Source organism: Mytilus galloprovincialis, chromosome 3 (genome assembly GCF_965363235.1).
Source record: "Mytilus galloprovincialis chromosome 3, xbMytGall1.hap1.1, whole genome shotgun sequence".
In the NCBI taxonomy this organism is placed as follows: Eukaryota; Metazoa; Mollusca; class Bivalvia; order Mytilida; family Mytilidae; genus Mytilus; species Mytilus galloprovincialis.
Genome location: NC_134840.1, coordinates 63,318,743 through 63,390,831, shown reverse-complemented (window position 1 = coordinate 63,390,831; position 72,089 = coordinate 63,318,743). Strand labels below are relative to the sequence as shown.

The 72,089-nt window shown below is 32.1% G+C and overlaps 1 protein-coding gene across 1 annotated transcript; it reads right to left on the bottom strand.

Annotated features, from left to right (window-relative positions):
- Positions 1–28,746: 28,746 nt before the first annotated feature.
- Positions 28,747–48,668, bottom strand: LOC143068608 (E3 ubiquitin-protein ligase Godzilla-like). Its single transcript, XM_076242802.1, has 10 exons — positions 48,548–48,668; positions 43,062–43,153; positions 40,788–40,868; positions 40,303–40,434; positions 39,121–39,226; positions 37,786–37,891; positions 37,237–37,384; positions 35,275–35,389; positions 34,307–34,387; positions 28,747–29,295 (listed from the first exon to the last, which is right to left on the bottom strand). Exons 2-10 carry the CDS (start codon positions 43,125–43,127, stop codon positions 29,195–29,197), a joined length of 936 nt encoding a protein of 311 aa, XP_076098917.1. The 5' UTR covers positions 43,128–43,153; positions 48,548–48,668; the 3' UTR covers positions 28,747–29,194.
- Positions 48,669–72,089: the final 23,421 nt, after the last annotated feature.

Genomic DNA, 72,089 nt, shown 5'->3' with positions numbered 1-72,089 from the left:
TTACACACACAAAGTTTTATCATCAGAAGCGCACGTTACCAAACGTTAGGAAAACCTTAATAAAAAGTTATTAAGAACATTAAATTCAAGGACATCAACAACAACAAAAACCACGTCGAAGGTGAACTTTGCATTAGTTGCAACCTTGGTTGTATAATTAAATGGAATATTCATGCAAAATATTTCATTAAATTATGCCAACGCGTTCGACGCCTATTTTATTTCATAGTGAGAATATAGATTGTAGAGTCAAAGATGTTTACAAAAAAATGTTTACAAATCTAAAAATATAAACAGTTCACATCAAATATGAATGTGAATAGACATTTGAAGATTTTTACAGATATTGTTTAAATTAAAATAAATGTAAAGTATTGATTATACATACAGTTAATTTTTCACTAGACAGAAAAAACAGAAAGAGAGGGCAACAAAAGAATAAGTCGTCGAAAAACAAACAAACCTTGAACAAAAACAAAACGACGAAAATTTAACAGGTCCACAAAACCTTATTCAGAAAACATATTAAACAGGTTTACAAATGATACACAGAAAACTAAACAATCCTCTAAACACCGCATGTAAACTAATGTTCTTTGGAAGGGTGAATAGTTACATCGTTGTGATCATATCAGGATTAAATTTAAAGATCGACCGAACAACCAATAATAGACAGGGTTGTGTCTACGACAAGTGAACCATACTCCTGGTCATCTGTGATAACAGTGAACCAAATCATGATGGCGTCCGTAAAATTTTCGAAGGAACGACTTCTATTTCACTATATGGACGCTAATTCAATAACACTAATCGTCTCAAATCGTGGAAGGATACGGAAGACCTAGAAATTATATCAACTAAGAGATATAAGCTCCATATGCAGAAGCTTCTGTGATGATTCTATAGAGAAATGGGAAGTCCACATTTGGAAAATTTCAATCGACTCTTTAAAGTTGTAAGGTTTAAACTATCGAACCGCATTGTCAATTTTGCCTCGAGTATCACTGAGGAGACATTATTTTTTGGCAGACACATCTTTGGCTTTGAGCATTCTGAGAGAGAGAGTGATTATCGCAACGCGCTATGTGGTTCGGATTTCGCTCATTGTTTAAGACCGTATGTGACTTAGATTGTTTACTCCTTCCTTTGGTATCTGGTAGAGAGTTGTCGCTTCGGAATCATACCACACCTTTTTATTTTTATACTTTGGTTGTTAATGATAAGTCGTTGAAATATACGATGGGTTTCTATGTGAATTGATATCGAAGATCGGTGGTTTTCTCCGGGCACTCCGGCTTCCTAAACCATTAAAAACTGGCCGCCACGACATAGCATAAACGCGGTGCTTAAAAGTGGCGTTAAAAGACCAAAAATCAAATCAAATCTAAGTGAATTATCAATACATACCCAATATCAGCGGATTAAGTAATGTAATTTTATGTTAAAAATGATATAGTTTATGTCTTTGTCTGTTGAGAAAACAACACAATGTCATTTTGTCAGAGTCGTAGGATAAATACCTAGCATGTTTTAGATATCAAGGGATAGAGAATTCATAGACCCATTAGTTTTTGTGAAATCGGATTATCAACACCTTTATTCCCGTTTTGTTCGTTGTCTGGTAAAATCTCTGAATAAATCCATTCATATTTAAAAGTTGTGATATAAAGTCAGATAGTTTGCTTAATCCAATTGTTTTATAACCATGTATAATAGAAGACGCGTAATTAAACGTTATTTGATAAATAAAATTCATCTCATAGGTGCTAAGCTAACTATATTTGCTGGTTTCCCGTTCGTTGCAAGTTTTTTAAAGAATACACATAGTTGTACGTAAATTAAAAAATACATGTTTGTTACCCATTCTGACATCGGCATCCGACTTCTTTTGAATTAAGTTTTACTGTGCGTATTGTTGTGTATTTGGGTTGTTTTTTTTTTCTATATTGGCTAAAGGTACAAAGGGGGTAGTAGATGTCTCAAACAACATGTTTAACCCCGCTGCATTTGTGCGCCTGTTCCAAGCCAGGAGCCTCTTGACTTTGTTAGACTTGTACTTTTTTTTAATTTTAGTATATTTATTTGTTTTTGAGTATAGTATGACGTCCAATTTCACTGAACTAGTACACAGTCAATTTTATTTAGGAACCCGTCGAGACCCACCTCCGGTTGCGTGATTTTCTAGCTGTGTTAAAGACACATTGGTGACCTTCGGCTGTTAGCTGCTCTTTTGTCGGGTTGTTGTCCTTTTGGCATATTCCTCATTTCTATTGTCAATTTTATATGAATGGAATGAAGTAATGGAAAGCATCAAAACAACATAAATACACTAAAATGGGAAAAGAAAATTCGTATACGTAAACTTTGTATTTGCTTTACAGTCAGAAATTGGATATCATTATCTCTGACGTAAACGATTTGTGATTAAAATAGATATTGATGTTGACATTTTGTCATAAGTAGAGTTACATATATATGAACTTGTCTATAATTATAATAGTTCTCGTATTAGCAGATTTCACCATGTAGCTTTTTTTCTTTAAAAACAATTTATTACTATATATTTAAACTAGCGAGTAAATTTCAAAAACGACCGAATTAAGGTTCCACAATACAAAGAGTTTATACCTCAAATTCCCCAGTTTTAAAATGCTGTAACTTTCTTTATAATGCTTGAAAATTCATAAAAGTGGTATCTATAGATAGCTAACAGATTATTCTTTCAAATAATGCAATGCTAGTATTATACAACAATTATGTAATCAATTATAATGTAAACCATGTCTACAATATTTTACAAGACATTTCCTCTTTCAATTGAAAATAGCTTCTTCATTGATACTTCGAGAGGGATGATTTTATTATATGTTGTCCTTGAGCCATTATCTGCAAAAGGGTGTCTCAGATTTTGAATAGAAAATATAAATCAATTTTTACACCTAATCAAACAAATTTCTACTTGATGTGGTAAGGATATGTACACTAATTACAGATTTATAAGAGAATGAAATACGATAGCGATAATTTGAGACACCCTTTTGTAGCTCCTGCTGTGTTGATAAATATTTCGTTAAAACTTCCGGTATAGTTATAGAGATGGAAGAGCTAAATTCATTCCAGTAAACTGGCCAAGATTTTGCCATTAATTACATAATAATTGATTACATAATGATTGCATAACAAGAATTGTGCATGCATTTTAAAGATTAAAGATGTGGTCACATCTTACCGGATAGTACGCACGGACGCCTAACGGATTTAAAATAAAAGTTGTCCGTTGACAAAATTGTTATATGTTGGGAGTCCGTTGTTTTACTGACCAAATAAAACGTACGCGTAACGAATGCATAACGGACACACACCAGATATATGCAACGTACGAGAAACAGAAACGTACCGGACAGAACGGATGTTGAACGTACATCTAACGGACAAGTACCGCATAAAACGGATACCTAACGGAAGCGTACCGGATACAACGGATAAACAAGATATACGGAAAAATTAAAGGCGACAATAACAATACATTTAAATCGCATAAACATTCAAAATGTTTCTGTGTAACTGGTTTTGGTTTGTTCTTCAGAACGCCACCAAAAGGCAGTGTCTAGCCTGAATAAGAGCTGCTTGATAGTGAAGACGTGCCCTTACTCTGAGATCGATTATGAATAATAAGATTCCATGAATTTTTAATTGGCATTTATCCGTTTCAGATCCGTTCATCATCCGTTTTATCCGTTATACGTCCGATAGCAATCAGTTTCACATTCGTTCTACATCCGTTTTATCTGTTAAACGTCCGGTAGAAGTCCGTTGGTGAATTTGTTATAACTGTTGACGTAAAGGTCCCTTGGTTTTGTGAGTCTTTGTTTACTCCTTGGTTTTGATTGTTATTGTCTTGTTTACCAGACCCCCAACGAATGTATAACGGACAGGTGACGGATACAAAACGGAAACGAAACGGACGAGTACCGTGCAAAACGGACACCTACCGGACGTTCAACGGACACTTCATCCGTTGGACGTCCGTTCAAAGTTATGAACATGCTTAAAATTTTCCACCGGACAGAACGGACGTCGACGGATAAAACGTACACTGAACGGACATGAAACGGATATGGACGGACGTCTAACGGATAAAACGTACACAAAATGGACATGAAACGGATATGGACGGACGTCTAACGGATAAAACGTACACAAAATGGACATGAAACGGATATGGACGGACGTCTAACGGATAAAACGTACACAAAATGGACATGAAACGGATATGGACGGACGTCTAACGAATAATAATGGATGTTTAACTGACATGAAAGGATTGAAAAAAAGTTATCCGTTAGTCATCCGTTCGAGCTATCCGTTAAGGTATGACCGAGGCTTAATCTTTTATCTATCTATATATACCTCTTTTATTAAGTTATATGCAGTCTTAAGAAAGTAACAGCATTTTAATGGTTGGTTATTGGAAGGAACAAATTCTTTGTATTGTGCTACCTTAAACACATAATGATAATGCCAACATACTACGGGAGCATTTTAGTGCCATGCAAACTTACTTTTTCCAATTTGATATGATAAATTAAATATTCGATATAACAAATTATTTACTTGATATAACTTATTATCATTTTAAAATTACAGAATAATTATTGGATATAACAGATTTTCAATTTGATATAACAGATTTTCAATTTGATATAACAGATTATCAATTTGATAATAAAGCAGATTATCAATTTGATAAACAGATTATCAATTGGACATAACAGATTATCAATTTGGTATAACAAATTAGAAACTTGATATAACAGATTATCAATTTGATATAACAATTTATAAATTTGATATAAAAGATTAGCAAACTAAAGTCTTGTCTTTCTTTGTCTCACCAGAAATAAAAGTAAATTTACGCTTATGGCCTTTTAAATAATAATTACAGTGTACCACATTGATATTAATATAATAAACTATTCAATTCCTTGTTTAAATACTCCCTTTGAGTTTTTTTTTTTGAATCGCCCAACAAACATCTTTAGGTTTGTTGGCATGACAATTCTTTAATATTTGCAAACACGTATTGTTAAATTTTATTAGTTTAGATCTTATAATCTAAGATATATGTCTGGAAATTCATTGTAAAATTAAGACGCAGCTGGTGATACATATTGTCATACCTTTCCTTTTGTAGCTTACTATTATGTATAGTGTATTGGTTTTTCTCATTGTTGTAGGTCGAACACACTTCAAACCAGAAAAAGTTTGAAATGGCCTACATATGTACTCGACTGAACTGATTTTTTTTCGACCAGTCTGAATTGGTCTGAATTCTACTCAATATTACTCGACCCAGTCTTAACCATACTCGACTGTACTGATTTGAACTCGACCTTTATTTGTGCTATTGAAAATATTCTTAGCTATTACTCGACCAGTTTGAAATAGTCTTAACCCCTTCTCGACCTGTACTTGGCCACCTTTTGACCCATTGTTTTCAGTCTAAACCATACTCGACCAAAGGTCTGAACAATACTCGAACATTTTGAACCATATTTGACCAAATAACCTGCACTCAATACTTTTGAATGTTAAAATAACTTTCTTTTTAACTGACATGACTTAAGCCACAATGAAATAAAGATACTATAAAACAAAATGATTTTTATATCCTTAAATGATTCTATTAGATTTTTTAAATCGAGAAAGTGAAATTGTCTAATTTTAATGTATGAGTCTTGTCAAATAAAAAAATACTTTCTTTTACTTGAATATCACACCTATGCTGAGGGTATTAAAACGGCATATTTCTGTTTTAAACAAAACTTGATATGCCTAAGTTCCTTTAAAATCTAGATAGGTTTCATACTTACATACAATAGTAATATAACTATCTTTTCAATGTGGTAAGAACAGTCAACAAAATTACCGATATTGTTTAACCTAATATCAGAAATATATATGTCTATTGCTATTTGTAATTTGGAATATCTATATATTTTACAAAGGGACAAAAAAAAGAAAAATTTGATAATTTGTTCTTCTATTTAGGGTTGAACTATAAAGTAATGCATCCTGCTAAGGGCACACTGTTTAAAGATCATAACCTGGTCAGAGAGGTATTAATTTTAAATAACATTCATTGAAAATTGCAACATTCTGTAAAACTTAAATCACAAGGCTTTTTTTAAATTCACTAGATAGTAACACACGAGTTTACCTGTAAAACACACCAGTATTAGATAATTAAAGTGCTTCATAAATGCAATGTATTTAATTTTAACAAAATGTATTTCCATTAAAATAAATTTCTACTGCAACTTTTGAATACATTTTCCTTTTTTTCAAAAAGGTTATCAAGGATTTCTATGAAAGTCTTATTATTATTATTAAGTCTTTTCACTTTTCTATGGAACGACTTGTTGTTTTTCTTCCGCCTAATTTTGTTCTTGCAATAAATATTTGTTTCGCAATATGTCGCTTAGATATTTGGTATATAATATCGAGCAATGTATGCGCTTTTGAAATTAACCCTGCGTAACCGAATACTTTTATTTGTAGGAGTTATCTCCCCAAACACTGTTTTCCTTGTGTCCACTACGCCTTCGCAACCATAAAAGATTATGACAAATTTATTTTATTTAATTGCTCGTTATATCCTTCGTATGATTTGTCCTATTTGACCGAAACAATATAAACGCTCCATATGAAGGTCATTTCACCTTATGCATTTGATATAAGTGATGTGCATTTCTATCTTGTAAACCATAAGTGATTAGAGACCTAGGATCTTTTGATTTGAGGTCCTTGGTCCAAAAAAATGAAAATTAGGTCAAGGTCAAAGGTCAAGGTCATATTCTAATTTTTGTATTTGGCTTATTTTCAGTTATTCCCAAAAACCGTATAAGATATCAACAAATTATTTTTTCTAAATTGTTAGTTGCAACATATAGTAACACGTAAATTTTGATTGCAAGGGTACGTTGAACGTATAAGGGAGTTTTCTCCCCTCTTGTATTTAAAATACGTGTATGGTGATATAACTCATTAACCAAATATAATTTAGACCTATGGTCTTTTGATTTGAGGTCCTTGGTTTATGACCTTGAAATTCATTTCCTCATATGTATACATGATTAAGCCATTAGACTTTTGCAAAAGGTATCAAACCATTTAACCTTGAAAAAAACAACCGGAAGTGACCTTGTGTAAACCGGAAGTAGCTTTTTTGTACTTTATTAATATAAAAGTATATAGAACCAGATATTTTTTAAATCAGTGTGAAGTAAATATTCAAAAATTATCGGAAGTAACATTTTTCAAACCGGAAGTAACAAATTATATCCCTAATTTAAAAAATATTGTATAGAAACCATATATTTTTGGAATCAGCGTAAACTAAGCTATCATTTGACGTTTGAAATGACATTTTAAACTCAATTTTACAACTTTCGTATTAATAGCCATTGTTTTTGGTGGAAAGACCTTCAATTGTTCTCTGAACAATTGTTTTTTAATTATTATTATTAAGTCTTTCCACTTTTCTGTGGAAAGACTTATTGTTTTTGTTCTGATTATTATTATTTTTAGGTCTTTCCACTTTTTTGTGGAAAGACCTATTGTATTTGTTCTGATTATTATTTTTTTTTCCGCCAAATCTTGTTCTTGCGATAAATGTTTGTTTCGCAATATGTCGCTAAGATATTTCTCAAATTGTATCGTATAGTTTATGTGCTTTTAAATTTCACCCTGCTAAGCCGAACCATTTTTTTTTTTGTAAGAGGTATCTCCCTGTTCACTGTTTATCATCTGTGTGCATCTTCTTCTTAACAAAAAAAGATATCAACAAAATTCTTTAAACAAATTGTTTGATACATCCTCAGAAATTTTTGGCTTATTTGGATTGAAGCGATTCGATGAAATTTTATAGGAGTTATCTACCTTTACGAAATAAATTTGTCGTAATTTGTCGTAAATATGTATGTGTTATTAACTTATAAACAGTTACCCGTATAACCCTGGAATGTTTATATTTGAGATCCCTAGGTCCTACCTTAGAAAATGATGCCAAGGTCAAAGGTCAAGGTCAAGTTCTAAATTTCCATGTTTTTGCATTTCCTTCAACACTTTAAAAGGTATGTATGAAAGAACAAGTGCAAAATGATTGCTATATGGTAATAAAGATATGTCACATTTGGTCTGATACCATCTAATGACATCTTATAGGAGTTAATGCCCCTGAAGTGTTCAATTATAAGGTTATTTGAATACAACTTCAACTTGGTTCATTAAAAAGCCATATGACCTTTAACAAAAAGTTAGTTGACATATGAATTTTGAAAATGACAACCAGAAGTGACCTTGAGAAAACCAGAAGTACATATTTTTGCACTTTTTTTCATGTAAAAGTACTCGGAATCCATATATTTTGTAATAAAGATACATAAACTTATCACTCAAGACTAGAAATAGCTTTCGATAAACCGGAAATGGCCAATTATCTCCCGTTGTACACATAAAAGTATATAGAAACTATATATTTTTGGAACCATAGTGAAATAAGCTATCATATGAGATCAGAAGTAACATTTCCTTAATCGGAAGTAGCATATTATCTCCTTTAGTTCACTTGAAAGCATATCAAAACCATTTATTTAGAGCATCAGTTTGAGAAACTAGCTTCTTTTCAAAATTTCTGTGATGTGGAGAGAACAACTGGTTTTTAATTATTATTATTAGGTATTTCCACTTTTCTGAGAAAGACCTATTGTTTTTCTTCTGATTATTTTTTTTTTCTTCCGCCTAATTTTGTTCTTGCAATGAATATTTGTTTCGCAATATGTCGCTTAGATATTTGGTATATGACATTGAACAGTTTGTGCGCTTTTGAAATTTACCCTGCATAACCGAATACTTTTCTTTGTAGGAGTTATCTCCCCAAACACTGTTTTCCTTGTATCCACGACTCCTTCGCAACCGTATAAGTTTACGACAAATTTATTTTATCAAATTGTTTGTTATATCCTTCGCATGATTTGTCCTTTTTTGACCGAAGCAATATGAACGATCCATATGAAGGTCATTTCCCCTTCTGCATTTGATATGGAACGGGGACCCAATTAATTGCCCCATTGGAACACATTGAAAATCATTGTAAATACATAGGGTCCTGTTCAATAAATAATTTTGATAGCCACCTTGGGACTTCTGGTTCATGTTAGGCATTCATTTAGAAGTGTCTAAGTGCATTCTCAGTGCCTCATGACCGGCATTCCGTTGCACAATTTTGTTTTTATTGACAACAGGGTCAGTCTGTCTACTTCCGGGAAAGAATAAAGGCTAGAATTTAGGCAATTTACTCTATGTACTGACGCCAGATTACATTTAAATCAATCAAAATTTTTACAGAAATTCAAACTAGAAAGCCTACCCTTTTAAATAAATCTACATTCAGTTACAGAACTAGTGAAATAATAACACTACACAATTTATAACAAAAGTTATATTTTTTTTTTAAGAACTACATTCGTGGGTACCGGACTGGTTGCCCTAACTGGGATCCTATTCCTGTCAGACTTTATTTTTTCCCCCAGACCTAAAACTGAACTTTTAAAATAAAGATATACATCTCAGTAGTTATTGTGCAAAGTTTCAAAAAAATTGATCAAACAGTTACAGAATTATAGATCCTTATCTATAACATCTCAAATACCAGAAAATTGATCGGAGAAAATCTTAAATTCATGAAGAAAATATGCTAAAAATCAGCACAACTTTTTTATTTCAAGAGATATTTACATTCTGTAAATTGCATAAGGTAGATAAATTCATTCTCTGTATGGAAATCTAGTTGAAACCAAAATTTGTTTAAAAATAAATTAAAAATATTATTTTTTTCAATTAAAATTAAAAAATCTTCTGTTTTAAAGAATTACATATGCAAAACAAGCATACCCCATAACAATGGTATAAAATATGAGACAAAGTCTTCAAATAGTCTGCTAAGTTCATTTAAAATACAATATAAGAGGCTAGATGCAGAGAAGTTCTCACTTGTAGCTAAAACCAGTCAAACAGCACCTCCTATAGTTTAACAGATGTGGAGGGAAATCCTTGATCTTCCTGACCGCTTAATGCTACTGTGCGTTGTTGTACTTTTGACTGCTCTAAATGTCCAACTAGTTTATATGTGTGTTTTCTTGGACATTGAAACTTTTGGTGGCTGAGATCCATGTACTTTAGTCCAAGTTCACCAACCTGAATATAGATAACAAAGACAAGTTAATAATGCAGGAACTTTTAAAAATGCAACTTGGGAAAGAAGCATTAATGAAAATGAAATTCAATCAGTGAAACTATTAAAAGAGCACTTAGTGTTTCCTTAACCAGAAGCTGATCTCCAAAAGTTCCAAAACCAAGGAAGATATATATAGCTCCATTCATCTACTGCTGTCATACATAGATACAGATAAAATTAAAGGTCCTTTTAAGGACCATCAAAATCTTTAAAAGGGAGTCTAAAATTGTTGTACATTCAGTTTAAATTGCTTTTAAAAGCTATATTATAGCCCTACCCCTTAAATATCTTCAAAAAAATGTAAAATTAGAGAGCCCCTGGCAAGTGTTTCTGAGTTTACACAATAATATGTGGCTATGTGTGTGATGCGGCTCTAAATAAATGTGAGCTGGATTCGCACACAACTTTCATAACTGAACCGTGGCACCTAAATGATTTATTTAATATCCACAATCTATCAAAAACTTATTAAAAACCTAAAACTGAAACTATGGGATTCTTTTCTGTTTCCAGGTCCCAGAATTAAGATATTAGAAAGAAATAAGCCCATATTTACCATCTGGCACTGTCCCCTGATGCCATATAACACATTGTTTATTTCTTTCCCTGTGTCTTTTTCTAATACTATTTGCTGATATTTTTCAAAAATCCCTCCATTTTAACTTACAAGTGTAGGAATACATACTACAGACAACTATGACCTTTCTGTGACCCCCCTTTTAAACTTTAAATTGAAGAAAAAACTTTTTTAAATTTCATAAATTTAAATTTCAATTTAATTTAAAAAGTTTAATTCAAATTTTAAAAATAATTACACCATTATTTTCCTCATTGAATTTTGAAGCCTGTAGCCAAATTTCATCCATGAAACTTCAAAAATGAGCTTACAATTGCAGATTGAAATGTTCAAAACATGCTCTCTGACAGGAACGGGGACCCAATTAATTGCCCCATTGGAACACATTGAAAATCATTGTAAATACATAGGGTCCTGTTCAATAAATAATTTTGATAGCCACCTTGGGACTTCTGGTTCATGTTAGGCATTCATTTAGAAGTGTCTAAGTGCATTCTCAGTGCCTCATGACCGGCATTCCGTTGCACAATTTTGTTTTTATTGACAACAGGGTCAGTCTGTCTACTTCCGGGAAAGAATAAAGGCTAGAATTTAGGCAATTTACTCTATGTACTGACGCCAGATTACATTTAAATCAATCAAAATTTTTACAGAAATTCAAACTAGAAAGCCTACCCTTTTAAATAAATCTACATTCAGTTACAGAACTAGTGAAATAATAACACTACACAATTTATAACAAAAGTTATATTTTTTTTTTAAGAACTACATTCGTGGGTACCGGACTGGTTGCCCTAACTGGGATCCTATTCCATATAAGTGATGTGCATTTCTATCTTGTAAACCATAAGTGATAGAGACCTAGAATCTTTTGATTTGAGGTCCTTGGTCCAAAAAAATGAAAATTAGGTCAAGGTCAAAAGTCAAGGTCATGTTCTAATTTTTGAATTTTGCTTATTTTCACTAATTCCCCAAAAAACGTTTAAGATCAACAACTTATTTTTACTGAATTGTTAGTTGCGACATGTCATAACACGTAATTTTGATTGCAAGGATACGTTGAACGTATAAGGGAGTTTTCTCCCCTCTTGTATTTAAAACTATGCGTATGATGATATAATTCATCAACCAAACATAATTCAGACCTATGGTCTTTTGATTTGAGGTCCTTGGTTTATGACCTTGAAATTGATCTCAAGGTCATAGCTTAATTTGACGTTTTTGATTATGGCCTTTGCTTTTACCTCATATGTATGTATGATAAAGCCATGAGACTTTTGGCAAAAGGTATCAAACCATTGAACCTCGAAAAAAACAACCGGAAGTGACCTTGTGGAAACCGGAAGTAGATATTTTTTGTACTTTATTAATATAAAAATATATAGAAACAGATAAATTTGGGATCTGTGTCAAGTAAATATTCAAATATTATCGGAAGTAACATTTTTCAAACCGGAAGTAAAAAATTATCTCCCTTATTTAACAAAAATTGTATAGAAACCATATATTTTTGGAATCAGCATACAATAAGCTATCATTTGACGACTGAAATGACATTTTAAACTGAATTTTACAACTTCCATATTAAGATACATTGTTTTTGGTGGAAAGACCTTCAATTGTTCTCTGAACAATTGGTTTTTAATTATCTTATTTATTTTTTTCGCCAAATTTTGTTCTTGCGATAAATGTTTGTTTCACAATATGTCGCTTAGATATTTCTCATATTGTATCGTAGAGTTTATGTGCTTTTAAATTTCACCCTGCTAAGCCGAACCATTGTCTTTGTATGAGTTATCTCCCTATTCACTGTTTATTATCTGTGTGCATCTCCTTCGTAACAAAAATAGATATCGACAAAATTCTTTTTACAAATTTTTCGTTACATCCTCAGTAATTTTTGGCTTATTTGGATCAAAGCGATTCGATGAAATTTTATAGGACTTATCTACCTTTACAAAATAAATTTGTTGGTATGTTTTTTTAACTAATAAACAGTTAACCGTATAACCCTGGAATATTTTTATTTGAGGCCCCTAGGTCCTTACTTAGAAAATGAGGTCAAGGTCAAAGGTCAAGGTCAAGTTGTCAATTGTGACTTTTGCTTGTTTTTGCATTTTCTCAGACACTTTGAAAGATACATATAAAAGAACAAGTGCAAAATTTCTGCTTTATTGTAATGAAGATATGCTACATTTAGTCTTATACAATTTAATGGCATCTTATAGGAGTTGGTGCCCCTGAAATGTCTTGATATGAGGTTATTTGATTATAACTTCATCTAACTTCATTATAAAGGCATTTGACCTTGTACAAAAGGTTAGGTGACAAATTATCTTGAAAATGACTACCGGAATTGACCTTGAGAAAACCGGAAGTAGCTTTTATTGCAATTTTTTCATATAAAAGTACTCAGAATCCATATATTTTGTCATATAGATACATAAACTGATTACTGAAGACTAAAAATTACTTCCAAAAAACCGGAAGTGGCAAATTATCTCCCATTCTACGTACAAAAGTATATAGAAACTATATTTTTGGAATCAGTGTGAAAGAAGCTATCATATGAGACTGGAAGTGACATTCATTTCACCGGAAGTAGAATATTATCTTCTTTATTGCACTCAAAAGTATAATTAAACCATTTTTTATCGCATCAGTATGAAGAAACTCTTTTTATCAACATTTTTTTTTTTATGTGGAAAGACTTATTAGGTATTTCCACTTTTCTGTTAAAAGACCTATTGTATTTCTTCGGATTATTTTTTTTTTCTTCCACCAAATTTTGTTCTTGCGATAAATATTTGTTGCGCAATATATCGCCTAGATATTTCTCATAATTATGCTATCGTATAGTTCATGCGCTTTTAAATTTCACCCTGCTAAGACGAACAATTTTCTTTGTAAGAGTTATCTCCCCGAACACTGTTTTCCTTGTGCCTACATCTCCTCCGTAACCGCAGACGAAAGCGACAAATTTATTTCATAAAATTGCTCGTTATATACTTCGCATGATTTGTCCAATTTTAACTGAAGCGATATGAACACTCCATATGAGAGTTATTTCCCCTTATGCATTTGATATTAGTAATAATATTTCTAACTGGTAAACCATAAGTGATAGAGACTAAGGGTCTTTTTACTGGTAAACCTTAAGTGATAGAGACTAAGGGTCTTTTTATTTAAGGTCTTTGGTCCAAAAAAAATGAAAATTAGTTCAAGGTCAAAGGTCAAGGTCATATTGAAAATTTAGATTTTGGCTTATTTTCATTTATCTTCAAAAACCGTTTAAGATATCGACAAATCATTTTTACTAAATTGTTAGTTGCGACACTTCGTAACTTATAAATTTTGGTTGAAAGGGTGCGTAAACATTAAATGGGAGTTTTTATCATTATATTTAGAATAATGCGTAAAGTGATTTAACTCATTAACCATACATATTAAAGACATTGCATCTGTTGATTAGAGGTCCTTGGTCTGTGACCTTGAATTGAGGTTAAGGTCATTGGTTAATAGGACGTTCTAAATTTTGACCTTTGCTTAAAATTCATATATATACATTATAAATCCATAGGAACTGACATTTCAGACTGATTTTTAATATTTTAATATCAAAATAGATATTTATTGGTGGAAAGACCTTCAATTGTTCTCTGAACAATTGGTTTTTATTATTGTGATTATTATTATTATTATTATTATTATTATTATTATTCTTATCATCATCATCATCATCATCATCATCATCATCATCATCATCATCATCATCATCATCATCATCATCATTATTATTATTATTATTATAATTATTATTATTATTATTATTACTATCATTATTATTATAATTTTTTATTATTATTATTATTATTATTATTATTATTATTATTATTATTATTATTATTATTATTATTATTATTATTATTATATTACATTTTGGAATACATTTCCTTTTTTAAAAGGTTATCAAGGATCTTTGAATGTTTTATTATTACTTTCATAATATTGTTTTTCTTGTACAAAGCAAAGATGTCAGTTGGAAAATTTATTAAGTTGCTTTTTACTATATTAAATGAATAAATTTAAGATATTTGAATAATGGTTGAAAGTTCATGCTTTTTTTATGTATATAAAGCAATGTGATCATAATATCATGTATATCAGAATTCATTTATTTTGATAAATCTTGATATTTTAACATCAATTAATTTGATCACCTTGTTTTATTTTAATTGTAAATTTGATATGCATTGTCTATATAATATTTAGATATAGGAAGATGTATAACAGTAACAGTTCCTAAATTGATGAAATTTAATAGATACATGTAGATACAAAAAAATAGGTTTAGGTTTGTTAGGACTTGGTCGAGAATGGTTCAGACTAGGTCAAGCATGGTTCAGACTGGGTCGAATATGGTTCAGACTCGTAAATAATGGTTATGTACTGGTCGAGTAAAGGTCGATTACAATTTCAGACTACAGTCGAGTAATATCAAGTAAGTTTCAGACCAATTCAGACTGGTCGAGTAAACATCAGTACAGTAGAGTACAGATTTGGGCCATTTCAGACTTTTACTGGTTTTTAGTGACAGTGTCATACAGATGTTGATATCCCCTCTCCTTGGTCTTTGTGGAAAATAGTCTTCTTACTTGTCTTCAATCATACAATATTTCCTTTTTATATTAAACGGTTACTTAATAGGAAAGTGTTAGGTTCATATTATACGAAAACTATATCTCAATGTGGATAGGAATATTGACACCTAAGCTATGTTTTGTCGACTTTAAAAAAATAACTACTTGTTTTGCGAAAGGTCCAACTGTCTTTCTAAGACAAAAGTTCGCTAGTTGAGTCTGTCTGTGTTCAACTGTTCAAAACTATCGTAGAAAATAGTTTGCAGGCAGTTGCAATTTGAACACTTAATAAATTAGACAACAAAATCGAACATTTTCCAAAAAGATACAAAAAGTGCCAAAAGAGACAACTCTCCATCAAATCACAACTTATTAAAGTAAACCATATTTTTGTCCATCTGATGAGTTAAGCCTTTTTCAACTGATTTTTATAGTTCGTTCTTATGTTGTACTGTTATACCACTGTCCCAGGTTAGCGGAGGGTTGGGATCCCGCTTACATAGTTAACTCCGCCACATTATTTAAGTATGTGCCTGTCCCAAGTCAGGAGCTTGTAATTCAGTAGTTGTCGTTTATTTATGTGTTACATATTTGTTTTTCTTTCATTTTTTATAGAAGTAAGGCCGTTAGTTTTCTCGTTTGAATTGTTTTACATTGTCTTATCGGGGCCTTTTATAGCTGACTATGCGGTATGGGCTTTGCTCATTGCTGAAGGCCGTACGGTGACCTATAGTTGTTAATGTCTGTGTCATTTTGGTCTCTTGTGGACAGTTGTCTCATTGGCAATCATACCACATCTTCTTTTTTTATACATTATAGGTCAAAGTACGGTCTTCAAGACGGAGCATTGGCTCACACCGCACAGCAAGTTATAAAGGGCCCCCAAATTACGAACGTAAAACCATTCAAACTGAAAAACCAACGGTCTTATCTATTAAAAAAAAACGAGACACGAGAAACACTTATGAACCATATCAACAAACAACAACTGCTGAACATCAGTTTCATTTCCCTATCGCATGCAGAAGACAGTTTGTGTTAAAATTAAATGTGGCGAAATATTGCATTTTGGAAGACACAGGCATTAATCAACAAACACATTTTTGACACCATAAACAGAAAATAACTATTTACGTAACCGAGGCAAACAGTTACTACGATCGATTTTGAGTTCCTTTTGTATAAAATTATCATTGAGATGTCTTGACTTCCCGGTATTAGGTTGATGATATTACGGCACCATCTAATTTTAAACCAAACAATTAAACACGTAATTGTTTACATAATTACAAGCCTTGTATCTTTGACAAGGTTATAGATTGTAAAACAATAAACTCATAGTTTCTATTGAATATAATGTAGAAACGTTATTTCAAAAACAACAATGATTGGAATTGGAAAACTCATATTATGCATAGAAATGACTGAATATTTGGCTAAACGGCGTCCTAATTTCGAAAACGCATTATGTTTATTGAACAGTTTATAATGAAAAACTTATCCAACAAAGTGTATTTCCAGACATTTATATCTTCTAAATTTAACTGTTATACAATTTATGATGACTGAATCTATTTAAAATAAGTGTTTGTTATGACAATAGTACAACCGTTTTTGCATCTGGTTCAAGTACAAAATTTCAATCCTGGTATTCACATGTATGAAAAGTTTATTTTATCTTAGAATCTCTGCACTTTTTAAACCGGATTAAACAACCGATACAATATCTGCCTTTAACTTTTAACATTGTACAGGTCTATATGAACTCTTTTTAAAAGAATCATATTGACATACGTCGTATACATCATTGGTAATTTGTTTGCAATCTAAGCATTCAGTTTTAGAATTATGAATTAAACATGAAAATGACATGTGAGAACCGTTACAACTCATGAAAATGTAAAAAACAAATTGTAAACATAACAGTTTATAACAAAATGATTGAATTTGTACGAAAGATACATTAATGTAACTGAAGAACTTTTCGGGGAACATTATTCAACTCAAAGAATGACTGCACTATAGAGGGAATTCGATGCAACTGCCATACAAGTGAGAGGTTAAGCTAGCTGCAAAAACAGGTTTAATCGACTTTTTTTTTTGCATAATAAAAATGTCTGTACCAAGTCAGACATAAGACAGTTGTTATCCATCCGTTTGATGTTGATTGTTCGAGCTTTCAATATTGCCATTTGGTTCGGGACTTTCCTTTTTTAATTTTTCTAATAGTGTAGTATTTTTGTGACTTTACTTACAGTCTTTAGTCATGCTGACATTTTATCACTGTTTTAAGATTAACTGTTATATGATATTACATAAACAATATTGCCGCTTATTACCCCTGCGATATTGTGCTTGTCTTAACCCAGCTTTAATCATTAAAAACTTTTTGAATCACCTTTGACGGAGCACATGAAAAGTTGACCGAATCTACACAACTGATATACTAGTAATATTAGCATATGCAGGTCGTGTGGCAGACTTTCGTTGCTTACATCTACTTCGTTTGAACATTCGAATTATATAGTTGTCTCTTTGGTTATAATACCACATCTAAATAATTTTACATAGCAAGTTATTCTCACCCAATTCTAACCAATTGTTCGTTTCATCAATTCTACTGTTTGGCGGACATTCGTTTATGAATTTTCCCGTGCTAAAATCAAATGTTCCAAATACGACAAAGGATGACAAAATACTGTAAAATTTTACTTTAATTTAATACCCGTAAAATTGTATTTTTGATTTTACAATGTTTTGATAAAAAGTCTTAAATATAAGTCATATTTACCAGTTATATAATAAGTGATTGATATAAAATATCTCCACAGAACAGAACAGAAAGCATATGGTACAATTTCACATGTGTGTATCCTGGGTTAATTCAATGCTTTGTATTTGGTTTGGTTTACAACTAGTACACATAAAACGCTCACGAAACTCTCGAATACGTAATACATGGATAACTGGTTCAAAAACAGGATTTAAAAGAAGAAAGTGGTTGCTTATTTTCAACCATCTCAAGGTATTTGTTGCCGGTCCTGTGTACAATGAGCAGAAGGCAGTGATACATCTAGGTACATTAGCAACTAACGTTACACATATTATTGCTCCCAGAGTTGAAACGTTCCTGTGCATCAGTCTTACTGCTGATTTGTTGTTGTTTCTGGTTGTAATGGTTGACATGTCATGAACTTTCTTGTGTTGGTTTACTATTCTCACAATTACAACTGAATACACGATTATGATTAGCAGTATAAGTATACCAATTGGTATGTCTACTACCAACACAAAACTTAAATTTGCGGTAGATGAGACGGAACATGGTCTTGGTCCTCTTGTTACGTCATACGCTAAATGCAGTAGAGTATAAATATGAATAACTACAAAACTTATGATAACACTCCTGTTTTGTGTTAGTTTTTTCAATAGTCTATTCTTAACTCTTGATGTTGCATTTAAACGTTCAAGACATATCATAAAAGTTTGAAAGAGCGAAAATGTTACTGTTCCACAGATGAGATGCTTTAAAACTAAGCATGTATACAGAACTGGCTCTTGACCTTTGTTAAATATGTTTAAAACAACATGAGATAAAAATTCTATTCCAGTTGATAAGTCACTTACACTTAAAAATAAAACCAACGATTTAAATCGCGAATTTTTCAATTTTTTCGTTGTTGCTAGAATAAAAACAGATGCAGCATTTAGAATCATACACACTGAACAAATTATTATTGCTAAAATCTGCAAAATTGAAACAAAGTTTACCTCCATGTATCTTGTTTGAATATATATGCCATAAAAGGTGTATGCGATGAAAATTAAACATACGATACAATATGATCATCAGCTATTTCTTCAGTGATGATTGCTGCTTCCAGATCAATAAGTAAGTAGGTATTTGATACTGCGTCTTTATGTATCACGAGTCACCTTCGGTTTTTGATGTGTTCATTTAAGTTAGAGTGTTATTCGACATTTCATTGATTCTGTCAATAATTTGGTTTGTGTTTTTGCAGTAGCAAATGACAATTGGACTTCAGGTCTGAGTAAAAGAGCAACTGGAGTTTTATGTTTTTTTATGGAAATTAACATGAAATGGGAGGTATCAAAAATGTCGATGTCATTGAAGCACTGACCATTGGTAAGATGATATGTCTACGTTAACTTTCAATAAGTAATTCATGGTATCATCGACACGAAAGGTAGTAGTATCAATTTTGAACTAGATCATTATCTTAATTATAAATCAATATAAAAACTCGTAATTTTTACAGGGCTGCAAGTTTGTCTTTTGTGTACTGATCATTTTATGGTGCATGTTTGATCGAGTCTTGGCTCTTTAGATTGTACACGACCTATAACACCACAATTTGATTGTGCAGAACATGAACAAAACTAGAACATACATGAAGTATCGTATTATGTTGACCAACACAAATATTGTATCATACTAGGGATGGACAATGAAAGACTACATGATGCCATTACCTAGACAATATCAATCAAATAATAATATATCTTTGGTATTGTCTTATATATTTTCATTTTTTTTTCCATACCCGAGTCTGATAAAATGTATAGAATCTAGTCCTTTGTTGAAGATTGCATGTCCACATCTAGAAGTTTTGTGTCGTTGAGTTATATATTTATTGTACGTTTCTTTTTGACGTTCATCCCCACCTGTATGTATATTCAAATCAATTATAAAATAAAAGCTTAGACACGCAGATTACAAGTACTCCGGTACTGGCATAAAAATACGGATTTTTTTGTGTTATTAAATTTGCTGTTACAAAATATCAAAAATTATTATAAATTAAGGAATGTATCTCCCTCATGCAAAGCTCTGATTCCTTTGACGGATTTGGCTATACTTTTTGGAACTTTTTTGTGTACAGCATACGAAACTTGCGTAATTTATGACAAAAAAATAACGAAAAATCAACAACGAACACTCTTTTTAATATTTTAAAGAATGGTAATCTGCCACTATTCGATATTTACCTGAATGAAATATCTATCTCATTATAAATAATACTAACTACAGAAGGTGCTTTGATTTTTTTTACTTAACTGTTGTTTACCATCACGAAACTTCATATGGAAACACTGAAGAAATAGTTACCTGACCCTAGCTCTGGTCAATATCTAACATAGGTATTACCCTTTTCTAGTTTATATTACTCATGAAGGTACTTTATAAATGTTTATGCCTATTGGCTTTATATATTGACACATAGATAAAATGGTAGGGTATTACTAAATTTCTATGAAGAAATTATGTATTTTTTTTTACTTTACTTAAGGTTGCAACTCCCTCGGGTTATTACGACGTTAAACGACATTGAATGTTCATTTTCACCCTCTTGCTGTTATTCACCATAATAATTTTAATATCTCGCATACCGGATGAAGGTTACCGGTATACCTTTGGTATTTAGTGAACCTGGTGGAGGTTACAACTTTGGTATCTAGGGAACCTGATGAAGGTTTAACATTTGGTATCTATCGTATCTGATGAAGGTTAAACTGTTTGTATTAAGCGTACATGGGGATGATAAACTTTTGACATCCAGCGTACCTGATGAAGATTTATCATCAAGTGTAACTGATTAAGGTTATTTGTGTTTTGGTATTCAGCGTGGATGGAAGGTTTCATACACACCGACCGTGCAAGGACTGTATAGCCAATCAAGGTCGTTAAAAACTTTCATCGTCGTTCGTACACACTTAAAAAGACATGAATTTTGTGTGATTGTCATTCACTGCTTTAATAATGAAGGTAAAAGAAATGATATTCGATTGTCTCGTTAGACTGTCGACATATTAAGGATGTTTGCTCCTCCATTTTTTTATTTTTTGCCAGATTTTCGGAATCCTCTTGTTTTATCCATGTATTGTCATTAAAAAAATTTGCCCACTAACCCCTATTTTTCTTTTCATAATCTTATTACATAAAGTTTAAAAAGCTATATTTCAAAATTTTATAAAATTCTTGTTATTTTTTCATAGTTTTTGAAACAAATAAGGTGCCAATGTTAAGTATATGAAAAATCTAGAGAGAATTATTTCCCGCCAAATTTTCAATGGCTTATATCTCGAAAATGAGCACACGGACCCTCCATTTTTTTCTACTTTTTGAGTTTCTTTATTAATATACTATCAATTCATAATAGTCTTTTAAAAAGCTTGTTATTTTTTAACAGAGTAGCGAACATCCTTAAGGACACAAAATAAAACAAACATTAGAAAAAATAATGTTATATACACTTATATATAAAGTCAATGTCTTTTTAGATATAAATATCTATTTTCAAAGATTTCGCTTAATTGCTGTCTGTTATTAATTTGGAGCAACTGAGATTATTTTTAAATAGTAAAAATAATACAATTGGAAGATACCAAAAGGAAATTCAAAGTAATTAGTTGAAGACGACAAACAATGCACTGACAAAAACGAAAGCGGTTATACAACAAACAATAGAGTACAAATTACATCATAGAAAACTACAGACAGACCAAAAAACCAGGGCGATTACCTCCGTTCAAAATAAAATAAATAGATATCAAATTGATGCAGTGAACATTACAAACATGCATTAATGTATACACATGTACAAGACTTTCTAAGGTTCACGAAAATCGGCCAAATCAAAATGGACATATTGTGTTTGTTCCAGTGTCAATTAAAAATTTTTAGTACAATCTTACATCTCTTTGCTAGACAAGGGTTGTGATCCACTTTCCTTCTTTCCACGCAAAGAGGAGGGTGTGGATAATAACCCTAGGCTAGCTAGCAAAGATTAATGTTACTAAACATTGATTTTTTTTATAAAAACAACTTTTATTATGATGGATATAACTCCCTTGTCGTAAACAATTATGAAACCATTCCGTGATTTGGATTTATTGTCAACATACTAAAGCAACATTTATATTTTCTATAATTGTAGTTAAATGTCGTGGCAAATCAAATTAATTGCACAGACTTGCAACAGACAATGACGGAACTTGTGTATAATAACTATTGGAAATAAACCTTAATTGTAACAGCATGTAAACTTCCAAGGTCTCTAATGAATTAATTTAATTGAGTATTGAGTGTGTATGTATCTCTAATGAACCATTACCATAGATATATGCGGCATGGTTATTTATGCAAAAATGCATAAACTCATCATAGATACCAGGACTAAATTTAGTATACGTCAGACGCGCCTGAAGTTAAAACGCCTTAGTATTTCAAAAGATTCAAAAATTTGTAAACAGTAAATTGATAAATATAACAATATCAATGACAATTCATGTCAGCACAAAAAGTGCTGACTACTGGGCTTGTGATACCCTCGGGGAAATAAATCTCCACCAGCAGTGGCATCGACCCAGTGGTTGTAAATAAATTTATCATAGATACCAGGACTAAATTTAGTATACGCCAGACTCGCGTTTCGTCTACAAAAGAAAGGATAACAGCTGAGATAAAAGTTTTAAAATACTTGAAATGTATGCTTTAATAACACATGCAAGTATGGAACGGAATCATAACGGTTGTCTCGTTGTTGTGTTCATGCCTTGAGTTCGGCAATGACTTGAAAGTTGGGTAATGTGTAGCGTGTGAAGCAAATTAACAATGTATAGAAAAACCTTTGCAATAACAAAACATCTAAATATGATAATAGTGTGTTGACTTGACACAATGATTTGAGGAAAAGTCTTAGCAGCATTTCGTAGGGAAATACTTGACAAATATCGTTATGATGCCAAGTCAATACCCAATTATTGTCAGTTCATAATTTGCGAAATAGTATCATCATATAGTACCCCAATATATATATGAGATCCTGCCGAAAAGCAAAGACAAAAACTAAAATGCCCGCTTCTCCTGTAGAATGTTAATGCCTAAACTACGATACATGTAGATTTTTCGAACTATGATATATATATATATTCAAACGAAAGATGAAAATGAGAAGCCATCGTTCTATCCCGGTTGTGGTTATTCAAAACTATAACAGGTTTGAGAAACAAAATGCAGATATGCACGGGGTTAATATCAATCCTATTAATTCCGCATGCAGCTGTTGAAGATTGTATTCACTACTTTTGCGAGTGTATTTCTGCAATAAAGCAAGAGAAATATTGTTTTTGGAATGATAGGTTACTTATGTCAATTGTTTTTTGAAAGATACTAGAGGGACTTAGCTACACGTACCTGGTCAAACACTGGAAGTAACCTCAGGTGCTCCGGAAGGGTATGCAGATCCTACTTCCAGATTGACATCCGCCCTGTTGCTCAAAAATAACAAACCCGTTTACATGTCTAATTCGGTAGCTCACATTCGTGGAAAAGGGGAACGGGAATGTAGTTACAACATTAAGAATATATCCGCTGTCATCTGTAAAACAGATATTCCATAACCAAATGGAAGTCAAGATATGAGACAGATTTAACTGCACATTTCATATCCTTTGAAATAGATGCGTTAAACAAAATCACCAAATTAATTATATCGTCTACAAAGCAGAAATTAAAGTTAAAGGATACTGCTAACGTCTTGTTTTTCTTCCTTAGAAGTTCTTGTAGGAAGTTAGCTGGTGAGGAGACCTTACATTTGAGCAAAACATAGAAAATATGACCAGCAAAACACAAAGATTCTGATATCTTACTCACCAAAGTCTTATCTTGTCTTATATTCCATATGACTTTTGCTTCTTTTTTTTAAAGTTCAACGTTTTCATCATTATTATCAAATGTTTTGCGTTTATATTTGTATTGGTGACGTCTATAATGCTGTTATAACTTGCATTCAATCCCTTTTGCTTTTCTTGCAAATATTTCTTTTTGACCAAAATGTTATCAAGCAGGAAAGTTATAGACAATTCCATTGAGAACTACGCCAGAGCATGGGCTAAGCGAGAAGAAGTGCAACTGGACACTTTGTCAGAATGGGTCAAAACAATCAGGTCTCTGATAAAACGTCGCATTCATAAGTTGAAAAACTGTGTGAATGATCGACCTAGGTCCATTTTCAGTGACAAAGAGGCTGTGAAATGTCTATCATTTCTTCAAGATAAGTATGTTGTTGTTCCTGCGGACAAAGCTTCAAATAATATTGTCTTTGTATGTAAATCGTATTACTACGAGTGTATTATAAAAGATTTAGGAATAATGAACACTCAGGTAATCCCACATACAAAAACATATCATTTGACAAGGATGAGATTTTGGCGAATCATAAGTCCTTCATGGCTTCTATGAACATTGCATTGAACAACAAATCGGAGGACTTACCTTGTTTGTATTGGATACCTAAACTTCACAAAATTCCGTACAAACAACGGTACATTGCCGGCTCATCTGCTTGTTCTACTAAAGAATTGTCCATTAGATTGACTAAAATTCTGTCCGCAGTTAAAGAGGGTCTTCAGATATACTGTGAAACTGTTTACTCACGTAGTGGTATTAACCATATGTGGATTCTGAAAAAACTCTAAAGAACTTCTGGATAATTTTAAATCTCGGTCTTTTTCTGAAATTAGTTTATTAAAACTTTTGATTTTTCAACCTTGTATACAACCATTCCCCATGTGAAATTGAAAACCCGTCTAAAAGAAATAATTCACAATGCTTTTCATCATAAAAATGGTAGCATACGCTATAAATGTATCACTTTGGGATACCATAAGGCATATTTTGTTAATAAGGAACAAAAGGGTAAAACATACTACACAGAGGAACAAGTGATCAGTATGCTGGAGTTTCTTATTGACAACATATTTGTTGAATTTGGAGGTAGACTTTTTCAACAAATTGTCGGCATTCCTATGGGAACGAACTGTGCGCCTCTCTTTGCCGACCTCTTCTTATTTTCATATGAATCGGAGTTCCTTCAGACACTTGTCAAAAACAAGAAGATCAAAGAAGCCAGGTTATTTAATTTCACTTTCAGATATATTGATGATGTTCTTTCCATTAACAATCCGAACTTTTCTGATTGGATTCCATTAATATACCCACCAGAACTAGAAATTAAAGAGACCACAGACACGGCTTCCTCTGCCTCATTTTTAGACTTGTACCTCGAATTTGACATACACAGTCATCTCAGTACCAGAATCTATGACAAACGAGACGATTTTCATTTTGAAATTATCAATTTCCCCCACCTTAGTAGTAATATACCAACTTCACCTGCATATGGAATATACATTTCCCAACTTATTAGGTATTCAAGAGCTTGCAGCTCCTATTCAGACTTTGTAAAACGTCACCAGTGTCTGAGCAGAAAATTGATGAACCAGGGGTATGTCAAAGAACGTCTCGTCCTTTTTCTTAAAAAGTTCATCGGAAGATACCCAGAACTTGTTGATAAATATTCCGTATCAACTTCACAAATAATACAAGATGGTCTTGAAGTATAGATTTTGCGTACTGACGTTTGTTAGCATCTTAATTACGTATTATAGTATTCTTTTATATGTCTTTTTTAGATATTCATTTGAAGTGACTCTGTGGTTACGTAAAATCACATACTTTGAACGGCAAAATTATTTCATTTATTGATATTACTTTTACTTAAGGATCTTGACATACTATGAATGACTAAACTATTTTATTCAATAAGACTACTTTTTCTGTTTAGTCTATTTTTTATGATATACATTTGACGTGAAACTGTACTTATGTATCCCGTCATACTTTGAACCACACCATTATTTTATTTATTATTATTACTTTTACTGTTAAATCTGGTTTTTGTTATATCTACTTTACGTGAGTCTGCATTTATGTATGCCGTCATACGACAAAATTATTTTTATGTCTACCTGTGCGAATTTCAAACGCGCAATTTTACACCAGTAATGAAAACCTTCTATCATTCATGGGTAGACTTTACATAGATAAATTCAGCCGTATTTGACGTGAAACTGTACTTATGTGTCCCGTCATACTTTGAACCACACCATTATTTTATTTATTAGTTTTACTGTAAGTCTGTTTTTTGTTATATCTACTTTACGTGAGTCTGCATTTATGTATGCCGTCATACGACAAAATTATTATTATGTCTACCTGTGCGAATTTCAAACGCGCAATTTTACACCAGTAATGAAAACCTTCTTTCATTTATGGGTAGACTTTACATAGATAAATTCAGACGTATAAGAAAAGCAAAATGAGAATGTTAAATTTGATGTATGCTTTTTTGTGCTACTTTGTTACATTTGTTGTTTATGTAGTGATATTAAGATGATAACACAATATTGACTGTTGTACCCCTATTTTTGACATTTTTACTCTTTGAGTATGTTTGTTTTGTTCATGCATCGTTGACAATGTAATGGAATTTGATGCGACTGTCATACAAGTGAGAGGTTTAGCTAGCTATAAAACCAGGTTCAATCCACCATTTTCTACATTAGAAAATGCCTGTACCAAGTCAGGAATATGACAGTTGTTATCCATTCGTTTGATGTGTTTGGACTTTTGATTTTGCCTTTTGATTTTTGATTTTCCCTTTTGAATTTTCCTCGGAGTTCAGTATTTTTGTGTTTTTACTTTTTATAGACAATCCTGCAAATAAAAGTTATTCAACATCTGTGCCCAATTATAATAAACCCATGTATAGTCTGGAATCTTGAAGGGAAAGTTTTTATAGGATATAAAATGATTTTGCTGTAAGCAATAACAGGATAGATATGTTGGTTTTATATTGCTCAGTTCATAAAATATGTATAAATTACAAAAAATGGAAGCATATTTGTTGGATGTTCTGTTAGTTCCTTGCATTTAAATGTCAAGATAGTAAAACTAGTAATATAACAATCGGAAATGCTTTCTGGAATCAATTATTTTGAATTTTTAATGTGTTTTAAAATTGAGATCATAATATTACATTGTTTATGTCACAAATTATTGTCGGTGAATTGTAAAAAAGCAATTTTAAAAGACAATTTGATATTATACAAATAAAAGATTATTCATTAAATGTTTAGTGTTTTTTTTTTCTTTATATTAGTGCACTTTGTAACATTTATTCGCAACTTTTTAGGTTAGTGGGAGGTTTAGAACTTGACATCTTGATATCTTTATTTCCTTTTGAAATTTGATCCAATGATGACATACTGGATATTGCTTGTCCACAAAACGTCTTTGTGAATAATTAATATCAATGTTATCAGCAATCAAATCCGTGCTTTAAAGTTATTGAGAAACTACCTAATCTAGAGATGGCGTGAATCAGATATGGATACTTAAAAATTTCAAAAATCTTTTAGAGTACATACAATCTAATTAAAGTTATTGAAACATTGAATTTTCTTTTATTCACGCGGTTATTCCACATTTCAAACTAAATGACAAATTGAAAGATTTGGTCCTGCTTTGTTTAAAAAATGAATGGTCAAGGTATACACAAGTCCTAAGTATAAAGTCTTAGGGAATGGTAAGTCGTACTTTGTAAAATTAATCCTTCTGATTCAAACAAAAAAGCTTTGAAACTTACATTATCAAGATGATTGATCTCTTAATTGACATCAAACTTGATACTGAGCAGTATCCTTGAACTTCATTTTCCGTTATATATATACGATGTTTTATCACTAAATAGTACAACAATTGGTGATTATGTTAGACGCTTCTATCCAATTGAATTTGAAATTAGGGATACAACAGTCAAGTCTGTCTCATATCTTGACTAACATCTAGAAATTGACATTGAAGGTATGCAAATTAAAACGTAAACTCCGTCCGATCAGTTGAAAAACACATTGGTAATATATATTTTGCAATGATTCCTGAATGTTTATTTTGTTTTTACCAAATTCGTGCTGCTCAGGCTATAGTTGTCTATGTTGTTTTTTATTTACTATTGTTTGTCCATTGGGGTTTTTTCCCTTTTTTTTGTCATGGTATTGTTGGATTATTTTCGAATTGTATATTTCCCCTCTATATTACTTTGAGTAGATACTACATGTATCATTGTGATTTAATGATGTGTGCCTATGTTGATGTTAGTTTAGTATTGTAGATGACATAAAATTAGATAAAATGCATGTTTCATTCTCTCTGCATGTCAAAATTCAAGTAGAGTTCCTAAACGTCTCGATAGACTACGCGAATATCGCATTTTTATAAGTACACCTGTATTTTTATAGTGACATTGCTGATTTCAGGATTAAAAAAATGATCTAATGAGTTTTCAGACATTCGTACAACAAAACTATAACGTGCATACAATTTATTTGGTTTAAATATTGAGGTACAAGTTAACAAATATGAAAAATACAATCAAATGCAAACATTGGTTTCAAAACATAACGGGATAATAAATCGCAATTTTAACATATAGAAGTACATAAATAGTGAGTGCATAAAAACAATATGTGGACACCTTTCAATTTCTCATGCAATTATCCCAAATGCCTAATAGTTCGCCATACATACAGAATAACTGACATATGCGTTTAGTTACGTAGAACCTTACACATACAAACACCAAATGATAAGAAACAACGTAAATGGTTTAAAACATAAGAATAAATATTAAAAGACATTAAATAGAAAAAGATTTTTTCAACAACAATGCATATCTTGATTTGTTGATTGTCACCATTCACACATAGAAATCACAACACACACAAACAATGATTTGATTAAATATTTGTTGCATACTACACATTCTTAACATCCAAGGAAATTGACATTCTTTTACAAACAGGACAAGTTCTCTGTTTCCCAGTTAGCCACGGTTTTATACAGTGTATGTGAAATTCTGAAAAGCAAACACAATCTAATGATTCATTTATATAATCACGTTTTAAATTGCTGACGGTGCAATTTCGTAAATAATGTTAAACTGACAAGTTCTTTTCAAATTTATTAGCATCGCTATTTTTTCTTCTTTTTTTAACGCAACATTATTATCATGTTATTTATGTTATATATATTAAAATATAATTTGAAATCGTTAACGAGTGTTTTATTTAGGATAAGCATTCCTTATGCCCGCGTCACACTGTCCCGATTTTTATATACGATGGACACCCGAATGCGAAAATTGTAAGTTCGTACGAAGTTGGTCCCGATCTCGTTAAAATACCCATAAGTGACCGAAGCAAGTACGATGAATAACGAAGTCTATACGAGGGTGCCGAAAGTATATACGATAGCAATAGATGGACATACGAAGGTTAACCGAAGACGGTATTTAAGCTTCATATCTCAGCCGAAGCCTACAAGATGGATCACGAAGGCTACACGATGGATTACGATGATGGCGCGATGGCCATACGATGTCTAAAAGACGTCGTATACAGCTTACGATGCATTTAAAATATATGCCGAAGGCATCACGCGTTTTAAATTGTTTGATCAATATTGAATATATATTATATTGTACATTTAATTTTTGGTTTAATCATAAGACGGAAGACCGTGGGTATTTCCAGTTACTGAATAATTTGGTTGATTTCTAAAAAAATAGTTTATGTATCAAATATGCGTATTAAATTTACCATTTTCTGCATGTGTCATATACAAGTATAGTGTCCATATTTGTCCCCAATATGTTACATACGAGGGGATGCCACGCTCGGCATTGCCTTGTTTGAACTGTAAAATGTGTGCACTAGTCTGAATAATCACCCATAATTATGCCATGTTTACGGGTCCTACTAAAATGCGCCCGGGAGCGCCCGGGTGAAGAAAAAGCGCCCGGGGAAAAGAAAAAGCGCCCGGAGAAGAAAATATAGCGCCCGGGGAAAATATATAGATATTTTATTGGCATGAGACAACTTGGTTAAGTTATGGACATTGATTTTTATTTTTTTTTTTATTTTAGACAAGTAATTTGCAAATTCAGATAATAGACATTTGTAATAAAGCACAAAAACAAGTATGAATATTTTTAAATTTTAACAATAATTATTATGAATACTATTTCGAAAGACTGATAATAATGGATCACAGTTTATAAAAAAAAAAAGTGTTCACCATGCAGTTGCAAAAATATAAGACCTCAAGCACCGATTATTTTTAGTAACAAAATATTCATTTTGATCGAGGACAATGTCTTTCATGATTCTTCTATTACTCATATTTATATTTATTTACTTACTTATATACAATTTTGAAATCTAAAATGTAAAAGTAAAACAACACTTTAGATGTAGCATCGTACATATTCCCATTTATATTAAGGACAAAACAAGCAATGATTAGTTATTTTTTATGGAAAAAAAAAATTGTTATAAAATATTATTATTTTCTTCTCCCGGGCGCTAATTTTCTTCTCCGGGCGCTAATTTTCCTTCTCCGGGCGCTTTTTCTTTTCACCGGGCGCTTTTTCTTTTCCTTGGCGCTCCCGGGCACTTTTTAGAAGTACCGATGTTTACTGATCTATCTTAAAGGTAAGGTAATGGGTTCGTTGGTCCCTTTTATTCAAAAAGAGCTCTTTCCAGGAGAATATCATAATAATATAGACTAAAGGAAGGATGTGGGGAAAGCAACAAATGCGGCAAAATATGACATATAGAAAACAAAAATGTTTATGGAGTAAACATTCGTGTGACAACAACTCAGACGATACATAAAAAAATCAGAATAATGAAGAAAAAGTTGGTTTTTCCTATATACGTGTACCTGCAGTGTTGGTATACGAGGCGCGTTTATGATTGTTATTATGTTATTTGATAGGAAAAATTGACAAAAAATAATATTTTATTTGTAAAAGTAAATCCTGAGCCTGTAATGCCTGCTCTTATTGTTCCATTTGAATTAATAGAAACAACGCTGTCGCCTTTCTTGTTCTCATAGAATCATATGATATGAGGTCCATGTTTTGTGAACGTCTTTCTTAACTGTCGTATTAGACTGACCAGTGCATATCGCGCATGGCACTTTAAATGTATTTAAGCGCGAAAATTAACTTACATTTAGCTGGATTTATTGCCGTCGTAGTTCCATCTTGTCACCTTCGTACTTTTATTCGATGGCATCACGACGGGATTACGAGGTCTTCACGAAGTCGTGTTGCCATCGTAAGACCTTCGGTTAGCTTCGTGATTCATTCGTGTAGACATCGTAATGTCAAAACTGCCCGATGGAAACGATGGAAACACGAATGCAATACGATGTTCAAAGATGCATTCCCGGTGACATTACGATGGTGAGGATGGTGATATGAACTCAATACGAACCCTAAACATCGGACGCACCTTCGGGGATTTTTTAACATGTTAAAAAATTTAGAACCCTTCCCGAAGTTGTCCCCGAGGGCTAGAAAAAGTGGCCGATGGTTCTACGATGGTTAAAGATGGCACTACGAATAGCCCGATCTGGATACGATCAGTCCCGATTTTGAAAACACGATTATGGAAATTTTCAAAATCGGGACTGATCGTATCCAGATCGGGCTATTCGTAGTGCCATCTTTAACCATCGTAGAACCATCGGCCACTTTTTCCAGCCTTCGGGGATAACTTCGGGAAGGGTTCTAAATTTTTTAACATGTTAAAAAATCCCCGAAGGTGCGTCCGATGTTGAGGGTTCGTATTGAGTTCGTATCACCATCCTCACTATCGTAATGTCACCGGGAATGCATCTTTACACATCGTATTGCATTCGTGTTTCCATCGTTTCCTTCGGGCAGTTTTGACATTACGATGTCTAAACGAATGAATCACGAAGATACCCGAAGGTCTTACGATGGCAACACGACTTCGTGAAGAACTCGTAATACCGTCGTGTTGCCATCGAATAAAAGTACGAAGGCGACAAGATGGAACTACGACGGCAATAAATCCAGCTAAATGTAAGTTAATTTTCGCGTTAAAATACATTTAAAGTGCCATGCGCGATATGCACTGTTCAGTCTAATATGACAGTTAAGAAAGACGTTCACAAAACATGGAGCTCATATCATATGATTCTATGAGAACAAGAAAGGCGACAGCGTTGTTTCTATTAATTCAAATGGAACAAGAAGAGCATCTATTACAGGCTCAGGATTTACTTTTACAAATAAAATATTATTTTTTGTCAATTTTCCATATCAAGTAACATAATGAAAATCATAAACGCGCCTCGTACACCAACACTGCAGGTACACGTATATAGGGAAACCAACTTTTTCTTCATTATTCTGATTTTTGTATGTATCGTCTGAGTTGTTGTCACACGTATGTTTACTCCATTACCATTTTGTTTTCTATATGTCATATTTTGCCGCATTTGTTGCTTTCCCCACATCCTTCCTTTTGTCTATATTATTATGATATTCTCCTGGAAAGAGCTCTTTTTTAATAAAAGGGATCAACGAACCCATTACCTTACCTTTAAGATAGATCAGTAAACATGGGCATAATTATGGGTGATTATTCAGACTAGTGCACACATTTCACAGTTTAAACAAGGCAATGCCGAGCGTGGCATCCCCTCGTATGTAACATATTAGGGACAAATATGGATACTTTATTTGTATATACACATGCAGAAAATGGTAAATTGAATATGCATATTTGATACATAAACTATTTTTCTAGAAATCAACCAAAACATTCAGTAACTGGAAATACCTTTAATATTGTCTTTAGAACCAGCAGGTAAAAAAATGAACAACCAATTCCTGTGTATTATGCTATTTCAAGGAGAAAAAACAAGTCCATCTGCATGACCTTGACCTTTGGCCTTGAACGTAAAAAATGTCAGATCATTACAAGAAGGAACAATATACCAAATCTGGTTAAAATCTTTTGAAGCATATTGGTTTTAGAGTGTCCACAAGGGTGATATTGCCTTGTATTACAACTGCCACTATGACCTCGACCTTTGAACTTTAAAGTCAATAGCGCTTAAGATATTCTTAACGAGTAACACCATACCAAGTTTTGAGCATTTTGGGTCTAGAGTGTCAATAACAATTTTATATATACGCAACTTACATGTAGTAGGCGAGGGGATAATAAACTAAGTTTTATAAGAATTAGACAAAAAGATCGATTTCCCGCCATGCATGGCAGACTTGTACAGAAACGATATGTTGTCGAAATTCTGTTCGTATCTTTTAGACATCGTATGGCCATCGCGCCATCATTGTAATCCATCGTGTAGCCTTCGTAATCCATCGTGTAGCCTTCGTGATCCATCGTGTAGGCTTCGGCTGAGATATGAAGCTTAAATACCCGTCTTCGGTTAACCTTCGTATGTCCATCTTTTGCTATCGTATATAATTTCGGCACCATCGTATAGACTTCGTTATTCATTGTACTTTCTTCGGTCACTTTTTGGTATTTTAACGAGATCGGGACCAACTTTGTACGAACTTACAATTTTCGCATTCGGGTGTCCATCGTATATAAAAATCGGGACAGTGTGACGCGGGCATAAAGACAAGACGGTCTTGAAAATTTATTGTATATTCGTTTTACACTTTCTTTTAGAATAAGAATATTTTTTTTCGATTTCTTCATTTAGTATCGTTCTATAGCATATAGAGAATGAAAAGGAAAAATGAGCCAAAGAGCAGCAAAGGTTATTAAACGCAGCGAGATAATCCCTAACCCGTATGCTGTCCACTGAACAATACTATATACTACTTTTCCATTTTACTCGGCTTTTCAATTGGCTCATACAAACCCACTGTAAACATTCTTGCTTAAAATATCAATCGCATAATAGAATCATCCGAGATATTTAAAATTGTGATGTAATGGCGCCGTAAATTAAGTGTGTAGTTCCAATAAGAAAACACCTTTGCTGGATTAGTCTATAATATATGTACCTACCATGTTCACAGGGTAATATCCATATCTTATCTTTCTCAATAAAATCGTCTAAACACACTGGGCAAGTTTCGTATCTGTGGTCTGTAACAGAAAACGGTGCAGGTTTTATGAATGAGACAAAAGATACGAAAGGATTACCAGTAATCAAAAGAAAATAGACGAAACATTACATGTAACAAAAAGAAATACGTCGAAAAGACAAATAACAGTCTACTACAAACATTAACGGTACCAATGTGTCTGCATCAGATACCAATTTCGACAATAAATGTCACTTAAGTGATGCTTGAGGCCAAAATATTTAGAAAAACAGCAAATAATAACACAAAATCCATATTAATCTGCTTAACGTTACTCTTAAAACTAAAGACAAAGAAAGACGGACCCTATTAAAACAAATATTGATTTTAAACATTCTCAGTGATTTGATATTTATACCCAATCTTGGCCTTTCTCATAATAAGCAAAACAACAACAAAAATAGTCTTTTCAAATTTCATTTTGATATTCGTTCTTTATGTCATCAAATTACTATAGAATTAATATTTTATTGCTAAATGTTTCTATATACATTATTATTGATTTTTCTTAAATTAATAAACCATGATATTGCAAATGCCAATAAATCGGCATTCGCTAAGAGCGGTTTAGAAATTTACATATTATGTAATTATACTTATTTGAATATTGTTGCAAAATGAATGTAAAAAAAACTCATCAAAGATACTAGGTTCATATGTTGACCTCTTAATTTGTTCACATGTGTTAATTTTTTGGGGTAAATTTATCATTAGCGTATACCAAAACTGTCTTTTTTTTTAATCCTTGAATTCATTTAACATTACATGTCATATGATAACAAGGATGGTGTGCCATCATAATCAAAATTATTGACAAACGGAAATACAACGATTAAATTAAAAGAGAAAAATATAGGGGAAAATTACGTAGTTTATTGTGTAACACACCTTTTGTGAATTTTGTCATTCTGATTGGACTTTCGTGGGCTTCTTTTCTGTTTGTTTTTAAACATTTAGGTGTTCTAAGAGTATTTGTAGAGGTCCTTCGTCTTTGGTCGTACTTCTGAAATAGAAAATATTGATATTGATTTTTAATTTGTCTTTTTTCCTCTCTGTTAGTCATATTACGCTTTCTAATTTTAATGAGTACCAATTGAAAGACTAGTCATCAAACAAATATATTGTTGTCATATTCAGTCTGTTTTATCAATGTTATGCCTACGACATTGATACTTTTATAAGGTACGTGTATTTTCTTTTTATAGTTTTATATAGATAAGAATTTGAGAAAGATAACGAAATTTAATGTCTATGGAACAATAAAAAAAAAGAATTTCTTCAAAATGACAAGAAAGTTCACAGGATAAAACCATTATTTTTATGGTTTCACAATAACTCGTTTCATCAAATATTTCTAAACTCTCATTCTCCTTATAAAAAAATCTCTCCGAGTGTGTTAGTACGTTTGCGCTGATTTTGAAACCTGATAACTTCAGACTTTTCCAATGATATAAAAACTTGAAACGTGACTTGGATGGATACAAGGTTATTAAACTTCCTAAAGCACAGGGCTTGCCTTACAAATAAACCTACAGACTTTTTACATTTTCAAGCCATACAAAATCTGTGTTGGCTACAATACTAATTACAATTGTAAAGTTTCTACTCAAATGGAAAGAATAAATAACCAATACGGAAACTATTTTTTTTTAGAAAGTAAGTTACACCAAGCATCAGGCTATATCGAATTAGTTCCATGACTGAAGTAGGAAATCTTAATGATCCATGTGAAATATTAGATGTTCAAACATGTCATGTTTAAAGTTATTTAATCCTAAATGCGCTGAAATAAATAACGATTAATTTGTGTGATTGTAACAAATTCAATTAAATACTTAGAATTTCTAAAAATATATCTAACTATATTAACATGAGCTAAAGCGGTTAATAAATCGCATATGAAACTAGTTATGCCATCCTATTGACACCTTTATTTATTACCGACCGGTAACAGACTTCATCTGAAAATGATAAGTTCTAAAAACAAAACAATCCTATTTGCACCTTTATTTATCACCGCCGGTAACTGACTTAGCCTAATTTAAAACAACAATACTAACAGTACATCATATAATTATAGTCCATTCGAACCCCCAATACATAAAAGGTGTTCACTGCAATATTTATTTTTTAAGATTTTTAAATAACAATGATCATTAAATTAGAATTTGTAAATAGTAATTAAATGATTAAGTAAGGTTACAACTGGTTTCGCTTCATAAAACTACATAGACTTTCTTTGTACTGATATTCCTACTTGCTGATTAAAAACCACCAAAGTACAATGAATTGTAGCTGACTAACTTCTAGGCAAATAGTAGAACTCGCCTGTAGTTATCACTTTCAGAGAACATATGACTTTTTTTTTAATTTTTAATTTTGGGTCATGAATGCTTTTCAACTACGTACTGTTTTTGGCCTTTTTAACTTTTCTGATTCGAGTGACACTGGTGAGTCTATTGTAGAAAGAAAATGCACGTTTACCGTATCAAATTTCAATCCTGGTTTCTATGATAAGGTTATTAACTGTTAAATCAAGCAAGACTACATTCACTGTTTTTGAGCTCAGAATGAGCAGATGTGTAAAAAATGTATCGTTACTTTTGAGATGTTGCTGTCTGGACTTTTCTAGTTGAAAAAATCAAAGTTTCATAATACGCTTGATATTTTTTTATCGCAATACATATTTTAAGTTTATACTTTTACCATAAAAACACTTCCAATTTACAACAGTATTTCGATTTGCATCCATATACAAACTCATTTCAATGAATCGGGGTCTCAATTACCACATGAAGAGTATAGTGTACCTAATAGTTATTTGTTCAGCTTAATCCTTGGTAAACTTACAACTTTACAAGTACAGCATACTACGACAAAGACTAATGGTACTGTCAACACCAGATTTCCCCAAAATACAAAAGCCGGAGGATTCGACTCATCTGAATCTGAGTCGGAATCAGTAGATACCTTACCGTCTTTTATTTGTACCAAGTACCTGTAATTGATAAAGATTTTAATAAGACAAACAAATATGTAAATTAATGTGTTGTAAAGGGACCCTCAACTGTTAACACAATATTTAGCTCAAGCACATTTAAGAAAACTCGTGCTATTTTCTAATTTATCACATTCCATTAGTTAGATTTTCCAAAGATTATATATATAACCAAAAAGAAATCAAAGTATTTCATTTACCCCAAAAACATGAAAGTAAGTGTTGTCTGTTGAACGTTGTTGTTTTTTTTTTTTCAACATATATGTCAATTTATAATTTTTAACCAAATTTAAAAGACTTTTAGATTTGTAAAACTTTTAGATTTGTACAAGACTGGTTACAAAGAAATAACTACTAAAATGATCATGACTAAATAGCTTGTTTGATAAGTTAACACAAACCTTGAACTATTTCTAACATCATTTCTGAGATCATACTCTTTTAATGATATTCCATCCTTATATCCAATAAATACAGATGGAATAGTAATATTCTTGCTGTTGTTTCCTGTAAAAAAAAATGAGTATATTTATACATCAAATTTTCAGTACCACAAAATAAAAAGTATAACTAAACGTTTGTAACGTAAACATGGTAAATAGTAAATGCAAAACAAAACCAGATATTGGCATATGATTACAACTGTATCTATTATTTTTTGTAGGGCTTTTATTGCGTTATACTAAATACGTTTGATTCCAATAATAAGTTTATCAACCTTTCCTGGATTGGTTTTGTAAACCACATGCATCTTGTTATATTATAACTGATAATACTAGTTTGGACTGATGTTGGAGACTCGGGTGATATTGAGAAGGACATCTATAAAGCATTAAAAATATATTGTGATAGTTATCAGTATACACTTTAAAGAAAAAATAGAATTCTCAAGTTACAAAATTAATTATTTTGATAAGTCCATTAGTGACGTTCTTATTTCATTTATGTTTCTATCTGAAATTAATCTTTTTTCAAAATTTAACACTATAATGGGGAAAATTGGGATTCAGCATACTATTTTGACGTCTGCTTGACCACAATATGTTTTCATCAAATTGGAGATCAAAAGGATATCTTTTAGAAAGAAAAAAAACATACCCCCTACCCAATAACTGGTCGTTCCTTATCTAATCTATCAACCAACAATAATTCTCAATTTAAAGATATTAGGACAAATCTGTAAATTTTAAATTGAAATAGACAATTTTGTCAGATTGATATATGACAGACGTTATACAACAAAATAAAAACTAAAACAAACACAACACAAACTAAACCAAGGAAAGATTCAAGTTCTCCAACAATTTTAACAGTTTTTCTCCACAAATGAATACTTGCATTAAATGAAACAATCTCCTTAATAACGTGCGTCCGAAGCGCTGTTCTGAAATACCTGTTCCAGAACGATGAAAGCCAGGAGTCGTAGATGCAATAAAACGTTGAAAGCTATATGATTAGAACAAACCTATAATTGTCAAATTCATCTAAATTCTGACCGGACATGACTGCGAACTTGATACATCCCACACAGCCAAACGGATGCCCCGTTTTGACAAGTTTTTACTGCCGGTCGGGAGAAGACCAAGTGATCATATTTCGTTTCCCCAATCACCCTGGTGATGAGCACTTTTGACTTGTTATTGATTACGATTTATTTGAAATGTATGATTGCACTCAGACTGGCTAAACACACCGTCAATATCATTGAAGCTAAATGTTATAAATATTAAACCTACCCGATACTCCATTGGCTGTCATCTCGAATACGGAATTGGAATTAGGCATTGAAATGTTATTATGTACTATCACAGCATTATAATGTAGTTTCTGTGCAGCGAGTACCTACATGTAAAGACATTAAATACAAAATTATCTTTTTTTTCTCCATTTTTCTTTCATATTTTCTCAAAAAGTCGACTATTTAACATAATTAATATTATAATTGAGAGGTTTAGCGCTATAAAACCAGGTTCAATCCACCATTTTCTATTTTGAAAATGCCTGTACCAAGTCAGGAATATGACAGTTGTTGTCCATTCGTTTGATGTGTTTTGTCATTTGATTTTGCCATTTGATTAGGAACTTTACGATTGAATTTTCCTCGGAGTTAGCAATTTTTGTAATTTTTACTTTTTAGTGAAAAAAAAAACAAATATTCATAAAAAAGTTAAGTAAGTATAGATCTATCACCTAATCCTGTCATTTTTTTAAAGATGCTTCTTTGATATTCGTGTTGTTGTGTTATTAGAACTATTTCGAATCAATTTTTGTTTTCGAGCTGACTATTAGATATGTTTTTATTTTAATCAAATGATTTTTATTTTTTATACAATCATGTTGTTTAAAGTAAAGATAGTTCGCATTTTTCATTTTGTAAATATGATATTTTTGCATTCATATTATACAGAAACACATTTCAATTTAAAATACTATTATACTAATATGAACAAATGTGTTTCCCCCCGTTTCTTTATAATAAGCGTTTACCTTCTTGCATCTTCTTCATTCATAAAAACAACGCAAGACAACATAGAAGCAAACACTAATAAAGGAAAATTCAACCAATACAATGAATCAGCTATCAAACAGTAAAATCACAAAAAAATACTGAACTCCGCAGAAATTCAAAACGGAAAGTCCCTAACAAATGGAAAAATCAATTAAAGCTCAAACATAACAAACGAATGGATAACAACTGTGACAGTCTTATTCCTGGCTTGATATAGGCATTTTCTTATGTAGAAAATGGTGGATTAAACCAGGTTTTATAGCTAGCTACCTATAAAAAATCAAATCAATGTATGTATGCTGAGTGTATTTACATTTGAAATAAAAATTAGACAACAACATTGATAATACTGCATATTAAAATTAAAACAACCATGGTGTAAATAGTGATTGATAATCCTACTTCATACCATATTGACAAATTCACAACCTTGTCGTTCCATCAATGCTATCCATACTGTACTGCTGTCGATCCAAGGCGGTGACGGTTCATAGTAGTGACATGAACCTTTAGAAACTGGTTTCAAATATTTCAAGAATCCCTAAAACATGTATAATATTATAAATAATGTACCTTGGAAATATTTAAATGTTTGAATATAGATGACAGATGTACTATAGAGTTTTGTGTACTATCGCTTTTTTTTATTTCATTTTTTGTTTGCTTCATGATTATTTTTGTCCTCCACCATTTTTGTATGATTCTCTATTTTTATAATGATTCGCATATCGTGTATCCGATATATAGTTAAACTGTTTAAATTCAGATGTTTTTTTTTTCTTTTCTACGTTACTTTTCATTCAATTTATAACATTTAAATTCATCTCAGGTGTTGTCATATATAGCTTTTTATTAGTTGAATAATAAAATAGACTATTAAAACAATCTTTTTACCTTGATTCCTGTGTCTGGTAAACTATCACCGAAGCCTGCAGGGTGGTCACGATATGATTCAACAATATCTTCGGAAAAAATCTGCAAAAACAATGTTGGTATAATTTCATGTTTGACTCTTTATGTCGTCCGAAAATAAATATTTAAAAAGTTTTTAACTAAGCATGCAACTTGATCACGTAAACTATTGAGGTATATTACTAGCATTGAATAGCGTTGAGTTAGCCACATGAGCCGGTCAGAAGAGATATAGTCTGGGGCATAAGTCTCATAGAATACCTTAAGGAGGGGTCAAATAAATATATATGCAATGCTTTCGTAGTAATGTACGAAATTGTTTTATCAAGAAGCGATTGCTTATTGAAGCATTACCTTATTTTTAAAGTTTATAATCGTTTTTAGTTATTCATCTGATATTATTTCATGATTGCCGGCTATAGCTTGGTTGTCAACTTGATACTAGTAAAATAAAGGATTCCATCATATCTCACGTCCGACAATTATAACCCCAATGCAGACGCGATCTTCTGGCTATGGTTGACGCATAGTTACATGTAGCTATGTACAAGTGGTATCTAACACTGTTTTTTGGAGAGTGCAACGCTTTCTTTATAAATACTGTTCACAACTAATGTGTTCGACGAGTCATCGAATGTGTCTAGGTCTATTTTAATGTCAACGTGCTGCTCATATACAACATTCATCTTTTCAGTCATATTTTAAATTCTTCCACTTCAATTCGAGTTAAAAATCATCTAGAATTGTCACTAGTTAGAATTTTGATTGTACTGTAGAGTTCTTATCATATTATGATATCAAATCTTATTTTTTTACGGTAATGTTGTTTGAATCGCTCGTAAATATATATAGACACGATCACGTTAACTCATTCATCATTTAGTTATTCTTATAGGATATCAAATTACCATCGTAGTAAATATTGTCTTTTTGGTACTCACATTTATTTGTTTTTATGAAATAAAACATAACAAAATATGCATTGCTATAAATTTATGAAAACTTATGGTTCTACATCCTGTGTTTATATATGTATTTGTATGTTAGTATAGCACAAGTATTTTTTCTCAGATTGCTAATGACGTCTTTTTTCTCAATTAGGTTGATGTGTACTGACTGGTACCTGACCCTGGGTCAACACGATTCATCTATTAGACCAAATGAATATATGCGTGTTTCCTATTTCCCTACCTATCTGGTATTTTAGGCTTAGAAATAGCCTACAGAACCTGAAAGTGTCTTTTTTTGGGGTCATTTTTCAATAAGCACTGTTAAAGCCAGAATTTGTCTCCCATAGACTCAATGTAAAAAAAAAAAATAAAAGAATTCCCTACCTACCTACATTATTATTTTCAAAGATGTTATAGGAAACACACATATTATTTTATTTGGCCTTCGTTTTTATTGGCATTGAACTAGTGTTTTCACTTTGAGTATTTTGGGGACTATTATACTGTGTACTAAGTATAATATCCTCAGGTATTTTGTCTTCATCTTAGATTTTTGTTTATGCTCCGTACCTGAGAGAGGGTTTGCAGCTCAAACATGTGATAAACATCGCCAAATTTCAATGTATGCCGGTCCAAAGTCAGGAGCCTATAATTCAGGTGTGGGTCAGTTGTCATTCGTGTTATGGCTGAATGTAGCGTACAACTGTGTGCGTTTTATTTATGGATTAAGCCCTCAAAGACAACTTCTTTTTTTTTTAAATTAATTAATTGATTTTGACTTTATTGGATAATTTTTGTTCTACTATTTCATATTGAAATTCTCCACGAGTAACAAAGCAACAATGTCAAATTAGTGTTTTTTATTTTTCTATTTTAATGAACAACTAGTAAAGCGAATGAACATGAAAAGTGCAATAGAATGTGAAATTGGAATTACTTTAATAGCTCGGCAGTATTAATCTTCATCTATATGCACTCAAGATAAAAAAAAAAACAAAAAAAAAAACAGTTTATCAATGAAGTGTGACATTTCGTGATAGTTTGGAAGTATTGTACAGTAATTACTTCCGCGAGATAAATGTTAAACTTCATGATAGTTTTCATTTAAAATGCAACATAATTATTCTAGCGGAAGTAATTACTAGTCATTCATGAATTTAACCTACTTATTGCACGAAATGAAATTTATATAATTAATGGTCCAAAATATGACATCAATGACATTCGGTAACGAGGCAAGTTAAAAGTCGTAAAAACATACCAAATCAACCCTAATTGGCTGACGGCAGACGGCACACGAACTTACATGAACGACATTGACAGAACAGCAAACTGGAACAGCCAATATAGAAAAGAGTAACAAGCCAAACATAACTCAACCCGTAATCATTCTGTTTTCTGAAATATAAAAGCAGATTTATTAATACTGGTATTTGACAATCTATTGTGAACAATAAATCATTAAGATTTAAAGATGAACCTACTAGCTAGGAGAGTTTTTGGAATTTTTGTCATATGTTTGGACCCCTTGGGTTTTTTCCTACGATACATGGTAAAATATTTCGCCCCATAATAACTATGTTTCTGTTCATATAAAACTTCAAAAAGGTCATTTACAAAAATTTAAGCAAATTCTATATTTCTTTTCCTAAATAATACTAACGCAACTATAAGATAATAGTCCGACTCAGCCTTTTGTCGCATTTTTTTGTTTAAATCACATAATTTGAAAAGGTACGCCTTTATCTATCAATATGTTTAGCTTATGTTTTCCCTTATGTAATGCTTTACTGATTTATAGTATACATTTTGAATTTTTCTTGATTTTCTTTAATTACACCCAAGTACATTCTTAATACGAATCGTTTGCCATTTTGGGGCTTTTCTAAATTATATGTGGTACTGGTTTTGCTCATAGTTGAAGCCATTGTGGTGACCTATAGTTGATAACATACGTCAGTTGGTCTCTGGTAGATAGTAACTGTTATCGCATAGGCATCATACCACATCTTCTTATTTTATAACAATTATTCAAGTTGGCTTCGCTGATTTCCTAATCGTTTATTTATTCATCGTTTCATCATAACTATGTTTAAATGTAACTTCTCTTTTTGTTTTATTTTGTAATATGTTAGATGTTTGCTAAGCTAGGACACTTCCTTTTCCTCTGATGAAGACTTAGATTGGAAAAATGTTTTATTCATTACCGATTTTGTGAGACTAAATTTGATATTTTTATTTGTCTTATTGTAATGTGACAGCGACATGAATCTTATTTATCAAATAGGGTTTGTCTGACTGAATCTGTAAAAGGTTTCCGAGCTATGTTAAAAGCTTCAAAACTTGGTCGTCATCAGAACACAAAAAGGAATTCCATAATTCCATAGTTTTTATATCGTTCATTGAATTTTGTAAAACAATCCTCTTGTGAATATGTCGTGATTCATAAACTAGAAATATAGAATAACAATTTGCATCTACTGAAATGAACATGTTTAAATATTTATTACGTACAAAGTTACTTATTATGAACTTGTCGACTCAGAATAAAAAAACCAATCAACTAACCTTTTATTGTATCCTGACGTTTTCTCACCATAATTATTATTCGGTAAGGTATACTATAAAACTAATGTTCATATATGTCTTAATGAAATACATGTACTAAACAGCTTTGATCCCACGGTTATTTCTTTTTACAAAAATTTCCATAAAAGCTAACTTTCACCTTGTCAATTCAAATATGTAATAAAACATATACCTGCATTTGCTACTTTTAGAGATGAATGGGTTCCAAATTTCAGACGATTACTACAAATGTTAGTTTCTTGGACTTTTCTATCCTTTCAAGACATATCTAAGACTAGTCTAAACCCGAAACTTTCTGTATGGGTCTGTTCAGTCTGGAGTCTGTAATTCAGTCGTTATCGTTTGTTATTGTATATGATATTTGTTTTTCGTTCATTGTTGTGTGCATAAATCATGCCTTTAATTTTCTCACTTGAATTGTTTCACAGTTCTCAATTCGGGATCTTTAATAGCAGACTATGCGATATGGGTTTGCTCATTGTTGAAAGACGTACAGTAATCTATACTACTTGTAAACTTCTATGTTATTTTGTCTCTGGTGGAGAGTTGTCTCATTGGCAATCATACCAAATCTTTTTATTTCTATACCGGGTCCCAACGTTTTGTTTCATAAGATAGACACAAGCAGATTTTGTCTTAAACATTTTAAATTTGTGTACCAATTCTTTGGGAAAAAAATTATATATATATGTTCGTAATTCTACTGAGAAAAAGAAAAAACGTATTTTTTGCTGTTTCTTTATTCAATTTAAAAAAATAAAATAGAAGATTTGTTTATAAAGATTGACAAAAAAACTTCATACATAATCAAAACAATTGTTTTTGGGGCTATTTTTTAAAGAGGGGTTGATGTTCTCGTTTTCAATCTAATGATAAAAATCAGTCGACAGTGCATCCTTTCCAGATATTTTAAAATGTTTCGTCCCCTGTAACTCTATTGTAGAGGAAGCTATAGGGTAAACTTACCTCGAATTTATTTCACACTAAGGCCATTGGCAAAATGTTTTTCAATCTTAAAGTTTGTTTAAACTTACTGTATCATAGCTCTATGTGTGTACTTTGCTGGTCTTAACAATATTACAACCAAATGCTCCGCAGGGCTCAACTTTATACGACCGCAGAGGTCGAACCCTGAACGGTTGGGGCATGGACACAACATTTAAGCTGGATACAGCTCTGAATTTGGATTGTGATTAAATAGTTGACACAGCATAGGTTTCTGACAGAATGAATGAGGTCTAATGAACTAATTTTTTTTTTTTTGCTTTTGAGAAATTTACTATGCTGTTGAATATTAATCCTCTCAAAGAAAAAATATTTGAAGAAATTTTCTTTTTTAAAATTCTAAAATCTGAAATGATAAAAAAAAATTGACCCCACCCCATTTTTTTTTCACTTCCTCCTTTCCCTTATTCCAAAAATGATCTCAATTCAAATTTCTAATGGAGTTTGCAACAATAACTACTCATTTAAATACATCATAAATTATTCAAATATAAAATGTCATACAGTCATGGTTAAAATTAATATTAATTAATAGTAACTTCTAAAAATATAAATGGGGAATGTGTCCAAAAGGATACAGATGATGCACCCGCTAGCATATAACGTTATAAAGGGACATTACTCAAGAACTGTAAAAGTGAAGCTGCCAAAAATTGAACTTTGACTGAGTTTAGAGGTATTAAGCATTATATACACATTTCATTAAATTTAGTTGAGACAAACTTATAATAAGTCAAGAGAACAGAAACTAAAAAATCTTCGATTTTTCCACTTGTAAAGGGGCATAACCCTAGAATGGTAATCAAAGTGCCTGTAATCACTGAATGGTAAAGATTGCTTTAATTTACCAGTTGGTAGTAAAGTGAATATTGCATTGTATATTGTATATACCATTGATTTAAGTTGATTCAACTTCTATTCTGGACAAAGAAAGATAACTCCAATTTTCAAAGAAGATTATATAAAGCATTGGTTTTAGGTGATTCAACAACCATACTGGACAAAGAAAGCTAACTCCAATTTATTGACATGAAACTACAAAAATGCTTGTTTTTGGCCCTTTATTCCTAGACTGTTTGCCCCATAAACCTTAGAATATATCTCAACCTTCTACTTATGGTATTAAACATTGTGGTACAATTTCAGAACAATTGAAATACTTATACACAACTTATTGTTCTGACACTAGATAAATGCTATTTTTGGGCCCTTTGGGCCCCTAATTCCTAAAAATTAGGGACCATAACCCCCAAAATATATACCAAGCTTCCTTTTGTGGTTATAAACATTGTGTTAAAATTTTATTGATTTCTGTTTTCTTATACTAAAGTTATAATCTGGAAACCATCGACGACGATAACGTGATACCAATATACGACCGCAAAAAAATTTGTGTTCGCATATTGGTATCACGTTATCGTCGTCGATGGTTTCCAGATTATAACTTTAGTAAAAGAAAACAGAAATCAATAAAATTTTAACACAATGTTTATAACCACAAAAGAAAGCTTGGGATATATTTTGGGGTTATGGTCCCTAATTTTTAGGAATTAGGGGCCCAAAGGGCCCAAAAATAGCATTTATCTAGTGTCAGAACAATAAGTTGTGTATAAGTATTTCAATTGTTCTGAAATTGTACCACAAGTATAAAAATAAGATGTGGTATGATTACCAATGAGACAACTATCCACTTTCAGAGTTCAATGAAGTGGAAGTAAGCGATAATAGGCAATCTAACGACCATCAACAAGAAGAAAAAAGATTAAAAATACAAACGCCTCGGAATAGCCATACCGTAAATTTTTGTATACATTTGTATATCCTAAATAAAAAGTGTATAAAAAGGGCAGCCTTTAAGTTATCCAAACCCATATTTGGGGGGGGGGGGGGGTAAGAAACGTTATATACATGTATTTTCTTTGGGAACACAATGTAAGACATTAAGTAAAAACAATTTACACTAAACACTGTTGTGTCAACTATCACACTGCTATTTTTCAATAGCTACAAGTACTCCTATATTATAACTTTATACACTTAATAGGAAACATCTGTCAACAGTTTGTTTTTTTCGGGTTCAAGGATTTTTCCACAATGATTATGATAATTTTAAATGTATACTTGTGATGATGCATTAAGCGGTCTGTAAACATGTTTACAAAACTTTCAATCAAAATATTATGATTATGGGACGACAGGTTGGATTTGATTTTTCTTTCTTGGGGAGGGAGGAGGCATAAACATATTTATAATGAATATCCTGACTTGGTGAGAGCTAAAAAATATATTTTTCAAGAGACAAGAAGAAAACGAATATTCTAGAACTAAAATGCAATATGCCGAAACCAATTGTGTAAAAATACCCCCTCCTACCAGAATATTAAATATCAAATGGTTGTCCCCTTACTAAGAAAACACTTACCAATGTTTCAGAGTGTAAGACTTGCAGAAAAAACCTTTCTGATACTTGATTGACGTAGTTGTTTTACTATCATGTATCTTTCAAAGTTATCTTTAGTTATTTATTTTATGCTATACCATGCTCCCGGAATTCGAATAGGGGTTTTTCAACAGGACATAAAACTTTACAAAACACTTCCGTATAGTTTTATTAGGATGTTTGCTTTAACTCGGTGGAAAAGTTCTAAATGAACATTTCTTCAGAATAAAAACACGCAATATGTTCGGAAATCGTAGAAGTTAAACAATATAACATAATATATTATTTCTTGAACAATCCGTGTCGGGAAATTATTCATTGGAAAACGCGGAAATTAACTTTGAAGTCATTATTATTAACCAGGTAAAAATATACGCTATACACATGCGCGCCAGGTAAAAAATGAAAATGAATATTGACCGAGAAAACATTATATATAATTCTTTTTCTATTGTTCTTCCATTTTCTACAAAATAAATAAAATAAGAAAAAGATAGAGCTCTTCCTTCACCTCTTGCGTATAATAGCATTTTGAAATGTATGAATTAGTTCAATGACCGAGGTTTTGCTTGGCTTACATGTTGTCAAACGTGAATATTGCATATTATATTTATATCAAATTCAAATGATTGTAATTAATCATTAAAATAAAATGAAACAAAACAAGTAATTACAAACATTCAAAAATTATCTAACAGTGAGTGATATTACATGTATAAATATACATGTAACATCATTATTTACAATATTACACTCACCCGTTTGTGTACCTACAAGTTCCAATCGATTGTATACGTGATTATAAATAGTATTACAAAGAATCTACCTTTAAACGGATATATATTTATATTTATATATGCTTGGTGGACATTTCGTAAGAACAAAGAACGTCATTATAACAAAAGCTTCTTTAAATCCGAAACTGCAAGTCATTATTACATGCTGCGAAACGGAACAGTAAAGTATAGAAATTAAAAATATATATATATATTAGTATAGACTCATAAACATATTCCAAAAGGTCTTCCCAAATACAGCTAAGGTAATCTACTCATGGAGTCGAAAATCCTTAGTATTTAAAAAAAAATGTAAAATGTTCGTTTATAATTATGACCTTATAATGGAAATAAGTTGTGAGAAAGGCTTTGTTTGTACAGACAAGAACATTGAAGGATTGTTTTTTTTTTTTTATCTTTTATTCGGAGATACTAATTTCCTATATATATATATGATGGGATAATGTCGTATTTGCAATATTATAAAGCGAGAATTCGTGTAAATCCTTATCCCATGCAGCAAAGAAGACACCAAAACTGCAATTCAAATAGTTTTCTACAATCTATTGATGATATATTATAGGTCCGTGTATATTTGCGTCCATTAGTTTTCCGTTATGAAATGCCAGTAGCAAAAACAAAAAAACGAGATTTTTTTCATTTTATATCATTCATCTTTATAATACCATGAATTGTTGTTTTAAGCAACATGTATTCTGAATTTACTTAACACATTAAAAAAAATTGACAAAACATCAGTGAACACTTGACAAAACTATAGCTTAGATACATATAATCAGATATAAAGCTATGTGATGCATAAAATACCAACCACACTATAAAAATACTACACAAATCTAGGTGTTTATTGATTTTAATTAAATATTGATACATATATAGATTTTATACATCGTGTGATTGTAAATCTTATTAAGGTTCTCTCGGTTGAATAAGTTACACCAACGACTCTTTTAATGTCCATACTTAGTCTAAATTAAATATCTAACATGGTAAGTTTCCTATAACGTACAACTGGAAATAACAAGCCCCAATTCGATTCAAAGCTGAATATAATGTTGTGTTATTTTGAGCCTATACTTAAATGAAACTCGTCTATCAAATAAGTATACATGCACGCGTACGACCACAACAGAAACACAATGAAAACTTGTCTTTGATCTACTTATTAATCAATTGATTTATTTATGTGTACGATTAATGAGCATATTTGTGAAACCTAAATGACATTGAACTATAATTGATTGAGTATTGCTTAACGTCCAGTGGCAACTTTTTCATACACATATTAAATAAAAGAAAATTATTACAACTATAACAATAGTATGTAGGTTGAGCAAGATATAGTGTATGTAGAAAACTATCTGCAGTTTAAAAGAAGGAAAACGGATTGAGATTTTGAAAAAAAACAAAAGATATTAGAAACATACGGAAGCCGATAAGGGCCATTCAAAAAAAAAATATGTCGTAATTACGACATAACATGTCGTAATTTCAACATAACATGTCGTTATTACGACATCGCTATGTCGTAATTTCGACATAACATGTCATTATAACGACATCGCTATGTCGTAATTTCGACATATATATCATGTCGTAATAACGACATCGCTATATATAAAAGAATATGTATTATGATTGACTAGAGACTAAATGACACAGAAATTAACAACTATAGGTCATCATAATGCCCCCTATAATTAGAAAAGCCATCGCATAGTCAGCTATAAAAGAGGGAGGAAAGATACCAGAGGGAGAGTCCCCGAAATGCTGTGTGGCAGACAGTGTTATTAATTAATTATTAGCTCCCTTGGTAAAACTCCAAAACTGTTTTAACTCTTATGTATAGTGATCCTATTTCTTATTCTCTAATCTTCTTGATTCTTGGCAGGAACAACTACATGTGTCGGTTCTTTGTGACGTTTAAGCTGTTATTTTGCCAAATTTCATTTGACCTGGTGGCTGCCGATATTAAGCTTGAATAAGAAAAATGTCCAACGACGTTTTTCGTTAACTCAACGACTGAAAGTGATTTTTTTAAGTAGATATAGCAGAAAATGAATAAAAAGATTAAGACAATAATAATATCTAACAAAAGTACAAACATTTGCCTCATGTGAGTTCAAATATTGCTAATTCAATAAAATCTTCTCTACACAGTCGTTTTTCAAACGGTAGCCATTTTGTCCAAGTTGATATTTCATTTTTCAAAGCAGTTAACGCGTATTTTTTATAATTGATCAAAACAAAAGTTACATACACGAAGAGTAAAAAATGCCAAGATTCTTTTCTTATTAACTACATATGTGGGTCTTAAAGGAATAAAATGCTTCCACACATTACAAAACGGTAGCCAATTTGTCCAAACATCTGAAAACGTCTAAAATCCTAAAGACGCTAATTTCCGACGTTGCATGTGCTAAAGATTCAATTAAATGTTCATGATAATTAAAACAAATCGTGTTATGAAATTTGGAAAATGAGGTTGATGATTGCTGCCGAAAAAAAAGAATAGTGCATGTTGCTATAGACTCCGCCCGGTGACATAGTTTCGACACAGGTTAAATTTTGCAATTTTTATTAATCGTTTATAGCTTTTAACGATTTATTTAAAAGAATTGGGAAATGGGGAAAAAATTCCATTACATGAACTTCGTCCAACTTTTGCAAAGACAAATTGGAGACACCAAGACAGTCCTCTAAATGTAAAATGCGAATTGAAATTTATTTAATTTATGAAGTACTCCGAAATACACGGTGGGTATGGTTGTCCTGAGAGAGAACGTACTGTGCTGGTGATTTGGTCCTGTCAGGTGATGGTGGGTCCTGATTCTGTGCTGGTGGGTTTGTTTACATTGTATCAGAACGGCAATGAAACGACAGTTTTGTTGCTTAATTTTTCTCTGATGCGTCATAAGTACCATGCAAAGTATATTACAACAATATTATATTGCAAAAGTCGTGCAAATTCGTTAAATGGAATTGTCCTGACGCTGTGCTGGTGATAAGAAAAACGGTCCTGGTTCTGTGCTCCTATGTCCTGGTTCTGTGCCTTTATATTTTACTTAAAAGTGGCATATTTTCAAGATCATTGATGCTGTACCGTTATTGACTAATTAACTGTTGTCTGCTTTCTTGAAATTGACATTGTTGTGAATCTGTTTACTGTTATTATGAGAGAAAAAAATACCCCTATTTTTTTATTTATTTTTTTTAAATTAACTGTAATCTTATTTATTGGCCTGTTAATGGAACCCTTCTTGCCCCCTTTTAGGATAAGAAAATATGTTTACGATTTTCGGGATTACGATCATTTTGCAAGATCACCAAAATACGTTGTAATTTATACAATACTTATATAAAGTAGATGATGTGGTATGTTTGTTGTCAATGGACCAAAGGAAGTATGTGTTAACAACCATACGTCATCGTACGACCTTCAACAATAACCCATAAAATAAAAATGTAAAAGGTTTTGCATAAAAATGGAGAGCAAAAATATAGAACAAAAGACTTTCTGAGCGTTTGAATCATATGTCTTTAGCAGCTTAAAACACATTTGCTTGTGAACAATTTAGTGCTGACTATAAGAATGACAATAGTATTGCGGGTTTGTTTGTTTGTTTGGTTTTTTTTTTTTTTTTTTGGGGGGGGGGGATGGGGGATAAGTTAGAGCAAGGTTACAGTGGAAGTTTTAAGCTTGGAATAGTTTCCCGTAAGATTTAAAAGTTGTATTTTAAAAGAAAAAATGTATCTTATAGCTATTAAGAACCACTTGTTGTATCTGTAAGATTTTTTCATCATAATTTTTTTTGTCTGAACGGTTATCAGGTTTTTTTTCGAAAGTTCGATAGAACACTAAAAAATATCACTATTCAATGAAAGGGCAGACTAGAATGTGTCAATTTCAAAAATTAAAATACCTCGTAGCTTCATACTACCAATTGAGTATAAAACAAGTATATAAGTTTAAAAAAGAAATTCTTAGATTAAACACCTACATTTAACTTTAAAAGGTCATAACAGTTTAAAACAATACAAATCTACACACACACAAAACTGGCTTAATTTCAACTGGTTATCAACCCGAACCGCTATATGATCATATATAAGCTCACCTGTGTCGAGGGGTCGTGTGAGATTCATGTATTGTCTTGGCGTCCGCAATTACAAAAAGATATAATCTGAAATTACTTGACCAAATGTTACCAAATGATTTTTCAAGAGTGAATCTAGGAAAAACAATATTCATTAACAAACATGACCACTGTCTGTTAAAATGTATTCGAGTTTTTAGTTACAGCCGATTCCATTGGGTATGTAGGCAGGGGTTATATCTTTGGTTAGCTTACTTGTTAGCTAAACCGTGAAGTCATTGTTAGGTAAGGTATACTACCCTCCTTTCGAAGTAGCCTGGTCCTACAGACAGAAAGATGTGTCATTTGTCGGACTAGTCTACTCTTAAAGTAGGGTAGTTTACATAACCTAACAATGTCTTTTCTGTTCCGCAAGCAAGATAAACAAGGATATTCCCTTTGTCTACACACTCATTGAAATCGGCTTTAATATTGAAAAAGTTCAACTAATTAGGCCAAAACTTACCGAGTAAAAAAAAATCAAAAGGCCAATGTCTATCTACCTTGCACATTTCAGAAAATTCAGATCAGATAACGAAACTGGGTCCAGCAACATTTATAAGCAATTTAAGATTTTGACCCACACAGTTTCCATTCACCACAAATATTCTCGTTACAACGAATCATTTTAAATACAAAAATACCAGTTGCAGCCTTTTGTTTATCTATTAATATAATATGTACACGGATAAAGCTATGAAAGGCAGCAGGGTCAGCAGAGTGAGGAGTCCATGTCATCTGAAATAAATGCTAGTAAGCATCGATCTAGAAAGCGACAGATAATCATGACATTAAAAAACTCTCTTCTTTTCGACTTTTTTCAAACAAATTGACACATAAAATGAATTATATAGTATTGTGGAATTTTTAACTTCTGTTAAATTCATTGGTTACACATTTTACTAGGATAACAATCCTGTCAAGTATGAACTGGGTAAAATATTTCAGAAAAGAAGATGGAAATGTGAAAGTTTCCGTGCGTCAGGTGCAAGAGCATACGAACAGCTAACATGCCTCGTCAGGGTGAAAGCTAAAAAGTCCACGAAAATTTGATTTAAAAACTTTATTCGTTCTAATAAAGTTATTGAGATTTTGTTGAGGATTTAACCATCTACGACAACAAGAATTTTTTTTTTAGAATTTACAGCTCTTCTATAAATATATGCAAAGCAAACCATTGATCAAATTGTTTGCTATGATTGTTTGGGTGTTTGTAAACGACAGGTAAGTAGTCTGTTTACTATATACTAGAATTTGTTTGGACAATAAACATTAACTTCAATTCCTGTCAGTTTGTGTTTGTCCAATCAAATCCCAGTATGTATTGAAACTCCGCCTACCTATTGTTTGAAAACATCCAGGCAAACATAGCAAGCAAGTCACTCAATCAAAGTGTTTTTTTGCATGCTTTTATAGAAGAGCTGTACTATATAATACAAAGAAGCGTTTAAGTCTTTCGCCAAAAAATACTATCAATTTCTTTTTGTCATATGTAAACTTCCGTACCATTTCCTTCCATTCATGATCATTAAATTGAACTGTAAATTATTTCTTGGTACCTTCTTAATTCCTTTATAAGTCTTATGTAAACATAATAATGACAATAACTACTGTGAGCACAAGATTCACTGCACACTTTTAAAGTTCTGCTTCATCAAACATTAAAATGTGAACTTAAGTTTTGAGACTTTTTTAATCGACACGATTGGGATTTTTGTATATGAGAACACGGTTTATCTATTAGTTGAAAATGCTTTCAGTACCTGCGAGCATTCGTTGTTCAATAATGTGTGTCTTTGTGTTATTATTTTATGTGATAAATTGTTGTGTTGGTACACCACTGTAACAATGAAGGAGGAATTGAGGAGGGTTGATTGGGTGGAAGTGGGGAGGGGTATGCGGAGCGCTAACAAACATGTTTATGCGGCATGGGCTTTGATCATTGTTGAAGCATCAATGTAAGGGGCATTTAATATCTTAATAAAACTACATGTATTCTTATTTTAGATACTATATCTTGTTATCTGATATTGGACGAAAGATGTTGCCCTTTTATGTAATTATGTAATACAAGTTACGATCATTTGAAAGCACATATTAAACAGCCAAATGGATGCACAAGAACTAAAATAGGAGTCATAGATCCTATTGACAACAATTATCTGCCCAATTTTATTGATTTTTTAACATTTGTTTCAAATATGACCAACTTCTTATCCAAAATCACCAGCACCGTATCAGGACCCACCAGCACAATGACAGGACCCACCAGCACAGTATCAGGACATGAGTAAATTGAGAAAATGCTAAATTTTAATAAATTGCAATGTTTTTTCACAAAAAAGTTTTGTCGTGCGGATTGCGGTATAGAAAGCGGACTCTATGAGCATTTTTGTTTTATTTTTTCAGTTCTTGATTTTCTGAAAATTAGCATTTTTGTGTTACGCTTACTGAAACAGTTTAGAGGGTCAACTTTTTAATGGTTTACATATGAACCCATAAGAAACAAAATTGAAAAATCTCAACTGTTTTCTTCAATTTTGTATGAGTGAAATCGTCAAAAATCATCATTTTCGTCCTTGTTTACATTTTTTCATTGATCACCAGCACCCGTCAGGACCGAATCACCAGCACAGAACGTTCTCTCGCAGGACAACCATACCCACCGTGAAATAGATCATTTAAAGTCGTCACTTCAGTAAGGTGCAATCACCAATATTAAAAGACTTAATACCAGTTCACGGAATGTTTTACTTCGCGATTTTTCCTGCTATTCATGTTATAACTGTCGTGCTGAAAGTAATTCCTGTACTAGGCGAAGCCGGAACTTTTCGTCAATATAAACTTGTGCATGAAATGGAGGTAATTGAAAGACGAATCCCAAACAGCGACGAAAACCGTTTCACCGAATTAATAAAAACCCGGGATTATATTTCCCGTTTTCGCGGACGATCCAGGAGTAGATTACCATATTTTAAAATGTATATCAGAAGTTAAACACTATAGATGACTTGGGAAATAATTCTCAAGCCAAGGTTCAAGTAATTGAAGGGGTGTATTTCGACAACTTATGTGCCAGGGAAAATACAATTCTATTCAAATTTAACCAAGGGTAAAATGTTCGATTTACTTGCAGAGTGTCAGATATATTTGTATTGGGGTTGAATTAAGATATAGAAATTTTACAATGACAGATGACATGCCAAGAAATTGCCTCCGTTGAAATTCTGCAAATATCCCATAGAGCAAATTACATGGACGATTAATATTGACCATTTGGTATATGGCCGTGTTCTTAGCGAGACGTACATAAAGGTCATAAATTAATTTGTTGAATGAAATTAAATCTGTATCTACTAATGGGTGCCATAGGAGGTCCATCGGAATTTTTAGCTAGGATTTCTTGGCATGTATGCACCTTGAAAGTTAAACATCCTATGACAAAAAAATTTATGGAAAACCGTATACATGTACTTCCGTCCCATCTTTCCTTCCTACATTACTTGCGAGAGTACTGCATTTTTAGTTGAAATAACTTAAAGGGTAAACATTATTAAATCGATTTCCACAACTCGAGGTAATTTTTGATAAAATGACATCACAAAACGAACAGAACCAGAATCAACCAACAACATAAAAAACCGAATAAAACTTGCAAAAATTAATCGAAGTAAAAAACCCTCTTCGACACCGCATTTTAAGTGTAACGTCGAGTTGTAGGAACATCGTGCCCAACGTTAGAGCAATCAATACTTCTATTCACCCTTATTACAAGAAGCCATGTAGTTTGCGCTTATTTCAAGGGAGATGGAATGCTTGGCTTGCAATGTCAGTCCTCATATAATACCACATTTTATTCTTCCAAAGTTTTAATCAACCTTGTCTAGCTATACAGCCCTTCCACGGTCGATAACTTATTAACCTGAGATGTGATCTATAAAATATATTAGTTTCTCACTGAAGGTATCCAAAGAAGGTAACCAAAGATTTTGCGACGATGCAAATATTAAACTTTTTTTTTTTTACAATATAAATAAAAATCTTTAACCAATGAATTCAAATAGCAAAAGCTATGCGATTAACAAATATGTACTTATTAAGCTTCATGTAAATTATTTAACAATGAAATACATTAAATATGAAATTTGGAGTTTTACCAAGGGAGCTAATAATTAATTAAAAACCAATTGTTCAAAGAACAATTGAAGGTCTTTCCACAAGTTAAGATCTATTTTATTATCAAAATATTAAAAATCAATGTAAAATGTCAGTTCCTATGACTTTATAATGTATAAATATGAATTTAAAGCAAAGGTCAAAATCTAGAACGTTCTATTAACCTTTGACCTTGACCTCAATTTCAAGGTCACCAACCAAGAACCTCAAATAAAAAGACCCTAGGTCTGTAATATGTATGGTAAATGAGTTATATCACTTTAGGCATGATTTTAAATATAAGATGGGCGAAAACTCTCATTTATTGTTTACGCACCCTTCCAAGCAAAATTGATAAGTTACAACATGTCGCAACTCACAATTTAGTAAACATAATTTGTCAATATCTTTCACGGTTGTTGAAAATAAGTGAAAATAAGCCAAAATATAAATTTAGAATATGACCTTGACCTTTGACCTTGACCTTATTTTCATTTTTTTGGACCAAGGAACTTAAATCCAAAGACCCTAGGCCTATATCACTGATGGTTTACCAGTTAGAAACGCATATCACTTATATCAAATGCATAAGGGGAAATAACTCTCATATGGAGTCTGCGGATAACTTCAGTCCAAATGAATATCCTAATCCCGAAGAAGTAACGAGCAATTTGGTAAAATAAATTTGTCGTAATCTTTTACGGTTGCGAAGGAGTAGTGGCCACAAGAAAAACAGTGTTTGGGGAGATAACTCTTACAACGTAAAGTATTTTGTTACGCAGTTGTAAATTTTTAAAGCGTATAAACTATACGACATCATATTCCAAATATCTAAGCGACATCTTTTGAAACATCAATTATACTACACAAGAACAAAATTTAGGCGGAAGAAAAAAAAAAAAAAAAATAATAATAATCAGAACAAATTCAATAGGTCTTTCCACGGAAAAGTGGAAAGACCTAATTAAAAACACTGTCTGCCACACAGCATTCCGGGGACTCTCCCTCTGGTATCTTTCCTCTCTCTTTTATAGCTGACTATGCGGGGGCTTTTCTAATTATTGGGGCATTATGATGACCTATAGTTATTAATTTCTGTGTCATTTAGTCTCTAGGCAATCATAATACACATTCTTTTATATATAGCGATGTCGTTATTACGACATAGCTATGTCGTTACGACATGCTACGACATAAAAAAAATTTTTTGAATGGCCCTTATCGGCTTCCGTAGAAACATGATATATCTTATATATATATTTTATCATTTTTTTTATATGTATGTAAAAACTTTTATCATATATTTAGTACAAAATACAGCTATTTTGTATATGTAATAAAGGTTCGTTTTTCCAGTCTGTATCACCTACCCTGTATCGCATGCCCCGTATCGCATAGCTAAACCCGTATCGCATACCCCGTATCGCATGGTAAAACCCGTATCGCATACTTTTTTTTTTTTTTTTTTTACATGAAGTCAGTTTTTTTGTTGTTTTTTTTTGGCTTAAGAAAAAATTTCCTCAAAATATTTTTTTTTAATGACGTCATTGTTTTGTATGTGACGTCACGAACGTCAAGTTTTCACAACATATTTTTGGGCACACTAAGTGCAACTATAAAAAAATACAAAACACTCAAATAAATACAATAATAAACAAAATATTTTTAAAACAACAGATTGTTAGGTAACCCAGGTGCTTCGTATAATTAACTGAGCAGTTATTTTAAGGCTTTGAAACAAGACAAAAGCAGGACTGATGGTAACCCAGTGCTATGGATCAGAAAACAGTTCATAAAATATAATACTCTTCTGTTGAAATATATGATAAAGCGTATAATACATGGCAAAATCCGTATCACATGCCGTATCACCCTCGACCAATATCATCCCTCGGGCCTAAAGGCCCTTGGGCTGATATTGATGTCTCGGGATGATACGACATATGATACGGATTTTGCCATGTATTATTCTCTATCGATCATACCTGATACACGGATATCAGGTAAATCGTAATCTATATCATAATTTTTTGTATATATCAGTGAGAATGAAATTTGATAAAACGTATGATGGTGTTATTGTTCTTATTTCATCTGGCTTCAGCCTACATAGTTATTGATGATTCTACAAAGTATACTTCACATTTCTAGTAAACATCTCGTTTAAGCCTACTTTGTTATACGAATGCAAATAAGGGCGTTTGTTACATGTATCAGAGATCTGTATAAGTACAGATCCTCTTGAAATTAATCAAATGTATCTACTTCCAAACTGCAAGGAGAACATAACAACCACAAGGACTCTGATAGTGGATTTATATATTTAATCATAATATATATTGTAATCTTATTCGTTTTTAGTACTTTTTGTCAATTTGCATGATCTGTATTTAATCATTCACGTTGACACCTATATTTGTATGATATTACTAGATTTGCAAGTGTCTTAAGCAACGTGCATTCGGTTTCCATATTCATATGCTGAAAAAAGGGTTGTAAGTCACCATTTTGACTTTCATATCCTTCATTAGATTAGAAAATGCAGTAATATTTCTATCATTTACCTCACACAACCTCTCCATTTCTAGATTCACTTTCAACTCATGCACAGTGTTTTCAAACCACGATACCCGTCTGTATCAAGTTAGGAATATATGACATTTGTCGCTCATTCGTTTATTGTGCTTGAGCTTTTAATTTTTTCATTGAATAAAGGGCTTTCCGTGATGAATTTTCCTTAGAGTCTGGTATTTTCATTATCATACTTTTTTTCATGCAGGTTTCTGGAAAATGCAACGTCCCGTTTGGATTTTTCAGTAGAGGTATATATATATATATTGCTAGTAAACAAACAAATCTTATTCCAAACGTAACTAATTTTATAAAAAAATCATTAAGAGATACAGGAGCTACAAAAACGAATGAACTTACAGTGATTGAAAAGATATATATTATTATCCGCATACAGAATCTCAGGATTAGCAACATGAAAGATACATCCATGTTTAGTAATGCCTGCATATTTCTACAAATACGTTATACATATAGTAATTTTGTTAACTAATAAAAACTCAAATCAAAATATTAAATGAAATGTGCTCTGATCGAAGCTGTATGCATACCATATTATAGATATACACAAGTCATACAGAAGAAACATTTGCAACTCTTTAATTTTATTTTTTTTCTATTTAAAGCATTAATCTTGTTTCTAGTATAATTGATTATCATTCATACTCCTTAATAAATTGTGGTCATTAAAGCATCCTTAACCTTTTATTTTTTTTATAATATTTTTTAAAGCAAAGGGAACATTTAATTGTTTACTGCGGTAATACAATGAACCATAATCCTGCGAAACATAGAATATCTGTTGATCCCTAAATAAGCTTGAAGTTTAATTTATTATTTTGTTCTTATGCAAACAATTCAAGGAATATACTATGTCTTGAATTCCGAGAAATGTCTAACCTAAATAATTGTTAACATGCAAAATAGTTGTTTGTCTACATGCAAAAAATAATCATTTGTCTTGATACAAACCTAATTAGTTGTCTGAGGTGAAACATGATTATTTGTCTACATGCAACGTACGGTGACCTATAGCTGTTAATGTCTTTGTCATTTAGTCTCATGAGAGATGTTTCATTGAAAATCACACCGCTTCTCCTTATTTTTTTTATAATTGTTCATCTTCATGCAAACAATTTAATGAGAGAAAAAACAGATGAGACCACAGTGCTTTTCTTGATTCAACTTCATCAGAAAAGCCCAAACATATATAAATTTCAAACAATGGATGTATAAACATGTAGAAATATGGAACGCCAACACTGTCTTATTATGCCCATTTTTCATTATATGTTGTGCATTTACCTTTATATGATGTGCATTTACCTTTATATGATGTGCACTTGTCATCATATGATGTGCAAACACCTTTATATGATGTGCAAATATTCTTATATGATGTGCAAATACCTTTATATGATGTGCAAACATCATTATATGATGTGCAAACATCATTATATGATGTGCAAACATACTTATATGATGCGCATATATACTTATATGATGTGCAAATATACTTATAGGATGTGCAAATGTACTTATATGATGTGCAAACATTCTTATATGATGTGAAAATATACTTATATTATGTTGAAAGACCCTTATATGATGTGCAAATATACTTATATGATGTGCAAATATACTTATATGTTGTGCAAATATACTTATATGCCGTGTGCAAATATACTTATTGATATGTACATATCATTATATGATGTGCAGTTTCCCTTATAGTATGTGCAAACATCTTTATATGATGTGCTTGTGTCATTATATTATGTGCTTGTAATCTTATATTATGTGGTTTTATTTACTTCATTATATGATGTCGAAACGTCATTATATGATGTGCTTTCATCGTCGTTATGGTCAATGAACATGATTACGATTAGAATGATTACTGTCTACGTCATAACTGATTCCGATCTGCTTCTGCGGAGTAACCGTTACTACTAATTAGGATCAAATCTGTAGCTACCGTTTAGAAAATGGTTGAGACTTGAGATAAACCTTTCCATGTTAGTACCTCGTTTTAAGATGCAAAAAATCACATCTGATATTGTTGGAAAATTGTAAAAATATATATGAATTGCAAAGTTTTGTTTAAATCGACGGGTCTTTAATAATAAACATATTCATACGAAGTCTACAATACGGTTAAGGTTATTAAATTTAATAAATAATTCTTTTATGTCATGCTCTATGAACGTTTTAACGAGGGAAGGCATTATATTTGTCAATTTCAGTATACCTAACGTTAGCATTTTTTCATTTATGTAAATATTGCCTTTCTGATCATTTTAGCTGTTGGAGTTTCTCTTTGTATATTCTCAAGATAGACACAAACAATATGGAAAAAACCGGACTCTGGTAGAGTAATGGTTCATATAAGGAACCGGTCATTTGAAGAAGAAAAAAAGAGGGGATAGGAAAAAATAAAGGGGGCCTTTCATTTTATCATTTTTGGAATGGAAAAGTGACATTCAATTTTATATAGTTATAAATTTGCCGCGGTATAATGTTATTGCGAATTCTTCGTCAACCGTAGGCATCAATCTTTACGCCTCGTTCGCTCACCTGAATTGTTAAAACCTGAAAATTTAGTTTCAACAATTTCTTCTAGCAGAGAATTTTTCATCTGTAGCTATTATTGAATGAAGGCGTGGTAAAAATTAATGAAACCACAAACGGCAAATCCAAACTAAGTTCCTTGAAGTCGCAAACAACTTTCATACTTCAGTACTTTGATTAGATATGTTCTTGTCTATACCTTGCAAGAAAAGGTTTCTCTATTATTAGTTATCAAGATAATAGCCAATAAGACAACAAAACTCTGAAAAGCCAAAATTGCACAAAAGGAACCTTTACTATAGAGTATAATTCAGACACATTGCACTATTTGTTTTTTTTAAATCTAATTATGTTTCCAGGATAAACGCAAAATATTAAAAGCCGCTGCCGTAAATCTTCACTTTGAAAAATTCAAAACACCACTCTCTATCTGTAAGAGAACAACAGGTCTCAGTTAAAAATAAATAAATGCAGTGTTTTAAGTTCATTTAGAAACCAGATTAAAAACACTCAATTCTCCGGTTTTGTTGGATTGATACACACCTTCAAAAATTTGAAGGCTGAAATTTCATTGGCTGATGTCATATATACAAGGACAGAAAATAAAATGACGTGTTGTCAGAACTCTGTATCCAAAGCTTAAACAGATGATCTGTACATTATATATTAATAAATAAATGTGGTAGACACCGACTCTAGTTTGAGGGAAGGAGCACGTGTATTCCTTGTTCGAAATTAATTTTTTAAAAAAACACGAAAAACGTGGTTTATCTTTTTTTTTAAGTTTCATCATTGTTTTATTTTTTCCTCATTTTAGATGGAAACAAACTATTTTGCTTCCCTTCTGAAATAGATAAAATCTCTTTCAAGAAATTTAGAATCAAACATTTACAAAACACCTTGCCCCCTCCCCCTTTTCGTCGTAGCATGTTCGCCTTGAGTGAGAAAGGTCGTGGGTTCGAACCCCGGCCGGGTCAAAACCAAAGACTTTAAAATTCATATTTACATGCTGCTTCCCAGCTAATTATATAAGCACGCGAGATTAAGGATTAAGAGCAAAAGCTGGTCGGCTCGGAATCAGAAAAATGTGTCCGGTTAAGGTGATATAATGTCTTCCTTCGGAATGCTACCTTTTGAACTAGCATGTTAAAAAATCCGGCTCAGGGTGTCGGTCTAGTACAAAACAGGGTTAATATTCATATCACATTAACATGTTCTTGTACGAATATGCATATATCAATTTGCCGCTGGACCTCAGGAATCCACCCATAATCATCTATAGTTGAAACTGTGAAATATATGCACAAAAACATGATAAAAAGCTGCACGTAAATGTAATGCACCGAGTTCAGCTTCATTCCATATCTCCTTTAATCCATTTCGGGTGAAAGTGATGAGCGCTTGGTGGTCGAGTGGTTACATTGTCATTTCGGGGCCTTTTATAGCTGAATATGCGGTATGGGCTTTGATCATTGTTGAAGGCCGTACGGTGACCTATAATTGTTAATTTCTGTGTAATTTTGACCTCTTGTAGAGAGTTGTCTCTTTAGCAGTCATACCACATCTTCTTTTTTATAAGTAGTCGAACTGCTGTAGCACTAGCATGTCAACACTTAGGTGTGCGATTTCAAATTCCGCACGTGGCAGGTAAGCTCGATTCCAATCTTACTTGACCAGAATTGTCTGTTTTCCAAACGAAGGTCAGGGAGTCTCTCCGGGCACTTCGGCTTTCTCCACCAATATAAACTCACCGCCACGAAATAGCATGAAAGTGTTGAAAGTGGCGCTAAATAACAGTCAATCAATAATCCATACCGGTATACTTATGGCCTCTAAATCTATATATTTGGTCTCACAAAGTCAATGTATGACATCAGTATACAGAGATAAAAATAATAACTATTTACAGTATATACAAAACAAGCTTAAGAGAGAGAGGTTTCAAAATTACTAAGCCAGCTGGAGGACAAATGCACGTGTTTATGTATTTTTTTTATAAACGAACAAGCTGAAGTTGACATTTTACAGAAATCTTATACATCCTTCCTGTTTTCAAGTTTTCGTACATGGCTTAAAGCCTTATCGGATTAATGTTTTTTGTCATATTAACATTTCCCGTTTTAGTAACAACAATTGCCAAATAGTTATATTGTTTTATGTTAGTATCATTGTAAGAAAATCGGAGATTTTTTGGCTTCCGTCCAAAAAAAAACCCACAAAGACTTTAATTTTGTCAACTTTCCTTTCAAGTTCCAAGCCTTACAATAATCATGGAAAGCATTGAGTTGAGTCTGCAGGTCCTGTGCTGTTTCAGCCAACAACACCGTGTCATCTGCAAACAATATAACAAAACACTTAAGATATATTTTTAATCCTCTTTCCAGATCTTCTGGTATAGTTCTGTTAGTCCTGTAATATTTTTAGTCACTAAGAAATTAATTTAGTCAATCAAAAGTAAATAAAATAGGAAAGGTGATAAATTTTCTCCTTGTCGAACACCATTGTCACAAGCAAGCAAAGTATTCCGAATTATAATTACTACCGTGTATCATCGGTACAGCGGATATAGCTTTATAGGTACTTCGAAGCGTGAAAAACTATATACCGTACATTCATTTAACTATGCACCGTACAGCAGGATTCATTTGGTCAGCTATACACAACGCTTCTTGTCGGAATAAAATATCGAAAAATAACTTATGTACAAAATATTTCAATGCCAATTATTGAAACAGCTATACTTATTACGCACAAACAGTGGCCTTCTATCAGAAAAAGAGTTGCAATGAATATCGAATCATATCGGATGAGACGAGCGCCAACTTCTTTGACAAGTAGTTGCACATGTTTTTAGTAAGGGTTCTTGTTTTGGGCAAATAGTGAGACTTCTCTAATCACCACCCTACGACCAAATCATTTCTTTAAACAACAAATATGTTTAGATTGAAGTACACATTGATATAATGTAACAAAACAAAGCTTTTCGTACCATGTCAGACGAAAAATCGATCACGACTACTTGGTTAGTACCTATATCCGCTGTACCGATGATACACGGAGATGCCAGCGAGTGGGCAAGTGTTGAAACAAAGAGTGATGACACAGTAATAAGGTAGACACAGTAATGACAAAGTTAATCCTTTTTAATCTATTTTTTTAAGGAGACGAAAAAGAGGAACAAAATGCAAAAGACGGGCGTCAGCCCATTCATCTCGGTTGGAAAATGAAAATATTAAATACCCTAAATTGGAAAAAGTGTGGCAAAGTGTGATTTTCAGTGGGTTTTTTCCCATTTTAACTCAATAACTGTATCGTCTACGTAAAATCCGTTGCCATTTCCACAATGGGGAAAATCCGATGTAATCGGACGAAAAATTAAATCTAAAACACTTCATCAGGAATCAACCCCTTGTATCTCAGAAATCGTTGACGCTACTCCAAATCTGTTGACATACTAGTACTCATGTTTCAGAATTTTATTAGCAATTAAAAAAATCTCCATTAAAATAAGTTGAAAATAAACAATCTGTATATGCCAATATGTGCTCATTGTTGAAGACCGTATGGTGACCTATAGTTATTAATTTCTGTGTCATTTGTTCTGTTGTGAAGAGTTGTCTCATTAGCAAAAAGACCACTTTTCTTTTTTTATAATTACCCACATAGCCATTTCGCATTTCGCGGGCACTACATGTACGTCGACTAAGCTTGCAATCTTTGAAATTGGGTATTTTCTCACATAATTGGCGTTTTCTGTGGAAAAAAAAGATTGATTCAAAGACAAATCAAAAGTAAAAAACACTACATGTAAACGTCATATCACAAATATTTCTGACTTGGTATGGTTTTAGAGGAGTTGCGGCTCAATGAAATCGGTCTCTTCCTTTAGTGGCATAGATTATATGATACACTAGATTTAATATCATTGTACATATTCAATACTACATTATACATCTTACAATTAAAAGATTAATATTAGTCAATAACATTTTATAAAACAAACCATCTCGCCATATTATGCATTGATCAGTAGATAATTTTATAGCTATTGTTATGAAATATTTTTGAAACAGACTGTGATCTCAATGGTGTCTTTTGCAATGAATAGAAATAAGCGGATGTGGTATGAGAGCCACTGAGACAATTCTCCATCCAAGTCATAATTTGTAAGAGGAAACAATTATAATATACCTGTACCAAGTCAGGAATATGACAGTTGTTATCCATTCGTTTAATGTGTTTGGACTTTTGATTTTGCCTTTTGATTTTGGAATTTCCTTTTTTAATTTTCCTCGGAGTTCAGTATTTTTTGTGTTTTTACTTTTTATAGGTCATAGTACGACCTTCAACGCGGAGCCTATGCTTAAAGCGAATAGCAAGCTATAAAAAGGCTCTTACATTTGTTATCATTTTCTCCACAGCCGGGAATTTCTTCAACTAGCTTCTGTATTAACTGACCTTAATCTTCAACCGAAATGTTTGAAACGTTGATTTTGTTAAATTGCATTGTCTCATTTTCCCTATAAATTGCACTTTCGCTAGCGATAGATACATATTTGAGCCGGGTTAATAGTTTACAGAAGCAGATCGGAATCAGTTATGACGTAGACAGTAATCATTCTAATCGTAATCATGTTCATTGACCATAACGACGATGAAAGCACATCATATAATGACGTTTCGACATCATATAATGAAGTAAACCAAACCACATAATATAAGATTACAAGCACATAATATAATGACACAACCACATCATATAAAGATGTTTGTACGTAATATAAGGGAAACTGCACATCATATAAGGATATGTACACACCATATAAGGATCTTTGCACATCATATAAGGATCTTTGCACATAATATAAGTACATTTGCACATCATATAATAATGTTTGCACATCATATAAGAATGTTTGCACATCATATAAGTATATTTGCACATCATATATAAGTATACTTGCACATCATATAAGTATATATGCACATCATATAAGTATGTTTGCACATAATATAATGATGTTTGCACATCATATAAGGATATTTGCACATCATATAAGGATATTTGCACATCATATAAAGGTGTTTGTACATCATATAATGACAGGTGCACATCATATAAAGGTAAAAGCACAGCATATTAAGGTTAATGCACATCATATAATGAAAATAGTCATAACAAGACAGTGTTGGCGTTCCATATAGAAACGTTATAAGCTTTATGACAAACCCGACATAAAAAAGAAAAACCAAAATTCATCTGAGGTCATTTTTTTATAAGGAAGTTAGAACCATAGTTTCTAAAATAATTTCTCAATTAATAAAAATTGTGATACCAATTTTCATGTGAATCCAGCTGTTACTTTCAGTATCAAACGTTTGCAAGGCCATAAATATGGAATATTTGAGATCATAAAACACACACAAAAAAACAGCACTTAACAAAAAAAAACCATCTAAATTAGCATTGCCTATAGGGAGCGACAACCCTAATTTTGAATACAATTACAATAGTATATTAGTTTGATATTTACGAAAGCGATGCAAGGATTAAGTTTAGTAATATTTATGTTATTTATATTATTTAAAAATGTATACTCACATTAAATTGGTACTGTTATGTGTATTGTATTGTGGAGTGGAGAAGATTTTATAAATATATTTTACTTGTGTCTGATCCTTTTTGCTTTGAAGAAACGAAATATGTTCAAACTAAAACTGAAACACACAAAGAGCCGCATGATCAAAATCATTAGCTAAAATCATCTAAGGTAAACTTTGCCTGAACCTTAGTTTCTTAATAATGTCTTTAAAATACTTAAAGGGCAATTTGAGAAAGGTATGGTATAAATCCTTTTAGTAATAAGGCACTGACTAGTGAGCCAGTGATACAATCAGAGACTTATAGTGCACCAGCAGAGATGTCTGTTCAGTGTTACAAACAATGAAAATAACTCTTTATAAATGATATACGTCTGAAGCGCTTCTCTCAATTTACCTTCGTTATGAACGCTCAAAGACAAAAACTTTAAAACCACGGATGTATTAGTACCGGCACACATAAAGAGCAAAATTACCAATACACTCAACATATATCATATCAGGATCGTCTACAAAAGACTGATCAGTGACACTCGAATACAAAATGTTCAATGTGTACAAAGTTAAAGAGCATTGAGGACTCACAATTCTGAAAAGTTTTGCCAAATTCAGTCTAGGTAAATTATTTCTATACCAAAAGGGACTCACAAACAACAGGAAAAGACAGGGATCAACTTTGCGTAAGGAAGTGGGAACCATATTTTTAGGTAACTTATAAATTTATAAATAGAAAATTTACGAATGAATCATTATAGTATATATCATGTCAGTACCGAAGTATCGACTACCAACCTGATGATACAATTGAGAACTTAAATTCTACTAGCAGCAATATCTACTAAGTGTTTGAATTATCATAAAGGAGGAAGGTTGTTTGAAATGGGTGTGAGCAAAATTGAGGGGCATTGCAAAAGAGGGGCGAAAGATACCAAAGGGACAGTCAAACTCATAAATCTAAAACAAACTGACAACGCCATGGTTAAAAATGAAAAAGACAAACAGAAAAACAATAGTAAACATGACAGAACATAGAAAACTACAGAATAAACAACACGAACCCCACCAAAAACTAGGGGTGATCTCAGGTGCTCCGGAAGGGTAAGCAGATCCTGCTCCACATGTGGCACCCGTCGTGTTGCTTATGTGATTACAAAATTTTAATCCGGTAAATAGTCTAATTCGGTAGGTCACATTCATTAAAGGGAAGGGAATTGTAGTTACGACATAAGGAACATATTCGATATATCATTTGTGAAACGGTTATTCCATAACGGTCAACCAACTCGTGATGGCGTCCGTAAAATTTACGAAGGGATGATTTCAACTTCACCATTTGGAACTCTTGGTTTAATAGTTTCCTTGTGAGCAGCAACCCTCTATCATGATAGGAAATGCAAGCACGGGAATATCGTATCAATTGGGAGATATATACCCCGTATGCAGATGCTGCTGGAATGTTGCTACTTAGAAATGGAAAGTTCACAATTGGAAAGCTGAAATCATCTGTTTTGTCGTAAAGTTTTGTTTTCATCCGACCCTCATTGTCAATTTTTAGATGTAAGTCAAGATATGAAGCCGACTTAACTGTATCTGTAGCATCCTTTATCTCTAGTTCGATGGGATAGATGCGTTCCACATAGTCACCAAATTTTGAATTGTTTAGTGAAAGAACATCATCTATATAGCGGAAAGTAGAGTTAAAGGATATTGTTAACTTCTTATCTTTCTTCCTAAGAAGTTCCTGCATGAAGTCAGCCTCATAATAATAAAGAAACAAGTCGGCAAGTAGAGGGGCACAGTTTGTTCCCATTGGAATGCCGACAGTCTGTTGAAAAACACGTCCTCCGAACGTAACACATATGTTGTCAATCAAGAAATCAAGCATCTTGATAATATCAGTTTCAGAGAATTTTTTGTTTGAATCAGAGTGATTCTTTAGAAAGACGAAAGAGAGTTAGATTGTATGTACTCTAAAAGATCTTTGGAATTTTTAAGTATCCACATCTGATTCACGCCACCTCTAGAATAGGCAGTTTCACAATAACTTTGAAGCCCGTCTTTGATTGCTGATAAAATAGATGTTAATAATTTAGAAAGACTTAATGGCTGAGTCAGATTTTGTCTTCAAACGATTTTTCACATGGTTTCACGTTGATTTATTCAATGCATTATGGATTTAAAGGCAGTCAGGATTCTACTTCGTCAAAATTATCTCCCCATTACGCCAGTTCATTTTCACAACCGTAGAAATGGAAGCCATTGTAGGGATGACGCGCTGTCAATTTTGCTCTTGAAAGCCGATAAATTTATCCACAAAGCACCACTACGATCCTTATATGTCAGTTGTATTTTAAAAGACAAATGTATCTACTAGCTAATGAGCATCAGTTAATGATCATGTCTGCCTTGATTCATCTTAAAACTATTGTCTGATCGGTTGTCAGGTGGAATTTTCGAAAATTCTTAATCATTTAAAAAAATTCGTATTAAATATTTCGTGGAAGGGCAGACTAGATATTTTCAGTGGTTGAAGACTATAAACCCTAGTTATCACACACACAAAAATATAATTTTTCGAAAATATGCATTTTCATCATCCAACTTGAATGACTGTCGTCAAGTACTTTCAGTTAAATATAGCTATTCGAACACACCTACTCTGTTTTTGTGATTCATTATATAGGTATTTTAGTCGATCCATACATTTCATCTTTAAGTACTGTGATTTTTTTTATGTTATGAAGTCAACCTGTAGCTTTGATATATAAACATTATAAAATCTGAAGCGAGGCGATGTATGAAATATTCTTGCTTTGTACGATATCAAGACAAAATATTCAACTCAAACACGCCCTAACATAAAAAGGTGCACTCGATTTTCTCTTTTCGAAACAACTGTTACCCATTTTTTGGATTTTTTTCTTGAGTCACATAATGGAAGGGCAGACACGAAAATTACTGAACTAATAGATTGATATGTTTTCCGTCCGTGGTAACTTTTAAAATAAAATCGGAGGTTATGCATTTTCTACATCCAACTTGAAAGATACCCATGTCGTCGACTTGATATCTAATTGTTCTGCTTAACTATGTACTAAATAAATAGAAAACTTATGCAAATGTTGTTTTTAAAATAAAACACTTCGTATTTGAGAAGAAAATTGTAATTTTGTTTGTTTCTATTAACTTTTAAAACTTTTGTCACTATAGTAAACATTACTAGCTGTCAGATAACTGCGAGTACTCTCAGATCTGTTCATTGCGTCTTTTTGTGTCGGGATGTATAAGTACCCGGCCACGTCTACTTATAGTTTTGTCCATCTGATGAGTTAAGCCTTTTTCAACTGATTTTTATAGTTCGTTCTTATGTTGTACTGTTATACCACTGTCCCAGGTTAGGGGGAGGGTTGGGATCCCGCTAACATGTTTAACCCCGCCACATTATTTATGTATGTGCCTGTCCCAAGTCAGGAGCCTGTAATTCAGTGGTTGTCGTTTGTTTATGTGTTACATATTTGTTTTTCAGTCATTTTTTTTACATTAATAAGGCCGTCAGTTTTCTCGTTTGAATTGTTTTACATGGTCTTATCGGGGCCTATTATAGCTGACTATGTGGTATGGACTTTGCTCATTGTTGAAGGCCTTGCGGTGACCTATAGTTGTTAATGTCTGTGTCATTGTGGTCTTTTGTGGATAGTTGTCTCATTGGCAATCATACCACATCTTCTTTTTTATATTACAGTAAGCATTTATCGCCTTCTCTAACAAAGATCTTCGATTCTGGGTTTCCGCCTGAAGGGTCTTCCGTAACATATGCAAAATATGTTACAAGAGTAAAAATGATGAGATGATGTATGATTGCCAATGACACAAGTATCCACCAGAGTTTAAACTAGGTTGTAGTCAACAATGACATTACTGCATACATTTCCTTCCTTGTACAGTTCTACTTGGTATTTTTTGGCTTAATAGTTCAAGTCTTAGATTTCTTTGTTGTTCGTTTACTATTTTTGAGTTGTTAAGGGAATAAGAAAAATAGATAATTATTTGTTTTAGACTTGGATAATTAATATTTCAACCTAAGGATTTGATATGTTTTAATTACCTATTAATTCAACACATATATATGTTACTGTTAATTAAGCTATTTCCGCAGCTTTACTTTCTGGGTTGATTTAATCATAACCGAGAAATCAATTGAAATCAGTTCATACTTTAAACATTTAAGAAAAAACCCAGTGAATAACAATTCAAAATTTCACCATAAATTCATCTCAAAGGTGTAAGAGAATTATATTGTGCGTGTAACAGAACCGTACTACTCTTTGTTATGTCTGGTTCTTTTCCTAGTTATTAAAAGTATTTGACAATTTTTATTCGCATATAACAGTGCTTATGAACTGTACAACGCAGTAATAACAGTTTGTAATTCTATCAACATGAGTTTGTGCCCTGTCCTACATTAATTT

Excerpts from the sequence above, each read along its gene's own strand:
- LOC143068608 (XM_076242802.1), bottom strand. The coding sequence starts at position 43,127 with ATGTTTGGCTTGTTACTCTTTTCTATATTGGCTGTTCCAGTTTGCTGT. Across the intron at positions 40,435-40,787 it reads TACCAGACACAGGAATCAAG|GGATTCTTGAAATATTTGAA; the intron begins GTAAAAAGATTG and ends TACATGTTTTAG. Across the intron at positions 39,227-40,302 it reads GTTGTGAATTTGTCAATATG|GTACTCGCTGCACAGAAACT; the intron begins GTATGAAGTAGG and ends CTTTACATGTAG.